The sequence below is a fragment of the Eumetopias jubatus genome, unplaced genomic scaffold (assembly GCF_037043125.1).
Source record: "Eumetopias jubatus isolate StellerSeaLion01/CBP00866 unplaced genomic scaffold, mEumJub1_p1.0 scaffold_2, whole genome shotgun sequence".
Lineage (NCBI taxonomy): Eukaryota > Metazoa > Chordata > Mammalia > Carnivora > Otariidae > Eumetopias > Eumetopias jubatus.
Genome location: NW_028274808.1, coordinates 187,393,204 through 187,465,292, shown reverse-complemented (window position 1 = coordinate 187,465,292; position 72,089 = coordinate 187,393,204). Strand labels below are relative to the sequence as shown.

At 37.9% G+C, this 72,089-nt stretch overlaps 2 pseudogenes; both read right to left on the bottom strand.

Annotated features, from left to right (window-relative positions):
* Positions 1 to 40,673: 40,673 nt before the first annotated feature.
* On the bottom strand, positions 40,674 to 41,905 carry LOC114198500 (putative ATP-dependent RNA helicase DDX10 pseudogene; annotated as a pseudogene).
* Positions 41,906 to 47,477: 5,572 nt separating this feature from the next.
* Positions 47,478 to 50,041, bottom strand: LOC114226300 (junction plakoglobin pseudogene; annotated as a pseudogene).
* Positions 50,042 to 72,089: the final 22,048 nt, after the last annotated feature.

Genomic DNA, 72,089 nt, shown 5'->3' with positions numbered 1-72,089 from the left:
ATAGAGTACCTCTAAAGGAGAAGAATAGGGACTGACCATATTGACAGTGATCCCATATTTTACAAATTGGTACCTCAGAGGTGGTGATGGTTGCTATTTTGTCTATTTGACAGATTTGTTTTATTTTTCTATTTACTTTAGCTCACCTCTGCAAGAGCATTTCAACACTTCAAAATGCTTTCACTTCAGTGAGAGTGTTCTAACGTATTCTTGAAAAACCACTGTGGCTCCATTTTCCTGAGCTCCACTGGGAATGAGGTGGTTCATGCATCTCTTTGTTGGAAGACTGAAAGGATGGGAAGCTTATCCTTAGCTACAATTAATGTTTCCTTCTTGGGACCAAAAGTCACTGGGGTGGTCACACTGCCTTCTGTGAGATTAGCTCTCCAGCATGATGGGTCCTGACCCTTGGGATATTTTCCCTCTACTGTTAAACCATCCCATAGCCAATATTTTGGAAATTATTTAGAAAGCTCCTGCACAATTTTCAGTCAACATGTTTATTAAGTGCTTTAGAGTCAACTCAGGATATCTTGCAGACAGGTTGTTTCAAAGTACTAGAAGAGACAATTCAAGAAAACACATTCAGTGCTCTGGTTTATTCCATTGCAGATATCTGATAATTTAGGCATTTTTATATGAAGCTAAAGGAAATAGGACCTAGTGGTTCAGAGCAGATCCCAGAGGCAGTCGATTCACCTGATTCTGCCACTTAGCAAGATCACATTTTCAAACACATAGAATACTTCCTGGTAAATCAGAGTTCCTAGTGTCATTAGGACATGCAAAGCTGTTATCTTCCAGATCAGTTATATCAAAGTATAGTCTACCTAAGAATGGCATGAGGAGACTTTTAAAAATGTGAGTTTATGAACTGCACCTCAGATCTATTCAGTCCATATCTCTGGCAAATTATAGCCCAAAATGTCTATTTTTTAACAAATTGATGATAGTCATGTGGGGGGTTCTGATGCAGTGGGTTGAGGACAGTACTTTGAGCAAAACTGACCAAGACTTTTTCAATCTATAGAGCACTAGTTCCTCAATGTTATTAAATCTCCACATTTGTAAGTTACTGCACTAAAACTGCAAGAGGATTCCAGCCTTGAGTATTTGTAAAATATCTAGCTTATATATTTTCTTTGTTTTCCATCTAGAATAGACATGGCCATGTTCACATTCATCTGGTCAGGATGTTTAATACTACTCCCAATTGTTTTCTCACCAAGCCCTTAGGACCCCTGAAGGCACATTAAAACATGAAAGAAGGAAATAAATAAGATTTTGTAAACATTAGCAATAAAAAAAGACCAGGCTACTCTTTGAGGAATCCTAATATAAAGGTGATATGTGGGTGTTTCCTTTAGCCCCCACCAGCATGACTATTGGAGGTGATACCAAAAGCAAAAACAAAACCAAAAACAAACACAAATAACAAAAACCAAAACCAAAAAATACCCAAAAACACCTGAGCAGGGAAGGAGTGAAGACTCAGTACTATTACAGAGAACTGATGAGTTCTTAGAGCAATGGAAAGAGTAATGCCAGCAAATAACAAAGACCCCAATGCCATGCCTACAGCAGAATTAAGGAAAATGAACAAATCAAATTTTTAAGCACTGATAAAGAGAATCTGCTAAATCATTAGGAAAGATTTTGAGACCAGTTAGCTCAAGAGGGTCAGGCAAAGTTCTTTCAGTTCTACTTACAGGCAGTCAGGCAGGCTAATTTATTTTACACTTCACACTTTATAGGCTATCATGCTTTTCTTTACATACAGCATGGGTTGTATTCCCTGAAGATGAGGAGTTTATGAAATGGGGGGATGGGTGGAACAATTGTACTTACATTATGAAGTTGTGAAGTTTTAAAGGGATGGTATGTTGAAAACACATGGGAGAGTCCTTCGCACATGAGTGTGTTACATCATTATTAGGGTAAACATTGTATCTAATGTTTCATATTAAGAATATTTTATACTGGCAGTTCTCAAAGTATGGCATGCAAATCCTTGGGAATCCTGGAGAAATTTTAGAGGTTCAGAAGGTTCAAAATTATTTTAAAACATTTTAATTGTGACAAAAAGCATAACAGGATGTATAAACATCATGTTGTATATCCATACAACATTTTATTTATCTATCTAACCGTGGATAGATACTAGGATTGTTTCCAACTTTTGGCTATTGCAAATAATGCTGTTATGAACATGGGTATAGAAGTATCTATTTTGGTTCCTGCTTTCAATTCTTCTGGGTATATATCCAAAAGTGGAATTGCTGGATCATATGATGATTCCATTTTCAACTTTTGGGGGGGGGCCGCTATACTGTTTTCCTTAGTGACTGTACCATTTTATATTTCCACCAGCAGTGCACAAGAGTTATTTCTCCATATCCTCATCAAAACTCATTAATTATAATAGCTATCCATGGGTGAGTGGTTAGCCCTCATTTTTAAGTGATAGTTTCATTAGAATTGAATTCTTTGCTAACTTTGTAGATATTATTCTTTGAATTCAGGCTCCTCATGCTGTTTCTGAGAATTTAGTGCTGAGTATAACTAATCTTCCTTCCTTTATTTGCAAACAGAATCTATCCTTCCTCTCTGACCATTTTTAAGATTGCCTATTTGTCTTTAGAATTCAGTACTTTTGATTCAGATGTGTTTAGATGTTCACTGATCTGTTGAAATGTACATATGAAGACAACAATGACCTCCAACCTAGCAAAAGAATACAATATCTGTCCTCAGTCTTTTACACATTTTAGTGTTATTCAACAGAAATAAATACTCACATATATTTGAAAGATTCACTCAATTTCTGTGATTCCACCTTCTTATGGTTCTCCTTTTATCCAATTGATAATTCTTGGTTATAAATGTTTATATATTCCTTATTTTTATCTGACCTCTGAATATATGTTATTCTCAAGATTGCTTCCAGGTTTTACTATTTTCTCTTGCTACACCTTCTCTCTGAATGATCACCTCCAAGTCAATGGCTTTAAATATTACACTTATGACTCCCAATTATATATGTCTGGCCCAAAATTGTTCTGAGCTTCATAGACATATGACAGATACCTAGGTAGTGTGAACTCTGAAATTTTTTAAGAATGATATTAATGACCACTCTCACATCCCAACCTGTTTCTCACTCAGGTCAGTCTTTTCCTTATAAATAAATGACATCACTGTCAAACCAGATGCTCAAGTCAAAACCTAGTAGTTAGCCATATTCCTACATTTAAACTCTCAGTGTACTCTATCAGTATAATCTCCATCTTCACTGCATATTGAAGTTAAAACCACTCTCCTCTCTTACCTGGTCACCTTCAAGGTGGTCTCCCCCAAAACTGGTTTTCCATCTTATCTTCCTCTCATTTCTTCTATTTTAATTAGATGAATCCTTTGAAAAACGTGAATCATATAAAATTTCCCCCAGCTCAAAAGCTCCCAATGTACTTAGAATAAGATCCAAGCTTCCTAATAATAGCCTACAAACGTAGCATGATTTTTCCTTTGCCCACCTCTCCAACACTATCTGCTACCTTGTCTTTGCTGACAAGGCTGCAGTTGACTTGTTCTCCTTACAGTTGTTTGAGCAGGTCAAGCCCATTTGTGCCTTGTAGTCTTTACACTTGTCTCTAGGATCAGAGCAATCTTTCTGGTTTCTTTTCAACTTTCGAGTCTCAACTTAAATACTGCTGAGGCCAAATCTCAATTTTATCTTCAGTAGTGCCATCCTCCCTTCCCTAGTCACGATCATGTCAGGGCGTCTTATTTTCTATGAGGCACTTAGCAGTACCTAATATCATCTTGTATTACTTAATTCTTACCTCCTTCAACAAAAACATAAACTCTGTGGTGCAGAGACTGTGTTTACCCAGGAATTATCATGGTGCCTGTCATAGAACACACTCAATAAATATCTGTTGAATTAACTTTAAATAATTAGTCAAGGAATAAATGGCGATTAAAAATATGTCCCTGAGGTTAGTATAGTCTAATGGTGGAGATTGGCATGAAAGAAATATTCTTCTGTGCAATAATAAATAATATTAAGGATGATACAAGGTTTATTTATATAATTATATAGAGACACGTTATATATGTGTATATATATTACATATAATTTTTATTTTCTATAACTATGTTTGACTTTAATTTTATACTTACTTAATATTTAGAAGACTAGCTTTTATGAAATAAATGACCACGTCTAATTAGATAATAGAGTCTACATGTCAGAAACATCTGGTTCCTTTTAGATAGACAAAGAGGGACTGGTAAAGGAGCTTCTGGATCTTTAAGAGGGATTATACTCCAGAAGCCCTTATCTGCCAAAATCAATTTGATCTCTCCTTTTGAGTTTACTTGCTTCCTATAGCTGCAGGTCTTGACAGGCTTTTATTACACTTCACTGAAGACATTGCTACTAACATTTGTTTGACTCAACTCTCTTCACCCCCATCCTCTTATGACTCCTCCCCAACATTTCAGGACCTTTTGGATATTTATAATTGTTCCTCGAGCACTGACTTTTACCTCCAAGAACCAAGCCTCGTTTATACTAGTGGTGTTGAAATAGCTCAAAGAAGAAAGAGAGTTACCTGGGCTGAGGTAGTTAGGGCTGACTCATACAGTTGGGTCCTCTTCCTCATGAACACAGACTGATGAATCTACTTTCATCTCTCTAAGCTCAGGCTCCTCATCTTAGATGCATAAGAATAAAAGGCAATTAAACAAACAAAAGCAAAATGACACCATCTATTGTTCTGAACTGCTTTTACATTCACATGTGAATTTACATTTCACATGTGAACGCCTACCACAACAAGATTCAAAAAATGATTATTGAAGTTACTGAGGTGTTACTTTCTTCCAAGCAGTGTTCTAATGTTGGGAAAGCTGCAGTGAACGTGAAAAAAAAATCTCTGCCTTCATGAAGAGTACATTCTAGTGGTAAGGGGAAGATAATAAACGCATAAATACCTGAGATAAATTAATATTTAATGAGTCTATATGTGAGCCAAACACTGTTACAGGTACTTACTTGTATTGCAGAAGTTAAAAAAAAAACAAATTCTATAAAAATATAGAGCAAAAGGATAGAGAATCAGAATAAAGGATGGAAGTGTCAACATAGTACATTTAGATCCGTGTTCAGAGAAGAATAGCGAGTTGATATTGGAATGTTCATGAAGAGACAGCCATGAAAAAATCTAGGGAGGAGAAAAGACAGAGGAAACAGCCCAAATGCACCAAGGAAGAGCTTGATTTGACCAAGAGACAGCAAAAACCAGTATATCTGAAATATAATGAAGGGGAAAGTAGTAGGAGATGAGATTACATAAGTAGGCAAGCTCAAGATCTTATAGATCTTAGTCAGAAGTGTTTTATTCCCTTTTTACTGATGGCTGATTGGATGAATGAATAAATGAAGCAATGAATTGTCTGAACATTCGCCCACTTTGTCTGAGGTCACAAATGGAGCCTGTATGTCCTTCCTACCCTTACAGAATCATGCTTTTGAGATGACGTGAGCTGACTTGTTTGTTGACGAAAATATTACTTTTCAAGTAAAGATGCTGAGATGCAGCAACTTCTTTAAAGTATCAAAAAATCAAGCTCTAATGAATGAAACAGTATACATCTCAATGATTTCTAACCGGAGGTCTTGCTCCCCTTAAAAATCACTCCATTTAGGCAATGTCTTATTTCTTGCACACTCCCCCAGCTGTACCTGCCCAAATCCACTGGGCACACAGGTGATCTCTCAGGAACTTGGACAAGGTAATTATAGGGAGCCTACCGTTCTCGTTCCCTCCCTCTAGTGTGCCAAACAGCCGCTCCGTCAATCTGGGTAGTTTCTGGGAATTATCCCTGTTCCCTGCAATTCCCGCAAGGCAGCGGCCTACATATTCCCTTTTCTTAGCACACAGAAGGTTCCCCTTCATTTGCTGTCTTGATTTAAGGAAAGCACAGTCTAACTCCCAAATTTAATTTCAGACACATGTGCCTTGGATCAAATATCCTGCTGGACCCTCTCCAAACCCTTTTTTTTTTTCACCTTGGATTTCCTGACTTAATTATCTCAAACTCAGATAAAGCCGGACCCAAATTGTATGAAAAACCCTATCATTAGCCATTGTGAAATGGGCTTCAGATTTTAAACAATTGTAGAACATGAGCTGTGGTAAAATAATGAAGAACAATATTCGCTCCTAAATCAGTTTTCCTATTCAGTATTTTACTAGGTGTGAATATGTTTTAAATGTATTTTCCTCCATTTGCCATCTTTGTCAGTTCCCCAGTAAATAGGTCTGTGTAGCAAGACCTGGACTGGAATTGTTGAAGAGTGACTCAGTAACCGCCTTCATTATCCCAAGTGTGATTATAAAGAGGATGGTGACCAGCTGTTCTCCTCTGATGAGGCAAGAATAAGGGAAGAAGGGCATAAATTGCAGCTGGAGGAAATTCAAATGATGTAAGGAGGAACTCTGGGGGTAGCAAGCATGGTTAAGCAGAGGAGGAGTTAGCCGAGCAGTTAATTCCATCCCTGACAAGGTGTCTGGAACGGTTTGGTGAGCTTTACATAAGACAAGGAGTTCACCCAGATGACTTCGACAGAATGTTCTGGTTCCAAGATTCTGCCTTCATTCCCCACTCTGTATTTCATTTGGTGGCCCTCACAGTCTACTTTCTGAAGCAAATGATTCACAAAAGCTCAATGGATGGAGGTATTATAAAGTTAGATAGCTAAAGGAGTTATATAGCATAGAGAAGACAAAAAGTGGGCTTTAGAATCAGCCAGACAAGAGGAGTCCAGGCTCAACTATGTATTTGTTTTCTGACTTCTGGCAAGTCACATAATGTTCCTTGGCTTATTTCGGGGTGGCATTTTGAGAAATGGATAAAAGGTCTGCAGAGCACAAAATACAAATAAATTAAAATACTCCCACTTTAGTCAGCAAATCTAGGTAGACTTCATAATTGTTTTTTTAGAGCATACATAGGACTGGTTTATATCTCGTCTCTTGATTTTTACCCTAATCCTTGAGATTGAGGGTTCGCATCTTACAGTTCTGGAAGCTAAGGCTCAAAGGAATTGAGAGATTTGCCTAAGGTCACATGGTTAATAAAGATGATTTAGAAACTTGAAACTATGTCTTCTCCAAATCTAGGATCAGTTGTTCCTATTGTTTTGTTATTTATCGCACTTCACCCAATAAAACCTGTAAATCTATTATGACAAAAGAAGGGAATAACTGTAACTATCACAACTGTGACCTTTTCTCAGATTGAGAAAGCACTTTCAAACAGCTTGTTCTGGGGACCTCTCAATCTCAAAAAAATGCCAATGTAGCTCAAAAATGCCAATGTTGTTTTATGACAATTTTTCACCTGTAAAGTCTTTACCAAAATTCTTTTTTCTCTTTGAATATAGAGATTTTTTTTGTATTATTTTACAATGATCTTTTGTATCTTACAATGATCTCAGCATCACTGACAGTGACCAATGGGCCTGATAACCACCTTTATTGGTCCACATTTATGTGATCATATATCCACGTGGGCATTTCTTTACTTAATGGGAGAAAAGACAGTACGGGGAATGGGAAGACCTCCTAAGTGGCCTCCCTACAAGTAAAGTGTCTCAGAAAGCTAACTTAGATTGGAAGAAAAGAATTCTCTCCACTTGCCCCTAAATTGGAGGTCAGTGTTTGCTCCTTAAATGATCTTGTCTCCACATATTTTTTTTTTAAAGATTTTATTTATTTATTTGAGAGAAAGAATGAGAGAGAGAGAGAGAGCACATGAGAGGGGGGAGGGTCAGAGGGAGAAGCAGACTCCCTGCTGAGCAGGGAGCCCGATGCGGGACTCGATTCCGGGACTCCAGGATCATGACCTGAGCCGAAAGCAGTCGCTTAACCAACTGAGCCACCCAGGCACCCTGTCTCCACATATTTTTTGGAGAGTGAAAGGTTGATAGACATACACTCTATCTTTCCTCACTTCCCCAATTGGGATCCCTTATCTAAACTGTGCAATCCAAAAGATGATTCTGGTGACTCTTGCCTCGATTCCTCAAGGTTGTTACTTAGCTCACATCATACTAGATGTGTAGGGGAGAAAGAAACTCCTTAGGTAATATAGATGCCACTGAGTGATTGAGGGTGCAATTCTCCCATGGAGCCTTTGTGTACACAGGCTGAGGAAAGAAACCAGGTGGTCATCACTTCCTCACTCACTGGGATTCCTAAGGGTCTCGGGCTTCCCTGGATACTCCAGCTTCTCTATGGACTAGAAAAATGCAAATGGTGCCAAGAGCCCCTCCTCATCCACAGGACTTCATGCCATCTATATATAGCCTGCTCTGGCTTTGTTTCCACTATCTAGTAAAAGCAAGAGGCAAAAGGAGTATAGACAAGCACTGGATCATATGAGTAAAAATGTTTATGCAAATTCAATTCACATTGGACCAATTTTACAAACATATAACTGTGCTAATTTTCATAAGGAAGAAGAAGCTTATGATAATCCACTTCTTGCCCACCACCCAGATCATTATTTGGCTGAGGTGCCATAATTTCAATTACCATATATTTAGAAACAGTAGAGGAGGACAGGATACAATCCAAGGCCATCATGGTAAAAATTATGTGGCAGCACTTTTCAAGATAAAATATAAAATGTACCTGTTCAAGTATTGGGCCCCCCAAAATGTCCAAATTTAGGATAGAATATGATAAAATTCTGGTTGACAGAAATATCAATTTATTATGGAGACTATATATATATATATATGCATATAGGGGTGTGTGTGTGTGTACATACATATAAAATTAAAATGAACATAAATATGTTTCCAGTCAACTGTGGGAGACAGGGTAGCTGAGCTGGAAATAGGTTAAAATTGACTTGGATATGGATATTCTGGGCTCTGTTGGAAGTACAAAATTGGAAGGTATAATGAATGCTTGCCTCCTTAGCTTGGTTACACACTGACACTGGACCCAGCAATCTCACCTGGACCTGCCTTTCTCTAGTTTGTCCAGACAGGAGGGTGAGTTAAAGGAACAGATACCAAGAAAAGCACTGTAGGTCTTTATCGATGGCATCTTTGCCCTGTCTGGAAAGCACTGTGATTAGATAAAATTAAATATACCACATGTTCTGTGCCTCTATAACATGGCCAAAGTAGAGATATTAGGTTATATTAGCAGACTCTCTCTAGAGTAGAGCCTTCAGAGAACCTGTCCAGGAGTTCAAGATGAAATCCCAGCTATTCTGTTTGACAGTGATGTAACAACTGTAGGTAGTCACTTAAATGTATTAGATCTCTGTTTTCTTATCTGAGAAACACGAATAATACGTGAACTTGCACTGTTTTGAGGGAAGATTAACATTTATACAGTATAGATGCTTAATAAGTGGTAGTTATTTTCTAAATAAATACTTGGATTGATCCTCTTCCCCTAATTTCCACCCTTAGTATAATAAAAAATGGATATATATGAAAACATGCCTCCATTTTGATTTGGTAATTTCTTTTTTTTCTTTCAGGTCAGATTAATTTTACCCCTCTCATTGTAGAAAGTGATAGGTAAGGAGGGGGATGCTTGGTACAACTCAGAGATATAAACACAGTGTTCCCTGCATATCCTTCTGCCTGTTCTTACATCGAGTAGGGGATGTGAGACCCGGTGCCTTAGAAAGCTAACCAAAATATTTTTTTAAAGATTTTATTTATTTATTTGACAGAGAGAGACACAGCGAGAGAGGGAACACAAGCACAGGGAGTGGGAGTGGGAGAGGGAGAAGCAGGCTTCCCGCCGAGCAGGGAGCCCGATGCGGGGCTCGATCCCAGGACCCTGGGATCATGACCTGAGCCGAAGGCAGACGCTTAACGACTGAGCCACCCAGGCGCCCCCAAAGCTACCATAATATTGCATTTCTGTGATAAAAATGCATTCCTGCCTATGGAATGTCAACCCTTTCTTCAATCCAAATGCCTCAGATACAGGTGGTATTGGAACAGCAACTTAATTTTACCTTGTCCTGCACGGAACTTCTATTCAGACCCTAACCAAAGTCACTGTAATTTAATAAGAAAGAATAAGAGCAAGCAGGAGAGAGTGAAAGGGAACTTTGGGAGTTAAATTAGTAGTAGACTGAGAGCGCAGGGAAGATTGGTAATGGACTAGCACGCTGAAGCATGGCATTGGGCCTCACACAAATTGTGACTGAAAGTCATTACCACCTGCAAGCTGCCCATTCAACTGTTAGAATCTGCTCTCAGCATTGATTTTGTTCCTGCTGGTCACATGCCCAGCACAGGGTCTCATCATCCCAGACGCCTTTGGCAGCAACAGGGCAAAAATTAAATAAGCACATAAGAAAGAGGAAGGAAAAAGAATCAAGTGCTGGTCTAGCTTGAAGAGAAAGTAGCCCTTTGCTCTGGCGTTGCTCTTTCCGAATGGGCCACCCACAGGCACTGGTGCTCTGCTTGAATAGAAATGGCTCAAACATATCCAAACCGTTCCACAAGTAAGAGGGAATAAATCACAAATGAACAAAAATAAGCAATCATTCTTTTCCAGTACATCTCATTTAATTTCCACAACAATCCTATTAGTAAGATAACTTTAACCCTCCTTTACAGGAAAGTAAGAGGAGTGTTCTAAGTTGAATTGTATATCCCCAAAATTCATGTGTGAAAGCCTTAACCTCCCTCAGAATGTGAACTTATTTGGAAATGGGGTCATTGCAGGTGTAATTAGTAAAAGTAAGGTCATACTGGAGCAGTGTGGGTCCCTAACCCAATACGATTGGGGAAATTTGGATATAGACAGACATACCAAAACAACACCATGCTGGTTGCCACAAGCCAAGCAACTACCAGAAGCTAGAAGAGAAACCCAGAACAGATCCTTCCCTTACTTGAGAGAGAGCACAGCCCCATCAACACCTTGACCCCAGACAGTTAGCCTCCAGGGCTGTGAGACATGTTTCTGTTGTTTAGGTTTCCAGATTGGGACTGCTTATTCAGCAGCCTTAGCAAATTAACAGAAGGAAATCGAAACTTTACATAAATATTCTTCCCAGCCTCACAGAGTCAATCGACTGTGGAGTTGGGATTTGAACCCTGACCTGACTCTACTCCATTTACGTAACTCTTATGTTCTCCTGTTTCTTCAAACCAGTGCACAGCAACATTGAAAACGGCCTCAGATGATGCCTGGTCCAACACATCTGATATCTGATTATGCTCATCCAAAAACATCCGTGGCAGTAGCTTATCCCATCTCTTCCTCAACATCACCAAAGATAGGTATCTCTCTGCCTTCAGAGGGAGACCATTCCAGTTTTCAATAATTTGCAATGTTAGAAAGCCATGCATCATCCTCAAGGCTCAGCTTGAATCTTACCCCCTCTGTAAAGCTTCCCTCAAATCACCATATCCCAGATGCAGAAGAATTAAAAATCCTTTGGACTTTATTCAGTACAATTTTTTAAATACTGCCAACAGAGTTCCTTTACTTTTTGCTTTACTCTGATTTGATGAAGCAAAACAATTTAATGGCTTAGAGCATTAAAAGTGTGGTCCCCAAAACTGCAGTATCAGTGACCCCTGGGAACTTGTTAGAAATGCAAATTCTCAGCCTTAACCTGAAACCTATTGAATCAGAAAATGTGGATGGGATCCAGCCATTGTGTTTTAATAAGTGCTCCAAGTGATTCTGACACACACCAAACCCTAAGAAACACTGGCTTGGGGTACAGACTTTAGTCATGTATAAAGAACGCTGGAGTTAGAACTACAGTCTAATGACTATGATTGTTCCCACTCTCTCCTAGCTTCTTCCATAATAACATAAGGCAGGTAAGTCATACTAATGATTGATAGAACAGAGGTGTAAATTGAAACATAGTAGATATAGCAGATGAAAGCTTCTCTAAAGAAGGAACAATATAAGCAGAATTAAAAGAAATCTTGTACTAGGTAAAATGAACAGATGCAGACCTATACTCAGAAAAATCAAATATCATATTAACTTATTAACGTGAAAGGAAATATCCACAAAAGAATAAAACTGGGTTGTTTCCAAATTATACTCTTCAAACTCATGTTTTAAGGAAAAAATTTCGAGGAAAAAAATTTGTGTGTCTAGCCTAGTTGACTGGCATGTCTAAGAAAGTGAAAAATACTTTTCCGGGGATTTAGAAACCACACAATGTATACACATGTACAATTATTAAAAACACACACACCTACACACACACAACATGCTTTCTTGGTCGCATATCCCTACTCACTGAAAGAAAAAAAAGAGATAGAAAAAGCAAAACCAAATGCTCAAACATGGAAACCCATCACATACAATCCCAACTGTGCATTGAACACCATCTGGATTCCTTATCTGCCTTCCCCGGCAAGAAACATTTTTACTCTCTCATTGACCATTTGATCCTTTTTCTGCTTTCCTCAAATCTCTGACCTCCTTTGCCTTTTTTATTCTTTGCTAATGACCCTCCCTTACACTTCATAAAATGACATTCTATCACCACATAATAATAATTGCATGTTCCTACACAGATTTGAAATAGCCATTCGTCTCAATCCATATTCTCACCGCTACACTGCAATGGAAGTATCCGTGAATCCTGCTAGCAGCCAAACCTTCCACATCTGGTCTAGATCCCTCCTCTGTCTACCCAGCCCCACTGTTTGTCCCTCCCAGGCCTCCTCTCCTCTACTTCTACCTTGCCATTGTATCCTTTGCAAAATCTGTTGAAAATGTCATTAATTCTCTGACTCTAGTTCCTCACTTCCCATTCTCTCTCCCATCCATTCCAGTCTGGCTCCTTTTTGCTGAAACTTGCTATGTTTGCAAATGGCCTGGTTGCTGAATCCAAGACACGATTTTCAGTCTTTGTTTTACCCTATCATCGTGGTGCACAGTGTTGGTTGCCTCTAAAGCATCTCATTCCCTTCTTCCTTTCTAATAAAATCCTAACTCTTCCAGTCACATCACTCTTCACCATCTAGCCACATGCCCTAGGAGATGCTGATCCTGTCCTCAGCATCATCATGATTGGTCTAAAGTTATTTCCACATCTATAAATCCAGTAACATTTCTCATTAAAGAAAAGTAAATCCTAGTCATATAGTCTTTCTAAATTGATCTTTAGGTTTGTATCTTTCCTATTAACATGTCAAATATATTTTTTAATGTATCTGAAAATAATGGGTCTAAAGTTCCATTAAAAATGTTATTTATAATAATATTTCTAAAGTGATTCTTCAAATTAATATTCTAGAGTGCATCTAGTAGAGTACATAATCTGGAATAGCCATGAAAGCTTTTTTTTAAAGACTTTATTTATTTCTTTTTTTCTTTTTTTAAATTTAAATTCAATTAGCCAATGTATAGTAAGTACATCATTAGTTTTTGATATAATGCTTAATGATTCATTAGTTGCGTATAATACCCAGTGCTCATCATATCACGTGCCCTTCTTAATGCCCATCACTGAATTACTCCATCCCCCCACCCACCTCCTTTTTCTCAACCCTCAGTTTGTTTCCCGGAGTCAAGAGTCTCATATGGTTTGTCTCCCTCTCTTATTTCTTCCATTTCAGTTTTCCCTCCCTTCCCCCAATGTCCTCTGCACTATTATTTATTTATTTATATTTATTTATTTAGAGAGCTTGAGCCAGTGTAGGGGGGAGGGGGAATGGGGAGAGGGAGAAAGACAGGGATAGAGAGATGCCCAGCAAACTCTTGCACTGAGTGCAGAGCCCCAGGCAGACTGATCTCATGTCCCTGAGATCATGACCTGAGCTGAAATCAAGAGTCAGAGGCTTAACCTACTGAGCCACCCAGGCACCCCTGGGAAAACTTTTAAAATGGAGTGTAATAATAACTTATTAACCATCCTTAAAAGGTATTACAAAACTAAGGTAATTAAAGGTAGCATGATAGGAATATCAGATTATTGACAGACAAACTAATAGAACTATTTGTAGACTCAAGAAGTAAATCCATACTATGTATGTGTATATATACGTACTCATATTTTTATATATGTATATACATCATATATATTATTCAGAGACAAATTATTTTGTAAAATAATCACCTAGCAATTTATTTTTTAAAGTTAATCTTTATCTTACATCATATAGTAAAGCAAACATTAAGGATATTCAAGGATATTTCATTTAAAGATCAAACAATAAATATTAGAAAATAAATGACAGGGGGCTATTTTAAAAACACTGTAATGTGTGATATCATTTGAAAATATTATCAAAGGTCAAAATGAAAAATAAAGTGTCTTAAAATTACTACTATTGTAATGAAAGAAAACGCAACAAAGGGAAGTAAAACAAATGACAAATGGAGAAATAGTTGAAGTATACATGTGGAAGACATACACAACGAAATACTATTTCAAACTAGGAGAGAAAAGACAGCATTCACCCCTCATCTTAACCCCTTCCCCAGCCTAGTTTTCTTCTGAATTCTCCAGGTGTGTGTTCTTCATCTTTGCTAGCCTTTTATTTGCTCTACATTGATGACTAGACATACTGTATCTTAATGTTAAAAACACAAACTCGCACATCTAACAGACCTGAATTCCACTCCTATGGCTGTTCTTACACTTCTGAATCTGGGTAGGTTACTTAGCATCTCTCCTGCATTTGTGAAGTAGGGAAGAAGAGTTACCCATTTCATAGGATTTATGAATAGAGGATTCACCGTGACCTAAATATATACTCCAGTTCTCAGCACATTGTAAGGGCCCAATATCTATGAGTCACTTTAGTATACATGCAAACAGAAAAAGGGTAAAAGAGGGTATTAGTGTAAAAGAGAATAGGATTTGTATCTTTCAAATTTCTAGAGGGGTAAAAAATTAAGCAAATAACAAAACTTGGTAAGACACAAAAGAAGCATAAAACAAATAAAATATTAAATTAAATTAAGACCAATGATGTTGTATGTAAATGTGTCAAAATTCTCCTACAAAAAATTCTCAGATTGAATTTGAAATACTTCACACAGCTACTTGTTGTCTATAGAAACGACTTGGGAAATGCGCTCTGTATATTGTTTATTATCAAAACCAGGTACGAAACTGTGTGTGTGTAAAAGTGACTCTTGGAAATGAAAGTGCCAAATGAAGTCATTTCCAAATATCAACCGTGATGATAGACGGTTTGGAAGCTATAGACATTTTATTGCCACACCAATTCGACAATGCCAATAAATAAATTAAAAAAAAACCCTCTAGTGCTTCATTTATGGAGTGTACTAGTTTCCGTTTTGTGAACAAAGTGTATATAACTCACTGTGGGGAGAGTCCTAATAAGTTTGTTCCTCACGATTTTCACTTATTCTCAGAAGGTGTTCAAAATCTTATGTTTGCCAGGCAAATCGTGCAAGGGTTTCACACTAGATAAATGACGTTGAACATATGGGGGTATAGCAAACTAAGAGGCTTTTATATCTACTTGGGCTCCAAACAATGAACTTGAACACCCATTTCAGTGCCGCAGCAGAGGTTAAGGAACTTAGAGACAACTGCATGGGAGCAAAAGCTTTTAATTAGCAGAGAGTTATAGATGGAGCAAAAGTGCTTTGAAAGCTCCCTGGGGAAAATGCCTTTATTCGCAAGAGTCCACGCCCTAGGCTCCATTCATTTGTTTTCTTTTGTACTTATTTCACTTTTTAAGTAGAAACCCATACTTGAGACTTTTCTAGAAGTCCTACTTCTCTCTACTTTCTTTGCATTCGTTATTCTTCTCAAATTGTAATGAAATTATTTCAATTGGCATGATTTGCCATTTCTCCCTTTTCTTTCTAATGGCTTCCTTTCAATTCTGTATTTATTTGCTCATTCCTTCAAAAAAGTGATAATAAAATCAGGATCTTTTTTGCATCTCTTCTTTAGAGATATGGTTTTTCTCTTTGTCTCAAGATTCTTTTTTTTCTTTTCCTTATAATTTTCCTTAGTCCCAGAATATTTGTTCTTAATCATTCAAATGATACACCTTCAGGAACTCTGAAATAATATAATTAATATAATCTAAAATAAATTTTGATTTTCAAATATTTTCATTTTCATATTTTCAGTCTATAGGAACTTGCTTTATTTTTCTTTGGGACCTCACTTTGGGGGCAGATTAATGAATAAATTAATAACCTAATCTTCATGATATAAACAACTCAACATGTACTAGAGGAAAATAAACCTTGATAAAATAAACCATGAAACTTTCAATATACAAAACTATCTAGAGTAAATGTGAAATCATATTTTCCCTAATAAATGCTCTCCTTTTTAATATTAAGGTGGAAAGTCAACAGAAGAAGTATATTAATTCCTCTTGCTTGAAATGCTTTTAGTAAATAGTTCTCTGTCCAAAATTGAGAAAATGTGGAATATTAATTCTAACTCCAGACTAAATCACTCACCAGTTAAAAGTATCTGTTTCTAAATAATTTTAATCATTCTGAAACAGCAAATAAAAATATGTTCAGTATTTTCAAGAATCACAAGCACCCTGAGATTTATGAAATAGGGGAACCTTGGCCATTTTTCCATTCAACTGTTGCAACCCTGAGAGTTATTGATGGATTAACGATATGTGTAAGTGGCCGCGATATAAGTAGGTGGAAAGTTTCAGAAGTCTGGAATGTGTAAGTTTTATGTCAAGTGACTTTGAAATGGAGAACACTTGCAGTTCACTTATAGCAACATGAAATAGCTATTCACTTAGGTTCCAATTTTACCCTCTATAATTGGATCGCTGAAAAACAATAATACACCAAAATTCTTATTCGAGCAATTTTTTTATAGCAACAAGGCCCGCTTTTATTACCTGTGTATTTTGGTTTAGTTTTTAAGAGTCGGGTTATTCCCAAAGAGGTTTGTATGTTTCCATTGAATTTTTGAAAGTAATGAGTTTCCACCTTATAAATGAAAGATAGGAGGGAAGGTTAATTTTGCAGTGGAAGAAGCTAGAGGAAAAAATAGACCACATTTGTATTTTGTTCCAGCAGACAACAGTTTGTTGCATTTGTTGAATGAGAGCCAAGTGGTAACTTCTATCCGTGGTTAATTAGCACGGGGTGAAATTTCAATATGTCTTGAAATGTGGACTGCTATTTATATATTTCACCCATTTTATATCTAATCTTCAAGATCATGGCAGCTGGTCAGTGAGTTAGACATTGAGCTCTTATAGTTCCCTGCCACTCAGTAGGTTTTGTGGCATCATCTGGTAGCTGGGACAAAACTAGATGCCTTCTTGGTCTCAGTTGCCCTGGTAGATAGTATTGCATAAAAATATTACATTTTTAAGAGACCCTATAAAAGAGACACATTTATGAAGATTATGAATATAGCAAAATTCTCCTTACAATAAAAATACAGGTAAGTCCTAAAACAGTCTAGAATTGTTGAGACACATCACTTGAAGCTTCAGGTAGGAAACATGAACAAGTTACTATGCAGCAAGCAGAAAGCCATCTGTATGAATGATCACGTGTTGAAGCAGCTCTCAGATCACATGTCATTATATTCTCTGAACTCTGTTGCCATTAAGTCAATGAAATTCTGGTTTGGTGATTTTTAAAAAGAATATATTACCTTAATAAAGGCTCATTCTTGTTTGAGGGAATGTGGTAGATAAACTCTAGGATAACACCCATGATTCTCACCTTCTGATGTGCAAGTCCTTGTCTGGTCTCCTCACCTTGAGTATGGGCCTCACCTGTGACTTGTATCTAACCAACAAGGCACAACAAAGGTGAGAGGATGCATGGGATTAGATTACGTGACTTTGTCCATAGTATTGTGGCATCTGTCTTCCTGGAGACTCTCCTTTGCTAGATTTGAAGAATCAAGCGGCCATCTTGAGTAATCCCATGTGGCAAGGAACTGTGAACAGTTCAAGAGTTAGAGCAGCCTCTGACTGACAGCTGGCAAGAACCTGGAGCCCTTGGTCCTACACATGCAAGGAACTGAATTCTGCCAACAATCTTAGTGAGCTTGGAAGTGGATCCTCCTCCAGTGAAGATTCACGTAAAACCACAGCCCTGGCCAATTTCTTAATTCCAGTATTGAAGAGAACATAGCTAAACTGTGTTAAGAATCCTGATTTATAGAAACTATGAAATAATAAATGTGCATTGTTTTAAACCATAATATTTGTGCTAATATTGTCACATAGTAATAGATGAGTATTCTAAGGAGCCCTATCTTAGACCTGGATATCCATTTCTTATACTCTTTAATACTTATGCTAATCAAAGATCAGGGTAGTAACATGACAGAATCTCAATAGAAGGTACTATTTTTAATTTAGTACTGTTTGGTTCCAAATAACAGCAAAGTGAAATCTTTCAGAAATCCATACTTAGAAACTATTCTACTTACCCATTTCTCCTGGTAAGAGGTTTAAAGTCACGAAATGGTAGCCAATGAGCTAAATTTGACTTGTAGACATGCTTAGTATGTGGACTACAGGTTTTTTTTTTTTTTTATTGAAACATTTATCACTTAAAAAAACCAACAACTTTTCAGTGTTCATGTAAAACCTGCATTTTTGGATTACAATAAAACGTCTAGCAACACTGTGTTTATATTTCACCTGGAAACAAGTAACAGAAGCCAAGTAGGTGCTCTTCTTTTGTTTTTTTAGAGATGGAGGGAGAGGGGGTGGGGAGGGGCGGAGGGAGAGGGAGAGAAAGAAAGAAAGAGAATCTTAAGCAGGCTCCATGTTCAGCACAGAGCCCGATTTGGGGCTCGATCTCACAACCCTGAGATCATGACCTGAGCCAAAATCAAGAGTGGGATGTTTAACTGACTGAGCAAACCAAACGCTCATAAGTAGTTGCTCTTTTAAAACAGGGAGTATATTGTCCAATTTAGCTCAAGACAAAAATCCCTTCCTATTATCTTCCACACTGAGACCACATTATTAATAGGCATTTATCATTCTTTAAGTCATTTATGTATTTTCACTATTGGCCCATTGCATGAATTTACGTAGTTCTCTTATCTCTATTGTAATATGAATAAATGTTGAATATGAATAAGTGTTATGCTTAAAATTATATCACCTACAGACTGTATATGTAGACTACATTTATTTCGTATTGTCCGTTCCCCAGGAAATCTGTTATTGAGATATGGTATCTTTGACTTTCATTTTCAAGAGACTCAGAGATTGATTGTAAGTGAAGCAAACATTTCCCCAGATTTGTGTGGAATGAGGCCTATTTCCTGTAATACATAACATCCCCTTTTATTTGTCAATGTTTCCTAGTTCAGATAATGAATTATTCAGCCTATTGGTTATGTATTGCCAAAGAAATACCATGTATAAAATGAACACAATCCTTCAGTGTCACACAAAGAAGTTGGAAGAGTTCAGTTGATCTAGGCAAGCTGAGCTTTGCTGGGCTTTTCTCATGTGTCTGTGGTTAGACAGGTATTGGCTGTGAGGCTCCTTTGACCTTGACTGAGCTCACTCACATGTCTAGGGATTGACTGACTTTTGGCTGGTCTAAAATGACGTTGACTGACTTGATTGGAGTGACTCAGCTCTGTTATCTGTAAGGTAGCCCAGCAATATTCTTCCGGCCATGGCAGAGAAGCAAGAGTGAGCAATCTCAATCACATAGTTATTTAATTTTCTCTTTTGTCACATTTGCTAATATATCACTGGCCAAAAGAAATTACATGGCTGAGCCCAGAGTCAGAGCTAGAGAGCAGTAAAAGTTACTTAGCAGAAAGCATGGTCACAAGAGCAGTTGGAGAATTGGGACAAGTAAATACAATTAGTCTACCATAGATGTTACTCTATGTATATCTGCTTTTCCAATCTTTTCCAAACTAGGTAATGTATGAAATATTCTGGCTTTAAAAAATATTGGAGTTATACAAACCCAGTGGGATATATTAATTCAGAATGTCTAAAATCACAATATTTCATAGAATTTACTATGCCTTAACTATATTTGCCCATTGAAAACTATAAACATTATAGAGTTTTGTTTCCAATGATTATTTCAAATCTATACTAGTTATCTATTAGCTAAATCTATTAACCTGAAATGATTAAAAGATTTGTCTCTGTCAGGTTTCTATGCTGATCTACTTTTGTGTGACCCATTTATTCTCACTTCGTTGTTTTTCTGCATTTGGTATAAAGTGTGTGTGGGTGAGTGTGTTTTTTAACATCAGAGATCTTTACAAAAATTGCTTAAAATTTTCAAGTATCATTCAAATCTATAAAAGTAATGAATTAAAAAAAACTTTTCTAATGGACACTGGTCCCCCAAAATGCTTCAAAATAAATGTTATCAAATTTGGAAAAATCTGCTTAATGTGTACCCTGCCTGACAGTCCATACAATGTATGTTGTCATATTTAAGACTCCAGGGAGTCTTCCAGAAAACATCAATTTAATTTTATTAAAATCACTATTTTACCACTTTATTGGTTCAAACAATTTTTTGTGGTAAATTTATGAATATCTTATGAATTTTGTGTTTTGCAACTGGACATGTGGGCAAACAGTTCACCTTGACTATGGAGTCTTCAAAAACTGTACTTAAACATGTGGTTTTCTCTAGTTCACCAACAATTACCTATGTATGGTACTAAACTCTACAGTTCTGTCTTTTTTAAATATTTATATTGCCCTGCATTTACTGACTTTCCAAATCTTTCTTGGTTATTTCTATACATTTCTCCATTGTATCTGATTCCTATTTCAAAGAAACATGCCCTGTACTTCTTTTCTCATGTTTTTATCTTTATTATTAGTTTTATTACTCTTTTTGTTGCTGTGATTGTTCAGTTTAGCTGCTGTATTTATAATACATTATTATTACAGGCAGAAACGGTGACATTTTTATTTTGCTTATTATAAGGTTGGTTTTGTATCCCTGTTGATATAATAAGCCATTGCTTCTCCACACAAAGAAAGAAATGGTTTTGGTGGTGCATTGGTTTCTTATATGAATGCCAATTGTACAATGGAAGTGTAAGCTTCCTGCTGGAGGAAGTACTATAAAAATGCTACTTCTTTCTTCCATAGTTTGTACTCTGAGTCATCAACAATACAGTTTTTCTTTCATCAGTATTTTGCAGAGGAGGAAGCTGAGGCTTACTTAGGTAAATCAATCTGCCTAAGATAATGTAGCTAATAAGGGACAGCCTAGACTTGAGCCTAATTTACTCCAATTTACCTAAATGAATAAATGAGATTGCTAGTAAAATGGCACTTTATGATAATACAGGAAGAGCACAATGTGTTGGAATGGATGCTGGAAGCTGAAAAATATTGAAAGACTGTAGCAAATTTCGAGAAATCAAGTTAGAAAATGGGCCTATTGTTAAAATATACATCATTCTTTGACAAAAATGGAATATTAATCAAGTAGAATTTATTTCAATGTCAAATATACAGTGGAAATAGTAAGGTGTATATAAACCATTTCATTAGGAAGTCAAGGTCCTTGCATTTGAAGATTGCTAGTATTCCAATTTAAATGAATCAATGTATACAATTAGCCATACATTAAAATAAGACACTGTTCTAGATGCTATAAGACATAATTTAAAAATATAATCATTGGTTTCATGGCACATAGCATTAAAGAGAGAAAGAATATATATATTGTCCAAAAGTTAAAATAAAATAAATATATGGCAACTAATTCTTTAGGTAGTTAATGGATCAAATTTTAAATCTAATTTAAAAAAAAATTCAGGTATGTGCAGGGAGTTTCTGTACATCGGAGTGTGAAGGAAGCAGATAAATTGTTGCTTAACAACAATCACGCAATTGGAGTGGGATAATTGTAGCAATTCTAGCAGTTCTAGTACTTGGGGCAACAAAATATTTATTAATTCACTTTATAGTGGAGAAATCTGGCAGACAGCATCCTACGAAGGGTTGAAAGTTAGTATTACCAATGATGGGATAAATCAACATCATGTGCCTCTTTGTATGGTATGCTGAGAACGGAACATCATTTTGATGGTGTTTCTGCCAAAAATGTGTAACCTGAATCTATTTATGAGGAAATAGCTGAAAAACCTAAATTGGAGGGCTTTGTACAATATCTGCCCCGTATTTGTCAAAAATATCAAGGTCAAGACATATAAATCAAGTAGCAATTCTCTAGATTCAAGACGATTAAAGGGACATGACGACTAAATGCAAAGTAAAATCTTGAATGAGATCTTGAACAAAATATAAAGGGGTTAAGAGGAGGATGTTTTGCTTGTTTTTATTATGAAGGTCATTATTTGGATAAGGACAAATTGTAAATGGGATCTGTGGCTTAGAAGTGTTAATTTACAGATTGAATATGTATATTGTATTTATATAGGATGGTATATTTGTTCTTGGGAGATGCAAAGTGGAATAATTAGTAGTAGTGACCACCATTTTAGCAACTTACTTTCAAGTACACACACACACACACACACACACACACACACAAACATGCACACATGCATACACACACACAGTTATATGGTGAAGGTCATCCTTTAAATTTCTTATATGATACCACTGCTGATGCCATAAAAACATAAGAAGACTGAAATATGTGAATATGTACAGGAATTAAAAGAGCCAACGTAAATAATTCAAATTCCTGGAATCAAGATACATTGTAAATCTTACATTTTAAATGTGTTTTGTGTTTGTATGGATCATAAAACAAGTAGGTAAAATGCAAATTTAAAAAGTGACTCATTTCTTCAGTTACTTAAAATACAAATTTAAAGTCCTTAATTAAGCGAGGAGTGGAAATAAGGAAAGTGCTTCTGTTGTTACAACCAGCATTTGCTGAGTTCCCTTTATGTGCTCAGTAGATGGGGAGGCTGGTTGGGAATGCAGAGCAGTGTGGGCCACAGTTCCCCTCCCTAAGGATATTACAATCTAGTTGAGAAGACAATACCAATATTTAAAAGACAGAATTGATTTACACAAAGCAGCAATCTCTTTCAACAATAAGTCTCATGGAATTGATTGAAAGCACAAGAAAAATTCAGAGGACAACTTTTCGGCAGGAAGCGGTATTCTCTGTGTTGACAAGGAAGCTTTTAAGAAGATGAATGAATTGAATAAAACCTTGAAAGATGAGCAAACATTGTCTAAAAAGGGATGGGAAAGAAAAAGATCAAGGTGAGATGGATGAAGGAAGCCAAGAGAACAGATTGGAGAGAAGAGTATGGCTTTTGGGAGAAGAATGGAAAATGCAGAAAAGAGGTAAGTAAAAAGTTGATTAAAGAGGACTAGGAATCCAGGAAAGTTTGCCAGACACAGAGGGAGTAAAGAAAGAGTCTTCGAGCTAGGAAGTGACATGATAAAGTTGACTTTGAATAAGTTGATGGAGAGACCAGAGCTAGAAAAAACAGGCCAGGGAATGACTGAAAATAAATCAGGAGGTAGAGAGCTAAGCTAAACCAAGGTGTTGGTGTCAGGAATGGAGATAAGTTATTTAAATAGAGAAGTTGTTTCCAGGAAAAACTAAAAATTGTTGGTGTAGTCTCTCTTCAGGAAACATATACATTGAACATTAGCTACTCTTGGGACCACTTAATAACAAGACAAAATATGGAACCAGTAAAACACAGTAGAAAAAAAAAAGTATACACCTGTGTGTATATTTCACCACCAATTCTCCCAACCCAAGGAATCAGTTCTTGGTAAATGAATGGGAAATGAGAGCAGGAAGAAGGGCACCTCCATACAAATTCCAAAATAGTTTGATGATTGAAAGATTTGAGTCACACAGAAACAGCAAGTTCACAGTGCTAGTTTTCAGATCAGTGGAGTGACTTGCAGTCTCCAGTCCTGCCCTCTGTCTTCTCATGTCTTTTTCCCTGCTGCACTCGCCAACTCCAATTGTTTTCTCACCTGGCCTCACTGCTGAAACACTTACCCAGCACGCTGGTTGAGGCAGGCACACTTCTATATGCTCTCCATCCTGCTCATTTGCTCCTATCAGAGTTCTCTTCACATGTTATTATAATTTTGTGTTTACCAAACATATCTCGTTAGACTACAAGCTCAGAACAGAATTTTTTAAAAAGAAAAAAAATGAGGGAAACCCAAACCAAACCACAGTGTTGAATGAATGACAAAGGCGATGTCTGTCCCTAGGAAACCTATATTCTATGACAACAGGGTCAGGAAGAAGGAAAATGACAGGAGAAACGTGGTCTGAGATGCAAGTAGGAATTGTGTACCATGAAAATGCTTAGCTTGCAGGTAATTTCCAGTTAGGTAAAGACTTTTATATCCTCACATGAGCAAAGTGCTTATCTGGTCACTTAAGTGGTCTCTTCCCAAATCCTTTGTGAAAACTCTGTGAGGGCAGTGGTCAGGAAAAACATGCAACCCGGCTTTCTTGACTCTGTGTCACCATTTTCCAATAAATGTCCTTTAACGGAAGCCTTCAACACATCAAGGCCTGTGTCCCTCCTTCTTTGACATTCTTCACTGGGGAAAAGGAACTCATGAAAATGGACTTCTCAGCCCATGCCCTTTCATGATGAAAACTGAGAAAATAAAATTAAGTTAAAATTTAATGAAATAAATCAACATTAAATCACAACGTGTGAAAAATAAAATAAAATTACAATGTGAGAAACTAGTAAAAAAGACTCTCAGGTGAGTTGAAAGGCTACCTAAAAAGGTGTCTTGCTCTTAAATTTGTGGTGAATTGTTTTAAAAAAAGCAATCCTGGGGCACCTGGGTGGCTCAGTCAGTTAAGTGTCTGCCTTCAGCTCAGGTCACGGTCCCATGGTCCTGGGATCGAGCCCCACATTGGGATCCCTGCTCGGCGGGGAGTCTGCTTCTCCCTCTCCCTCTGCCTGCTGCTCTGCCTACTTGTGCGCTCTATCTCTGTCAAATAAATAAATAAAACCTTAAAAAAACAACAACAAAAGCAATCCTAAGACCACCCCCCATTTAACAGTTTTTAGGCATCTAGTCTGCTGTGAGTCCCCAGAATTAGCATCTTTTCCTTCCATCTTTTGATGTTCAAGCACTGTTTCTCTGCACATTTTGAAACTGGAGTGCAGGAAGCTCAGCTCCGAGCCTGGGGTAATGCCTGTGCAGTATCACTCTTTTATCAAAGGGATTTTGGGAAACTAACTTCCTTTGGTGGCTCCTGGGGAAGATGGTAATTGATTCTTTGGTGTGGCTGTTGTTTTTACTTGTTTCACTATTCTTGTTGTGTGGGTTTTGTGTGCACAAATATTTGGAAATGTGTACCAGATTAAAGTGGTTTATTTTCATTGGGATAAAATGACATTTGAAAAGTGGGAATACAGAATCATCTGTCTTTCCTTCAAAAAGCTCTCAACAGTTTACAATGGTTATTTTGGTCCTCATTTCCTAGGTAAGATTGTCATAACCCCAGACTCCTTGAGACTTTCAACAAGAATGGTTTATTTCTCAATTTCTGATAGCGGCTGTGGGTTTTATGGAGCTCAACTCCGCACATACATTTAAGGATTCAAGGTAAAGGAAGGGCCCTTATCTGGGACATGCTATTCTTGTGTCGAAGGAGAAAAGCAAGAGAAGTGGCAAAACATGCTAGGGATATATATCACTTTGGATTAGAATCCTTTGGTTACAGCAAGTCACATGGCCAGGGCTGCCAATGGCAGAGGGATATACTGCTCCCCAGGAGGGCACTGCAAATCACATAGCAGTGAGCAGGCAGAACAACAGTACCCTACTCCACAGCATCTACCTGTGCAACAATTCTTTTTTTTGTTCCCTCCCATTTCTCTCTTCCCTTTCTTTTCTACCTTCTACTTTTCTACTCCTTTTTCTTCTGACAGCAAAATATTATAAAATCGCTCTGTTTCTATGTTGCTTAAATGTAAGCAATGTAAAGTACAATTTTATAAGAAAATTGTACCCGTGGACTTCTGTCATTGATTGAATTACTTTTAACATAATGTTATTTAAATATTTACTGTATAAAACTAGTATAATTTCCTTGTACTTATATCTCAAATTTATACATTAAATACAAGAAAACTGCAAAACATTAACATTTAACTTCAAAACATTAATTCAGTATATCCAATGATACTTTTTTGCATAAACTGCCTTACCTATGTCAAGTTAAATTGAGGAGAGAAATATTACCTTGCCTAGCTCAAGGGATAATATTTTTACTGTAAAAATGTTAAAGCAGAAAATGTCCATTTGCATTAATATGTGCAAAAATGACATTAATGCATCTAATTTATCTTTGTTTTCTATATGCCTGCCAAGATGTCTGGTTCATAGTAGATGTAAAGAAATTATATGTCAAATTTTATTTATCAGCTCAGGATAATCAGACCCCATATTTAACAAATGTTTAAGAAAATGATCCCTGACCTGTTTATTTTAATGAATGCCAGGCATCATGTCAGGCACTGAGAATATGATGGAAAGCAAAACAGATTATTTCTCAGCCTGGAATAAAAAAAAAGGGAAAATAAATGTGGTAAATGCTAAGGTATAGAATTATTGGTTGCTCAAGAATTTTTAATAAGACAATCTAGTTGGAAATATCGGAAAATGATGATTTAGCTAAGATATAAAGGGAAAGAAGAGTTAACTGTGGAGTAGAGGAGAGAGGGAGAAGGTATTTCAGGCAGGAACCACCAGTTATGAAGTCTATGTGGAGGGAGGGGACACAGTGAATCAAATAAGGCCAGTGTGCTAGACCACAGGGAGAAGGAAGGAGCATGGAGAAATATAGCAAAAAATATACCTTTTCAGTGATGTGGAAATTAATAAAACCAAAGGCATAAAATAATAGGAGAAGCATATTTGTTTCAAAAAAATAAAACTTGCTGAACTTATCACAAGAAGATTGGGAATCTGTGATATTCTGGCTGAAGGCTGTTTCCTAACCATCCATACCCCCACAAGTCAATAGCCAAGAAAGTTCTATCAAAGCAGTGCAAGCCACAAGGAACAGCAGCTTCTGTTGCTATCAAAAGGGATTATCTCAATTTGTAGCAGTGGTGATGCCCACTCTTAGGGGCAGGAAAGACCAATGGCTCTATTAGCCTGATGTGGTAATTGTTGGACCAAGTATATAGGAAAATGCTTGAGGCTTGACTGAGGCTGATGACAGAAAAGACCTACAACAACTACATACTCCTGACCAAATCTGAGGATGCTCACATGCACATAGAAAACTAAGAAGGACTCAGTGGAAAGTCAGATCTGGAGCAGATATGAGAACGATCTGAATTCGAATGAACTTTGCTACATATGCACATACATCTCATATGCCACATACAAGGAACTTACTGGCTTGAGGTGGGTGAGCATAACTTCCGTCCAGTTATTATTGATGACTAAAGTATGCCAACACTGGGTAACCTCTTAAAAAAAAAAACAAGTATAACAAAAAAGAATGGGGCAAAGATATCAATAGTTGAAAACTGAAGAGAAGACAGATTTCATAGATTTAGCCCAAGAAACTATTAAATGGAAATAAGAAAAGAAAAGAAATGAAATAACAAACAAAAACCAACAATCACCATGGAGAAAGAAAAAACACCAGAAATCAGAGTTGTTCCTAGTTTCTCTAAAATGTCCATGTTCCAACAAAAAATGTGGAGACATGCAAAGAAACAAAGATGTGTGGCTCAAACCCGAAAGAAACAGTCAATACAAACTGTCTCTGAGGGGTCTCAGATGTTGCCCTTGGCAGACAAGAACTTCAGAGCAACTATAAATGTGTTCACAGAACTAAAGAAAAGCATATTTCAGGATTTAAAGGAAAGCATGACAACAATAAATCAAAAATAGGTATGGTAAAAGAAGAATTACAAATTAAAATTAAGAACCAAATTAAAATTTAAGAAAGGAAAATAACTGAAACTAAAAATCTGTTAGTGGGACTCAACAGCAGATTGAATAACTAACTGAAAAATCTCCCTCAAAGAAAAGCCCAGGCCCAGACGGCTGAACTGGAAAATTCTATCAAATATTTAAAGAATAAATGGCAATTCTTCAAAAACTCTTAAAGAAAACAGACAAGAGGGGCACACTACTTGATGCAAACTATGAGTCTGGTGTTGCCTTGATAACTAAAGCAAGACAAAAACTTTACAAGAAAAGAATACCACATACCAATATCCATCATGAATATATGCACAAAAAAAGAATCCTTAACAAGAATTACCACACTGAGTCAAGCAATCTATGGAAGGATTATACACCATGGCCAAGTGGGGCTTATCCTAAGAATGCAAGGTTGGTTGAACAAATAATTAATGTTAATTAATTAATATTATATACCATATTAGTAGAATGGACAAAAACAACATGATTATTTCAATAGAAGTAGAAAGAGCATTTTAAAAACTGTGACACCCATTTATGATAAAAGCTCCCCCAAAAATTGGAACAGAAAAGCACTTACTCAACCCGTTAAAGGGCATCTTTTGAAAATTCACAGGTAACATCACAGTTAATGTTGAAAGATAATATATTTTCTCTAATATTTGGAATAAGGTGAAGATGTCTGGTTTGCCAGTTCTACTCAATGTTGTTAACTGGAGTTCTAATCAGTATGATAAGGCAATAACAGAGAGAGAGAGAGAGAGATTCATATTGGAAAAGTAAAATCAAAATGTCTATATGTTATTGATACTATTTGAACAAAAGTTTAAAGAAACCATTGGGATGAGGATGGTTCCTAGAAATATAAATGTTAAGCAAATTCTAGGATAAAAAATCAATGAACAAAAATCAATTTTCCTTCTATACACTAGCAATGAAAAATTTGAAAAGTAGATAAGCAAAACAATTTTTGTTATAATAGCATCAAAAATAATAAAATTCTTGGGACCTCTAGGTGGTTCAGTTGGTTAAGAGTCTGCCTTCAGCTCAGGTCATGATCTCAGGGCCCTGGGATTGAGCCCCACATTCAGCTCCCTGCTCAGTGGGAAGTCTGCTTCTCTCTGTCCCTCCCCACTACTCCTGCTCTCTCTCTCAAATAAATAAATAAAATCTTTAGAAAAAGTAAATAAAATTTCTTAGAAGAAAATTTGCAAGACACACTGAAAACTATAACACATCACTGAGAAAATTAAAGATGATTTGAAATAAATGGAGACTTTTCATTTCATAGAATGCAAGACTCAATATTTATTAAATGATGATTTTTCCAAGATTGATCTATAAATCCCATGCATTCTCTTTCAAAATCCTAGTAGTCTTTTTAAATAGAAATTGATGACTAAAATTTATATGGAAACTCAAAGAACTGAGAACAGTCATAACTCTTGAAAAAGAAGAAATTTGTAGAATGTATACTATCTGATCTCAAGGCATACTATAGAGGCACAGTAATCAAGAGAGTGTTTGGCACAAAGATAGGTATGATTAATGGAACACAATTATGAGTCCAAATGATGCTGAGACAATTGTAAATCTCTATTCAAAAAGAAGAAGGAGGTGGAGGAAGAGGAAGAAGACGGGAGGAGAGGAGAAGGAGAGAAACTTTGACCTTTAACTCGCACCATATATAAAAAATTAACTCAAAATTGATCAGAGAGCTTTCTGTAAGAGCTAAAACTATAAAATATAGGACAATCTTTGTGACCTTAGGTTGGGCAATGAATCCTAAGATATGACAATAATAAAAGCACTTACTCAACCTGCTAAAGGGCATCTTTTGAAAATTCACAAGTAAAATCAAAGTTAATGTTGAAAGATAATATATTTTCTCTAATATTTGGAATAAGGTGAAGATGTCTGGTTTGCCAATTCTACTCAAAGTTGTTAACTGAAGTTCTAACCAGTATGATAAGGCGATAACACAGACAGAGAGAGATTAATTCATATTGGAAAAGTAAAAGTAAAATGTCTATATGTTATTGATACTATTTGAAGAAAATCCTAAGGAATCCATGGGAATGAGGATGTTTCCTAGAAACATATATGTTAAGCAAATTCTAGGATATAAGATCAAGGAACACACCAACTAGAATGGCTATAGCCAAAATGAGAGACAATGCCAAGATTATACCAGGATGGAAAAATTGAATCTTTCATACATTGCTGCTTAGAATGTAAAATGGTACAACCCTTGGGAAAACAAGTTGGCAATTTCTTACAGTGTTACCATTTCCCTAACACCCAGCTATTGCACTGCTAATAATCTTCCCCAAAGAAAAGAAAACCTATGTTCCCAAAACAATATGTACACAAATGTTCATGGCAATATTATTCATAATAACTACAATTTGGAAACAATCCAAATGTCCACCATCTGGTAAATGGATAGACAAAATGTGGTAGTATCCATGTAAAACAGTAGTATTTATCAATAAAAAGGAATGAACTACTGATACATACTATAAATATGGTAGAAACTTAAAACATTATGCAAAGTGGAAGAAGCCAAACACAAAAGACCACATATCTTATAATTGAATTTGGTGAAATGCCCAGAAAATGTAAATTTGCAAAGATGCATAGCAGATCAGCCATTGCCTAGGATTGTTAGCGAGAGTCAGGATTAAACATAAACAGGTGTAACAAAAGAGATCTGGGGTTTATAGAAATATTCTACATTATGGTGAAAGTTAAATACTCTGTAAATTTATTAACAGTTGTTGAATTATACAAGTACGGTGGGGAATTTTTATCATATGCAAATTATAACTTCATAAAGCTACTGAAAAATGAGTGACTACAGGGAGGAGAACTGTGTGGTGTGTGGTGGATAAAAGATTAGGTACAGAGGATTGACTAGGAATATATTGCTCAAATCCAGGTAAGATTAAATTGAAAGCACCACGTATATACTGATGTACAGAGTTAGAAATGGAAGTGACCCTAGAGAGTTTTGTCTTCCCACACTACTGGATTTTAAATTAAAACTCAATATGAGTAAGTGAGTTTTCTATTTTCAAATAGCTATTATTGGAAGAACCCAAACTAGATCCTTGGTCTGTTGAAATATCCAGAGCTCATTGTATGATTCATTTACTCAAAAATTGTTAAAACTCAGCTGAAATTGTTAAAAGCAAAGTTTTCTCTTTAAAAACATTATTGCTCTTTAGAATTGGCACAGAAAAGCAGATACTTTTGTATGAACTGTGTTAGAATGGGCTCTGAGTACATATTGAGAAAGAAAATAAAACCAGCTAAAGGTGTTTTTTTGAAACTTTAAAAAGTTTGAATGCATTTTTTTCCAAAGGAAACATAATGAATACCACTTTGTCTCTAAAAAACCTATTAGCAGTGGAAAGTATTCAGAATGTGAGCAATTTCCTTGAAATAGTAGGCAAGATGTAAGCCTGGTCGTGTTCGTTCCACCTGGTAAATTAGGAGTGGAGTTTGGTGGGTGGAGGTGGGGAGTGGCAATGACATCAATGAGAGATCAGTCAACTCAGACAGTAAAAATTTTGGCACTCAGTTTAATTTATTGATTTTAGAATCACTATTAAATCCATTTGAGGTCAGAGAAAGAGTGAGGACTCCAAAAGCCACATCCTCCTAGGAATAAGATAAGCAAATTCTTGCTTATTTGCCCTCAATTACTGAATTGTATTTCTGGAGGGAAAAAAACTGATCTATGTTCAACATCTCTGCAATTTCAAGGTGACAAGCTTAGCCTGTGAAACACTACATGCATGGAAAATCAATCCAAGGAATTCTTTTTCTAGTGAAGCAGGTGATATTTTTTTTTAAAGATTTTATTTATTTAATTGACAGAGAGAGAGAGAGAGACAGAGAGAGAGGGAACACAAGCCGGGGGAGTGGGAGAGGGAGAAGCAGGCTTCCCACCGAGCAGGGAGCCCGATGCAGGGCTCAATCCCAGGACCCTGGGATCATGACCTGAGCCGAAGGCAGTCGCTTAACCAACTAAGCCACCCAGGCGCCCCAAAGCAGGTGATATTTTAATAATTAACCTACCATCAAGTGACACCTACTATAACAAAAATACCTTTCTTACAATAAATACTAAGAGCTTAATATACAGTGCTATTATTATTCTATAAGCACCCACTTTGGTGAGGGGTAAATCTAGAGATTGTTAATGCAGTGCTGGCTGATTGAGAGGCTTTGTATAGATTCAGATCTTCATCATAAATGCACTTTGATTATGGTGGTCATAATCTAGGTTCTCTGGCACTTTATGGTAAATATCCCATGGGATGGAAAGATTTGAAACCTAATGTTGGTAACATCACTAATTATCTTTGGAAACTCAGGGGAAATTGTTTAAAGTCTTTGAGCCTTAGTTTCTCCCACTATAAAATGGGGGTAATTAGACCTGTCATCCTTATCTCAAAATGCCTGTATTGGACAGTTTGGACTAGACTGTGTTATGGTACATTGAAAAAAATAATAAAATAAAATAACCCTACCTACCTTGCAGCTATATTACCTGGAATATATGGTATCTAAGGTCACTGTGGTAGGGAATGAAAGAGAGGTGAAGAAAGCACACCATCTCTTAATTGCCTCAATCTGGAGGTGACACACATCATTGTCCCTCACATTTCATTTGCCAGTAGTAATCACATGGTCCCAATAAATTGCAGTGGAAGCTGGAGATATGGACTACTTGATGAACACAGTTATTGCTCAGCATCGTTGATGACTATAATGATGATGATGATGATGATAATCATAATGATATAACTAATATTTATTGAACATTTAGCATGGGCATGATGATGTGTTAAGTGCCTAATGGAATCTATTCTACAATCCTCTCTGAAAAGTACTATTATGCTTTCATGAGAAATTGGAGGTTTAATTGCTTTATGTTTTTGCCCAAGTTTACATAATTAATAAGGGTTGAAGCTGGTAGTCAGATTCAGATATATCTGATTCCAAAGCTTTTCCTGTAAACCACTATGCCATATATTATAGACATATGTGAGGCAAATGTAATTCTCATAGTGCCAAATGCCACGTCATTGTTGATTTAACTTTCCCATGGTCCTTTGACCACTATCTGGAATCTAAATTCAATAGTGTTGGATTCAGGTTCAATGGATTGTCATGGGACATAGGAGTGAGTGATTTCTCATATAGAACTGTTGCTGGCAATGTCCATAATAGCCAAACTGTGGAAAGAGCCAAGATGCCCTTCAACAGATGAATGGATAAAGAAGACGTGGTCCATATATACAATGGAATATTACTCGGCCATCAGAAAGGATGAATACCCAACTTTTACATCAACATGGATGGGACTGGAGGAGATTATGCGAAGTGAAATAAGTCAAGCAGAGAAAGTCAATTATCATATGGTTTCACTTATTTGTGGAACATAAAGAATAGCATGGAGGACATTAGGAGAAGGAAGGGAAAAATGAAGGGGGAAATCGGAGGGAGAGATGAACCATGAGAGACTATGGACTCTGAGAAACAAACAGGGTTTTAGAGGGGAGAGGGGAGGGAGGATTGGTTAGCCCAGTGATGGGTATTAAGGAGGGCACGTACTGCATGGAACACTGGGTGTTATACGAAAACAATGCATCATGGATCACCACATCAAAAACTAATGATGTATTGTATGGTGACTAACATAACATAATAAAATTAAAAAAAAAAATAGAACTTTTGCTGGCTTTGCCAGTACACCCATTCCAATTGTCATTGATACATTACCTTATCTTGTCTCAGTACTCACTATCAGCCCAAAGCAGATCTTGACAAACTCAACTCTATTCCCATTGTTGGAGAAGGATCACACCAGGCTTTGCAAGCTACAGTGGTTGGTGACTTGAAAAGCAAAGACTATAATGACATATGGCATGCTGAAATCAGAAAAGAAGGAGAAAAAAGGAACTACAAAAAGTGGGAGATCTGGTGCTAAAATCAAGCTTTCACTCGTCTCCAAAGTTCATCTCTGCTACGCCATAAACTAAGTATCATTTTTCAGCACATTTAGGGGACCAGGTGGAATAGTGATTGAATCTTCATGAAACACCTTCTTTTGAACTAGCTTGGTGCTGTAGCCTCTGATCTTGCCTCTAGGAAACATGAACAATTATAAGAGCTGGTAACAGTTTTTCTTTGAAGAGTATTTTCAAAGATTAGCAATTTTTAAATGAAGGTGTTTTTATATCTGTTTCTAAAGTTGACTATTGGTGATATTGCTCATGTTAATTGAAATGAATTGGCATCAGTTGATGTTTTATTAATATGTTTTGTTATTTATGAAAATATAAATCCTTAATGAAAACATTTTTAATAACACAATTGAAAACCAAAATGATGGGCTAATTAGATGTTATCTTATTGATGGAGTACTTTTCATGTACAACTAGATACTATTTTAATTTCTTGATTAAAATCATATTGGAACATATTGTCTGCCATTTTAACCTCTCTGAATAAATTCTGGCTTCTGTTTTGCTTTTCTTTTACCACATAACACCTCACATTTGCACCACTAAAATCTTCAGAGATTATAAAACAATGACATATGCTTTAACAATGGTATTTAATGAACATGCTGCTGGGTTGAGAACATTATAATAGAGAAAGCATGTTGGCTATGATATTAAATGATCTGCAATTCAGAAAGGTAAGCTATAAATGACTGAACTATTCCTTGCTATTATTTAATTGTAACTCATTTTTCCAGGCGTTCAAGGCACAATGTCCTTTATATAAATGGAAAGGAGAAGATGACAAAGCAATATCAATTTACATAAAAGCTAGTCCATTAATAACTTTGCAGATCAGGTTGAGGTCAAGTATTCAATTAAGTTCCACTATAATGATGGTTCTTTCTGCTAGAAATCTGATTCTCACCTATTCTGAAAATCAAATGATCCAATCTTGGGAATTAGTGGTGTCATGAGCAATTAGATTAACATGTTTGTATTCTGCAGTAAAAACATTAGAAGAAAAAATGCTTTTGTAAAACATTACAATTATATTAAATTTGAATTCCTGAAATATTGTTCCTAACTTATAATCCATTCTAAAAGCTTTACAATATAGAAGATATTGATAGATGAATATATGTTTACTATTATCTAGCAGTGATTTTTTTGTTTGCCTTTCTTCCTTTTTGATTTTTTTGTAAACAAAATGTATTTCTTTCCCTAGGCTCTAGCTGTAAATTAGCATTTGAATTCAAATGACAGCATGTTCCTTTTCTTTTCCTGTACAATTCTTGTCACAAATGTGCTGTTTTTAATGGCAAATCAGCTCATTAAAGACAGTGTGGTGTGGAAAATGAATGGAGTTAATTGAATTAGTATTAAAACACTTAGTAATTAATCACTTCTTGCATTACAATTATTCAGAGCTTAAAACTGTTGGCAAAGCTTACTCTTATCCATATGTTTTCTCAATATTACTAGCATTTAAAAAAAAACGTAATCTAGCTAGGTCCTAAATGTGCAAAAGTTTGCACAGTAATCATGACTTCATTTAAGATTGCACACAATCTTAACATAATTCATAATGTTACTCTTCCTTAACATCCTATATTTAAATATTATCTTTCCTACATAAAAAAAGTTACCATTCCTGTAAAAAGTGAATAGATACTGAAAAGAGGACTCCGAGACAAAACATTAGTGCAAATACTTGCCTTGAAGCATTAATTTCCCTTGCAACTTGTGGGCTGCTTACTGAACTCCAGCTGCTCTTTACTCTTAGCATCTCTGACTTCTAGGATGATCTTGACCTTCAGGTCCCAGATATTTGAATGATTTTTCTCCCCACTCACCCTGCTTACCTGAAAAATCAACTAGCTCACATCTTGTGAACTTTTCCTCTAATTTGTGAGTCAGCCTAGAGAAAACTTCCTAGTCTATAATGTTTACAGCTCTCCTTTGGAAATACAGAAATTTCTGGAATGAAGATATATTATAGACAAACTGGGTAATTGCAAACGGAAGATTGGCATGAAGAGTTGTTTAATTAAATAACTTTCAATTCTGTTATAGGAGAGCTTTGATTTTAGTTGCATAAATCAAGGAAATATGCTAACATGATTTTTGTACAAATTTGTGATGACATTTTTCATTAATTTATTCACTCACTCATTCATTCAATTAATAATAGTTCTACACTGGTGAGCCTCAACCCGCAAGCTGAACTGAGCATCTGAAACCTCTTTGGGCTATTTTAAAATAGACATGTCTATACCTTGGAAGATTCTTTATCAGTAGGCCCACACTATGTCCAGACAACCATATTATTATGGCTATATAAAAGATGAAATAATGATACATGGCAGAATTAAGAACCATTATTCCAGATGTTCTTCTGGACACTGGGAGTATAAAGACCAATAAAAACGGTCTCTATAGGATCTTTCAGTCTAGAACGGTTATGAACCACTAAGTAAAATAATTATCCCCCTTACACATGGCACTGAGACTGAACAATTAACCATGGGAATATATACATTGGTTGAGGAAATTTCCCACAGAATCGTATTTATTTCTAAATTTTGGAGTTTAAAATACAATCTAAGCACATTCACTTTATTATGTACGCAAGAATATTGGAACTGATTAGAAGTAATAGCAGGAGAAATGATGCTTTCTCTATTATTGTCATAGATTCTTAGAATTAATATTCAAAACCATATTTCTAAAGTTTATTAGACTGTGGCATACGGATGCCAGGCCCAGGTTTTATTCACCATTTTATTGCAAGACCAAAACAGTAAGAGACACATAGAAAACACCCAATAAATTTTTTGTTGAATTAATGACTGACTGAATGAATAATGCAGCTCCAAAATGATTATTACATTGGATAGCACTTTGCTTTGACTAAATTAATTTTGCTAATGCCCCCTATTCTTTTAGTGAAAGTCAAGGAAACCTTTTAAGTATTATGAAAGAGGTTTTTTGAATTGCTTCCCCAAATCATGACAGTTATAATGGCTAACAGAAATTATTTTCTCACCTGCTGAGCTAAGTACCTCACCTCTTTAACAATCTATGCAAAGTCAAACGCTATCGCTGCCAAGATGAGATTTTTGAATTCCACATCTTGGATCCTTCTTCCTAGAATATATCCAAAACCAGGTTTGCTGAACCCAAGCAACATGCTCTCAAGGCAATTACACTGCTGCTTTCCAATCCCTGACTGTTTTAGAAGGCAAATAGCATTGGGAAGCAAATCCTGTCAAGAATTAATTATGGAATTAGGTGAAAATGACAAGGATGATAAAGAATTTGAGCCAATTTGGAGAATTAGCTGAAGAATTAAAGCTACAGTAATGTGGCAACAATTGAGAGGATTTATCGTACTCACAGTAGAGCTTTTGCCCTGACTTCAGCACGTGAGTAAATAATGAAAAGTCTGACACTCTAATTATCAGTCTTGAAACAGAAAGGTGCGAGAATGACCTATCAAGATCAACTCCCAAGAAAAATAATAGCCCACACTCATCTAATGCTCGTACAATGCTGCTGTAATCTGAGCCCTGCCCTAAGCATGTTGTGAATATTGGTTCCTTCCAACCACCCTCTGAGGCAAACCCAGTTATTAATTGCTTTCTTCCTATTGTTATGGATGAGAGACAGATCTGGTAAGTGTCACAACCAGGATTTGAACCCAGGCTTTCTGGTTCCAATGCCTATGATTTTAACCACTGTGCTCTAAGAGAAGAATTTCAAAACACCCTATTTTGAAGAATATGTTCTTAAGAAATTTCTACTGTTGGCTGTTCAGAGATGATAAGTGAATTTTTATTTATTTATTTTAGGAAAAGAGAGTGCATGAGTGCATGAGTGGGGGGAGGGGCAGAGGGAGAGGGAGAGGGAGACAGAAACAGAGAGAATCCCAAGCAGATTTCCCACTGAGTGCAGAGCCCCATGCCTGCTAGATCTCATGACTCTGAGACCATGAGCTGAGCCAAAATCAAGAGTCTCAGCTGCTTAACTGACTGAGCCACCCAGGTACCCCTAAATACAATGTTTTATAGATCATCTAGCTTCCAGAAAATATTGCCATGTTTTCAAACTCCTCTGCCTTCTATTATGACACTGGTTCTCCATTATTGAAAAGCCAGCCTAATCAGCATTCCTTTTCCCTCCAGAATATAGTAGCATTAAGAGATCTGTTAATAATGACCCACTTATAGCTGAGATATTTGAGGTACAAATGTGCACAATAGGCTTTCAAATAAACTGCTGAGATTCCATGACTCTGTAAAAACACTTAGCAGTTTCAGTGATGATGCTTTTGACAGTGTGTTAATGGTGGGAATTCTTTTCAACTGATGGCATAAATATATTTGGAAAATATCCCTGTGTTATGGGATGTCAGCTTAGAGAGAGAACTGCTAAATGAAAGCAGGAGTTTAATGGATCAGTTTGTGACTTCTGGAAAAAAAAAGTAAAGAATTTAATAGAAGAATAATTCTACTTGGGTGATTATCTCAGCTCTCTTTGAATAGCAGAATTTCAATTGTATCCATGTAGTCTTGTCACAAAATCCAGCAAGAATCTTTATCCTCTTCTCAGACAGGTTGCTTGCCCTTAAGAACTGAAAAATCTCTCCTCTTTCCTTTTCAGATTAACCACAAGGATAGGAGAAGTGGGTTTATAAGCTTGGCATGATGTCTTTGAATTTGAACCTTGATAATTCAAGGCTTCATTCCAATCATGGCCTTGGTTGTCTTCTACGGTAAGATGTGCCCTGTATTGTTTCATGGGAATTCTTTTCCTCTCTACTAACAAGGCTGTAAGCTCTTGAAAATGTGACTTGACTCTGGAGTCTCCCAGATGTAGTCGATAATAACCTTCACCTGCAGGCTTAGTCCAGCCAAATTCCTGAGCACTTGTGAACTTCTGATCAGCAGCAGCATTGGCATTTGGATCTTACCTTCTTATGTTTCTTCCTTTGGCTGGATTTGTACATTCAGGGTTTAGTTTCTGGTTTGAGTGCTCCACTGCCCCTCTGGAATGGTAATCTTTCTTGAGTCCTAGACTGCCTTTTGCTACCTTGATTTCCTGGTGCTAATACTCCAGGTCACTGGAATCTATGTGTGAGGAGTTTAAGGTTAAAGAACATAAATGCCTTAACTCTGCCATTTCTAGACATTTGTCTTATTCAGGTAATGCTTGGCCACTAAAGGCAAGGCAATCCCTTTGTAAATCAAGGGGCTGGCTCCATCTTTAATGTTTGATTTAGGACAGCTTTCTAGCTCTACACCTGATTGTCCCCTTCTTCCCCACATCTAGGCAAGCTGACAAGAAAGCCTACTTTCTCCTTTGGTGCTAATTGGAAGATCAAACCCTGCTCTCCTAGAAAATCTCATTATGTGAGTAAGAAACCTTTCACAACTCCTTTTTTTTTTTAAGATTTTATTTATTTATTTTAGAGAGAGCATGAATGTAGCACTCCACGCTGACCGTGGAGCCTGACGCAGGGATCCATCTCACCACCCTGAGATCATGACCTTTTCTGAAACAAACAGATGCTTCATAACTGACTGAGCCAACCAGGTGCCCCAACATTTCACAACTCCTATATATCTCTATCTATCTATCTGTCTCCTTTGCTCTCATATCTGTTCTCATCTCCTCTGCCTTAATTCATGTCTCCACAGTCTCAAAACTGAATTATTGTACCAAGTTCCTAGCTAATCTCTCTGCTTTCCTTGACTCCTTAGAACATGCTGACACTAGGGTTCCATAAATACAAGCCAACATGACACTCCTATCAAAAATTCTCCAATTACTCCACATTTTCTAAATATGACTTACTGGGAATTTTAAGGTTTAGACCTACTCATGCAGACTTACTTCTGGCTAACCTCCTCTTCACCTTTCATACTCCAACAGCAATGAATTGCTTATATTTTCTCTACACCTCAACCCCTCCCCAATATATCAACTGCTTTTGCTTGTGTGTATCTCTGCCTAGCTAATCATTTCCTATGCACAGGGCTTTTCCTACCCCCATTCCCCAACCTGCCTGGGAAGATCAAGATTATCCTTTAAGGCTCAGATTGGAGGTCACTCTCTCCAATATCTCTGCTGTGACCCCTTAAGGCTCGGTTACGTGTCTCTCTTCTGTATGCATTTCACTTACTATTTTCCATAGCAGGTTTTTTGTTTACCTTTACCATTAGACTGTGATGTCCTTTAGGGCATGGGCTATGTCTCATAAATCGCTGTAACTCCAACACCTAGCAAAGTTCCTGACACACGGCTAATAAACTTTTATTGCACAGGGAGTCTTCAAGCCATAAAATGATTCACAGGAGAATTAATGGAGAAGTAACATGGTCTAGCACTCCTCTGGGAATCAATGCTCTGTGTGATGCTGGCGAGGTCACTTAACCTTTCTGCGCCTCCATTCTCTCAGCTGAGAAGAGACCATCTATATTTTAAGGTTCTTCCCAGCTCTATATTTGCTATGAAATACAGACTCTTCATGCTGCATTTACGTTTTTGATTATAGAAATTTAACAACTCCCTTGAAATACTTTGCAGACACTACACACAGAGTTAAGAAGCTATAGTGAACTAAGTCATTTACACATAATGGTTTCCCATGAAAGTAATATAACTAAATGTAAATTGAATAAACAAATACATTTTTGTAACATATAATCTTTAACTTTGTATAATCATTTATACATGTAAATATATGAATTTTTCTTTATTATATTGTTTGCTTCTGCAACCACGGTCACTTTTCTCTTGACGCTGGATGTGAGCTGCTTTCTTCCGTAAAGCTTTATGCTCTTTAAGGTCCAACCCAAAAGACGCTGTTCCACTTCACCTTGAAGAAATGGGCTTCAGGTCTCTTCCTCTTCTTCCAAGAACAGCATAGGACCTTCCTTGATCTTCTGTGCCTCATCAATGTTAGCAACAGATTGAGACTGACAAACTTTTGCTTTTCCCAGCTTCTCTTCCATTTCCTCCTCATCTAGCTTCTATTCTTCCTCTTCATCACTAATACCACTAGCCAGTTCTGGACTCTGACCCTTCTTGTCCTTTCCCACTTTTCTGAAGGATGGACATTCTGTCATTGAAGTGAGCTCTAAATTCTTCCACTTCATCACTGGTGAGGGAACAATTCTTGACACAATTACTTTCTTATCTTAACTCTAACAATTCTTTGGTGGGTTGTTTGTGCATTTGCTGAAGAAATCTTACCTGTGGTACCACAGCAAGACCAGGAGACAGGCCATATTTGGGTATAGGTAACTTGCTCACATCAAATACTTCTTTATCCTTCATTAGATATGTTGAATGAATGTAGGGGACAAAACATCTTTGAGCCTTTTCTTTTAAATCTTGATCTTGGTCTAAAAACAATTCTGATTTTTTTCTAAACATCTGTAAATTTATCTGGATTAATTTTGATTTCCCTCACAGACAATGAGAGGCTGCTGAATCATCCCTTTTTCTTCTGAGAGAAACAAAATTAATAAAGCTTTGCCATCCTTTCTGTACCTGGCCATTCCACCTGCCCTGTGAATATGTGTGCTGGCATCCTTTGGACAATCAAACTGAAGAACCCAGTTCATAGCTGGGAAGTCTAGACCCTGGCTATAATGACAGTAGCAGAGAGCACTGTCATTCTTTTGCCGAGGGATTCATTATACCCCATTATCATCTGCTCTTGTCAGACATGGGGAGCAAGGCTAGAAGAACCAGGATGTACCTGGCAGAACACTTGATACGGATACTGAATCTCCTTACAACTGAAGAAAAAGACAATACTTTTCTTCTTGAGGTGTCTTCCCAAAGTGTAATATAACACATTTATTTTTTGCTGTAGCTCACAAACTATGCAGGTCTGTTCCAAAGTGACAGTGGTGCTGTATTTTTCTTTATCATGAACACAGACGTATATATGTGATTTTTAGTCAACAAGGTGTAAAACCCACTCAAATATCTTGAATTTGTGTGTGTGTGTGTGTGTGTGTGTGGTGGACAGAGTGTGAATCGTTCTGATAAACTATGTACTAAAACCAAAGCATTATTTATTAAAACAACTTCTTTAAAATTAGAATTTACTGAGCATCAAGACTTTTATTAGATTCAGTGGGCAGTCTAATCAGTAACAATTATATCAAAATTATCAATTAAATTGTATTTGCATGCCACTGAATAATTATTTCCTCAGTGTCTGGGGAACTTTCTTACTCATTTCTTTATGCTCCTGGTAGAATATAAGTTCTGTAAATTCACTATTTGAGTTAAAATTTTGACCCTGCATTTCCTCCTTATGTGGCCTGAGGCAAGATATTTGGCTTTCCTGTAGCTTAGATTCCTCTTCTATAAAATGGAGATAAATATTAGAGAAACTACACATAGATCAGGTTAGGTATACCACATGCATTACTACATGCCACATGAAAACAAAAATATGTAAAATTAAACAAAATAGAATAGCACGTAATACATAATATGCTTAAAATATTATCATAGTAGATGCTGCTAAATATATGGGGGATAAGATGAAGTTGAGAAGGTATATAGATAATAACAATGTAGTAGTTAAGCCATATATACACAAAGTCTAATAAGAGGTAAAAAAAAATAATGTCCTCATGGAGAGGTGAGTTGTATTATAAGGATTCAAATCTGAGATATATCATGGACAATTAAATTTTCCTTAAAATGCATTGTTGTTCAGTCAAAAAAAATATCCAAAATGTAATACATTGTGCCGCATGCTGGAAATAGAATGGGGAAAAACATATGGTTCATGTCCTTATGGCGCTTTCAGTAGAGAAGATATACACTGAATACGTTTTTGCTTTTATGGAATTGAGAATGATAAAGTTTGATGTCCTATGTAAACACATAAAAAATAAATCCAATTTAATCTGTTTGGAAGATAGGGAGGATGTTGTGGAGGAAGTAACTTTTTTGGCTGAAACCTAAAAAGTAAATAGTTACTGAGTATAGCAGGAAGTAGAAAGGAGAAGTAGTGGAAGAAAAAAAGAACCCAAGTTTATTAAAATCAGTAAGGTTGACAAAAAAAGAAAGAAAGAGAGAAAGAAAGAAAGAAACAAAGAAAGAAAGAAACAAAGAAATCTGACCCCAAATCAGAAGTCTTTCCATTCTTTGGGGGATCATCCATACCACTGTGTCAGAAAATTATCATGAAGAGCTAATGTAAAAAGACTTTATACATTGAAAACAACATAAATACTTACATCAAACTTTATTTTTTCTTATTTTTTAATTTAAATTCAATTAGCCAACATATAGCACATCATTAGTTTCAGATGTAGTGTTCATCAGTTGCCTATACCATCCAGTGCTCATCACATCAAACTTTAAAAACTTCTTTTCCTACACATTGTGTCATTTAAATTTCACAGTTACTAGGTGACTTGCATATGAATTTTTACATTTTACAAAAAAGGTAAGTAAAACTGATTGGCCTGTGCAAAGTCAAACAGCTGATTTTGCCAGAAGTCATGTGATCAAACTGTAGATACTGAGGATGATGCATTACAGAGATCTAGCTTCTTTGTACTGATCAGGGTTCAGTCTGCAAACTGATTGGCAGGGAGAGTTGCTCATTCAACAAATTCCTGATACCTACCAAGCACAAGGCACTGGTTTAGGTGTTAAGGATAAAGCACTGAACAATACAAGGCACAGTCCTGTCTCTGTGGAGCTTATCTTCTAGATGTGAGAGGCAGAAATTATACAAGATTAATGAACAAAATATGTAGCATGTTGGTGATAGCCAGGGCTCAGAACAAAAATAAAGTAGGTCCAAACTCAACATCCAAAGAACAAATAATCCAATCAAGAAATGGGCAGAAGACATGAACAGACATTTTTCCAAAGAAGACATCCAAATGGCCAACAGACACATGAAAAAGTGGGCACGTATTGAATGGAGCATTGGGTGTTATACACAAACAATGAATCATGGAACACTACATCAAAAACTAATGATGTAATGTATGGTGATTAACATAACATAATAAAATTAAATTAAAAAAAGAAAGAAAAAAATAAAGTAGGAAAGAGGGATAAGGAGCACCATGTGCAATTTTAGAGTGGTCAGAGAAAGTCTCAGTGGAATGGTAACATTTGATTAAAGACCTGTGGGAGAGGAGGGTTACAGCCCCATGGAGATCTCAGAGAAGGGAGTTCCAACTAAAGGCAACTGTAGTTCAAAGGCCGTAGACAGGTGTCTGGGACCAGATGTATGTTTTTGGAACAACAAGGAGGTCAGTGTGCTTAGAACGGAAGGAATGGGGGAGAGTAACAAGAAGAGTAACAAGGGGCCAGAATTTATAAGGCTTCATAGGGCATTGTAAAGATTTTGGCTACTAGACTGAGGGAGATAGGCAGATTGCAGGGTTCAGAGCAAAAGAAGGATGATATCTGGTTTCCGTTATAAGAAAAATCACCTAGTTTATTGTATTGCAATGAGACTCTGTTGGCAGAAAATCTAGAAATGCCAGTTAGGAGACCATCAAAATAATCCATGACAGTGGGTATGATCAGTGAATAGGAGGTGGTAGAACATGATCAAATTCTGGATGTCTTTTTAAGGTTAAGATGACAGGACTAGACTTAGGACCAAATGTGGGATATGTAAAGAAGAAAAGCATCAGTGAAAACCACAAGTCATATATCACGCTCATTCATTTTCCAGCTATCCTTGTGGATATGTGCTGCTGTTGTTCACTGCATTTTTATTGTTGCTTATCTGTTTGTTAGTTGTTTTTTCTGAGTGGTTTGAGAAAGAATAGAAAGAGTAAGAAGGGTGAGGGAAATTAGTTGGAACTAGGGGCAAGTTCAAAGAAACTGCAAGAACTATATTCCTAGTAGACTTGCAATAAACATATTATCACAGAAAGCAGGCCCCCATTGCTTTTTTGGTTTTTCACCTGGAAAACAGTTCTGTTACACAGGTAGAAATGACAGAAAATGGCAGAATTAGGTTATATGTTCTATGGAATTTGGTTGATTATAACAAAATCAACAATAATTACCAACACGGCATTCCTGAAGCAATGTTAACAGCTTGTCTATCCAAAACTCTCCTTTGGAATGTTTTTACTTTCACTACTATTTCACCTGGAGTAAAAATTGAAGTATTGTGCTTACACATAGAAAGCCATGCTTATCAGTCTGCAATTTTTCTAAACGTATAAGTTGAATTGCTTTGAGAGCAAACACCTTGACGTGAGTACTTGGAAAGTATACTTAAGGAGTAGCAGGGCAGATATTAGTGCTGAACAATGACAAGTATGACATAGGTGCTAGACTTCACACTGAGGGGTCACTGCACACATTATTTCACAATGGCTGCCTCTGTAGATGAGCTGACATAACAACCCACTGCTGGTGCCATAAACAATTGCCAATTTCATTTTACAGGAGTCACATGGATGAGTTGAACTAGAAAAAATGATGATTATAGATGAAACTGAATATGTATGACTCATTCAGAGCTGCCTTATTAGTCCAGGAGAACTAGCAAAGATTCAGCATTGGAGAGCCCACGTTCAAACCCCAAGCCTGCCATTTATTAGCTAAATGAACTTGAGCAGACCACTAAGCTGGTTTCCTCACTTTAGGAAAGAGGAAACTAATGTAGACTTACTGGAGAACCATGTGAATCAAATGAGACAATGCATGTGTGAAAACGGTTAAAATACTATATAAATATTTGATGTTATCATTGAACAGGCTTTCCCTTTGAAAAATGGAAAGGGGGAGAATAGAAATGAGTTACCAATTGTTGAATACTCTCCTTGATTTCAGGGATTGCCCACATGCCACTCCATTTAATGTAAATGAAAACAGCATATCTCTGTCCAGCTAACTATCCATGCATCCAACAATTTTGTTGTACATCTTGTCCAATGTCACCGGGTATGTTAAAGTCAAGATCCAAATTTAGGTCTGTTTTTGCTCCCGAGCCTGCATAATTCCTGTTATACTAAGTCATTGCCTGTGAAGTTTACATGGAGCCACACTGTGTCAGAAATGGAAGAAGTAATAGAAATCATCTAGTGGAATGGTTTTCAAATATTTAGTTGTAAAGTCCTATTGGGAAGCTCAATATTTGCTAGATGTAAGGCTGCCCTTGTTAAAGCAGATATGGGAACTCCAAAATTACTTCTCCACTTGGCCCCACTTCACTTTTCCTCTTGGGATTGTTCATAATTAGGGTTTGAAAAACATGAACTCAGCTCATTCTCCTCAGTTTCAGGACTGAAAAACAGAGATTCATGTAGTCTAAATGACTTACCCAAGAGCACACAATCTTTTAATGGCAAAACAAGAATAAGGACCCCAGTTCTGTGGAACTTTAGTACCATATACCCAATAGGCTTCCTACATTAGTCCTACAGTGTTGATATTTGAAGGGTCTGAATAGATTATATTCCTAATGCTCATCCGACTTCTGAACAAGTTAAGATATATATAAAGGATTTTGTCATATATAGACAAAAATATAATTAACATAATTGATGGAGCTGTTGGAGAGCATGGCTCACTGTGTGGTAACAAAAGACTATTCCCTGAAGCCTCATCAAGGAGGAAGTTTTACCAATAAACTTACCACAGAGGACAAAAATGGATTAGAATACAATCTTCTTGGACACCAGACTCTAAAACTGAACTGATAGTGGGTTGAGCTCTGCCCACCTAACTTCTCCCTAACTCACCAGGTTACTATCTTCCATGAGAATACAGGGACAGTGAGAGTCTAGCACTATCTTAATTTAAGACCCTTGTTAGGAAGTGAAACATTAGGAGAATGGGCTTGTGACTCCACCTAAAGAAGGGCCAGGACCAGAAATCTGAGGAGAATACTTACAGCAGCATATAGTTTTATTTTGTTTAAACTTGTTTTTTTTTGTTTTTTTTTTTTCTGTGTGTTAGATTTATTTTCTTTGCTTTGGTCTATACAAAAAAAACCCAATAACCAAAAACATAAAGCCAGAATAATAAAACTCTCTGCTGGGACCTCCCCCAGCCCCCCACACCCACGTGCAGGAGGTGGTGGTGGGTTCGAAACAGGAAGGGGAAGAGAAAGCCCCTCACCGCACACCAGAGGGGTCAGCCAAGAGCACTGCTCAGGAGTCAGCTAGGGCGGTTGTGGGTGGGAAGGGTGTGAGGGCGTCATCCCCAGAGCTCCCAGGAAGGGGCCAAAGACGGGTCAATGTCCTGGAGAGAGGAGCAGGAGGGTCCTGGAGTGGAGGACTCACTCTCTGCATCTCTGTCCCATCTCTGTGGTCCATCCCTGAACTTTTCAAAATAAGCTTTGGATTCTGGGCTTTGGGCCTTGAACCTGGGTCCTGGACACCCCAGGGGCTCGGAACAGCTGGTTGATTGGAGTTCACTGAGACAATCAGGTCCAGAGAAGGAATCAAAGCTCTGTGGGGCCCGGGCCGCTGGAGTCAGGCCAGCCAGGGTGGGGGTGGGGGCTGATTGCCGGTCGGGGAAGAGAGCAGGTGGTTGAGTCTAAAGCTTTAGTGCCGGGGCCACAGAGGTGGGGAGGGGGTGTTGGGCCCTCGACCCACAGCCCAAGACAGAAAAGCAGGAGCAGATCACCATCCCAAGAAAGACCCTACAGAGGACCTCTGGAGGCGTGGGGTTCGGCGAGAAGTCGCAGCCTTGCTCCGCTGGGCTCAGGTACTTTTCTGTCTCGCCCCATCGCCTGCACGGAGAGCCTCTCAGATGAGGAACCGCACTGGAGTGGAGCCGGCTAGGCCAGCATGTGGTCCGCCGTGGGGTAGGGGGGCCTCAGGCCATCGCTGTAGGTGTCGATGGGATAGTCCCCGTCCATGTCCATGTGCATGTCCAGGGGGTCCAGGGGCGCATCGCTTGAGTACATGGGGCGGTAGGTGGCATCCATATCATCTGCATAGGGTTCATTGATGGGGATCATGCTCTGGGCGGCCTCCCAGGCAGTGGGGTCATGCTTGAAGAGGGAGTTGGTGAGCTCCACAGACACGCGCTTACGGTAATCTGGGTTCTTGTCCTCGGAGATGCGGAACAAGACAGCAACAGCGTAGGTGGCGGTGCCCCCGTTGTGGGAGTGCAGGAGCTCCATGAGTGGGGCCGAGGCACCCTCAGCATCAATGGCATCAGCAGCCTCCTTATCCTGGGCCAGCTCACACAGGACCCCGGCGGCCACACGCTGGATGTTCTCCACTGACAAGTACAGGAGCTGTACAAACAGGGGGATGGTGTTGAGTCGGAAGATCTCCATGCGGTTCATGGGATCCCGGGCGAGGATGTGCAGGGCTCCAGTGCAGCCCTCCACAATCTCCTCCATCCTCACACTGTCCGTGTAGGGCTGCTGTGTGCCTGCAGCCGCATGGCGCTGGGCATCCTGGTGAGCCTTGACCAGCAACTGCACAAGGTGGGGGATAACCGCCGCCTCCTGCAGTGGGGCATGGTTTGCTGGGCACAGGGCCAGATTCCTGACCAGGCCGATGGTTGCTTTGACCAGCAGCCACTGGTTGGGCTGGTTGAGCAGCTTGACAATGGCCGGAATGCCATAGTTGAGGCGCACGGAGTTCTGGGCCATCTCAGCCTCGGGGTGGTGGCTGGTCAGGTGGCGCAGGGCACAGACAGCAGGCTCCGTGGTGTCATCCTTGTCACCGGCACGCAGGATGGTGTGGATGAGAGCCTCCACGCCGCTGTTCTGGGTCACCAGTGTCTTGTTCTTGCTGTTGTTGCACGTCAGGTTGGACAGAGTGCCCGTGGCACAGGTGAGGACATTGACGTCGTCCACACTCAGCTGGTTCACCAGAATCTTCAGCACACTCTCCAGGCCCTCCTGTTTGGTGGCCACGTCCGATAGGTTGCGCAGGGTCCAGAGGCAGTTCTGTACGAGGCAGGGGCTGTTGCTTGTCAGGTGTTTGCCCAAGGCCTGCATCCCACCAGCCTCCACAATGGCAGGCTTATTGCTGGGACACACGGACAGCCCTTTGAGCACACGGCTGGTGGTCCAGAGCAGCTTCTCATAACTGTAGTTACGCATGATCTGCACGAGGGCCTGGGGCCCTCCGTTGGCCAGGATGATGAGCTTGCTCTCCTGGTTGCCATAAGCCAGGAGCTGCAGGCAGTCAGTGGTGATGGCCAGGAACTTGGGGTTGTTCTTGTTGAGCAGGGGCACCATCTTCTGCAGCCCATCTGCCAGGCGCACCGCCATCTTGGCGCCCTCCTGGTAGAGCAGCAGGTTGTGCAGCGTGGTGATGGCATAGAACAGGACCGACTCCACGGGGGAGCTGAGCATGTGGACCAGGGCAGGGATGCTGCCTGACTTGAAGATGGCAAGCAGCCCCTTGCGGTGGTGGGAGAGGTTGTGCAGGATGCTGGTGGTGCAGCGGGCCGTGTCCAGGTCACTGGTGTTCTGCATGGTGCGCACCACGGCCGCCACCAGCTGGGGCGAGCCCATCAGCGCCCACCACGATGCCTCTTTCTTGGACAGCTGGTTCACAATCATGGCTGCCTTGGTCACTACCACCGGGTCCTCATCGTTGAGCAGTTTGGTGAGTTCAGGCAGGGCCCGGGTGGCTAGCTCGGCGTCATCCTGGTAGTTGATGAGATGCACGATGGCTGACTTGAGCAGCTGGGACGGCTCGGCCAGCCGCTGCAGGTTGGTGCTCTGGCCCTCCACCTGGGTGGCCAGCAGCAGTGAGCTGTCTTCCCCTGTCACACCAGGACACATGGCCTCCCGCACCCGCTTGGCTCTGGCCGTTGTGGACATCTGGTACTCCAGGTCACCTTGGCTCTGGGGCACCTGGGTGTAGGTGGTGGTCTTCTTCAGTGTGTACTGGCGCCCACAGGCCTCATCCTCTTCCATGACGCCCTTGCTACTGACCGAGGGCACACAGGTGTTGGCACCCAAGTGGATGCCAGCGTCATAGGTGTACGTCTGCTGCCACTCAGTCACCTTGATGGGTTGTTCGATCAGGTTCATCACTTCCATGGCGGCTGCTGCTTGTGGAGTCTGGCCGGGCTGGGTGTAGGGGTCGGGCCGGGCTGGGAGCTGGCGTGGGCAGCGAACTGAGCTCGGCGCACTCGGGCGGCGGCTGCTCCGGACTCTGGCCCTAAACTTCTGGTTTTAACTTCTGATTTGTTTGCTGTGCTATTAAATATTAACATTCTCATGAACATATCCAAGTGTTTGAGTACTTATCAAATTTATGAATTTCTATATTTCCTGGTAGTTTCATAATTTATAGATGAACATATCTGAATCTAAAAGTTATTGTGGTGAGATGTTATATGAGGCAAAACCAAATGTGGATAAATCTTGAAATAGTGTTTTTCTTTCTCATCCTGAAAGAGTAGAGTCAGAGTGGTTGTCATATCTTTGAGACAGAAGACATCCCAAGGAAAGAGGAAATTGGAGTCTTAGAATCAGGAAGACCATGCAGGGCTAATGAGAATCAGATAAAGAGGCTGTAGATAGATAGTAATTGAGAAAGGAAGCTTGGAGGTAAAGGGGGATTTGAAACATACATCCTCTAGGTAATATTAAAGAGTTGTTGGAGATCTTCAGTAAAATTCTAGTACCTCTTGAATCTATAATTAAAAGAAGATTACTAGTTGTGGCTTGAAAATAACTATTCAAGTTAATCCAAAAATAGGTTGAGCATTTGGGAACATCAACTTAAAAAGCCTTCATTGAAAAAGTGCACTGGGTGCCTGGGTGGCTCAGTCAGTTAAGCGTCTGCCTTCAGCTCAGGTCATGATCCCGGGGTCCTGGGATTGAGCCCTGCACTGGGCTCCTTGCTCAGCGGGGAGCCTGCCTCTCTCTCTCCCTCTGCTTTCCACTTGCCCTGCTTGTGCTCTCTCTCTGTGTCAAATAAATAAATAAAATCTTAAAAAAAAGTAAGTCAACGCACTGTAGTTATTGTGAAGACCTTCTTACTAGGTAATTATAAGGTATGGTTTCAATAGCTAGGGGTTAAAAATGAAGTTACAATGATTTTAATATAAAAATGCATATATATCTTCACTTTAACCCTTCCCCGCCAAAAAAGAGAAAATTGCATATTCCTTCTCATTATTCTCCCCTTTCCCCTGAATCTCAGCTCTAACTTCTATCACTAGGAGGCAGATCACTCCGGTGAAAAACCTGTTTCCACTAATGTTGCTGTTGTCACTACTCCAACTCATCCTGCAATTCTGAGCCTCAATATCACTTTTGCAAGGAGGTCTCCTACAATCTTTAAATAATAATGAGTTTCCTTGTTGTGTTTCTCACACCACACTAAGATTCCTCCTGTTCCTTTTCATAGTAGACCCAATGATTTTGTTCATTTGGTCAATCAAAAATGTTTATTGGGCATCCAACCCCTGGCAGGCATGTTTCTAGGCTCTGGATATACAATTATGAATAAGACAGACTGGATTGCTGTCCTTGTGAAGCACACATTCTAGTCGGGATACACCATGCCATCAAGGATCTTAGTACTTCTTTGTTTTTCCTCCTGCTGTTTTCTAAACTTCTTTTTTTAAAAAAGATTTTATTTATTTATTTGAGAGAGAGATTGAGAGAGAGCATGAGAAGGGGGAAGGTCAGAGGGAGAAGCAGACCCCCCACTGAGCAGGGAGTCCAATGTGGGACTCGATTCCGGGACTCCAGGATCATGACCTGAGCCGAAGGCAGTCGCTTAACCAACTGAGCCACCCAGGCGCCCTGTTTTCTAAACTTCTATAACAGTAGTTGATATTTTGTAGGTTCTCAATAGATAAATACTGAATAAATAATGAATAAACCAGAGGAAATTATGGAAAATAAATGAATGAATAAATATGTAAGATGTTGATAAATTCTCTGCAGAGAATTTATACCAAGTGAAAGAATTGATAGTGACTGACTTATCCTACATCAGTTGTTATGAAAGACCTCTTTGAGGTCTTGACATTGAAGCTGAGATATGCTAAACAAAAAGAAGTCAATTTTATGTACTATTATCCAGAAACTATCATGTTATGAGAACATCCAAGCAGTAGTGTGAGGCGTGGAGTTTGAGATACATCAAAGGAAGAGAAAGGGAGAGAGAGAGAGAAATAGAGAGAGCAGATGAGGGAAAGAAAGAGGGAGGAGGAGAGAGACTGAAAGAGGAGGGAGGGGGTCTGAGAAACAAACTGAGGGTTCTAGAGGGGAGGGGGTGGGGGGATGGGTTAACCTGGTGATGGGTAGTAAAGAGGGCACGTACTGCATGGAGCACTGGGTGTCATATGCAAGCAATGAATCATGGAACGCTACATCAAAAACTAATGTTGTAATACATGGTGATTAACATAACATAATAATAAAAAAAAGGAGGGAGGGGTGGAGGGGGAGAAGAGAAGAGAAGGGAAGCAAGAGAGGAGGAGAGAGGCATCAAGGTGAACTAAGACAGCTATGAGTGAAAAAGCATTTGGAATTGGACCTTCTAGGCATAACTGTCACTATGTGGACTGGAGATGAATCCTCTGAATTCCTTTCTCACAAAACTGAGGACAAAGGTAAAATGATAGTTTTATATCATTATGTCCTGGAGTTGTTCAGTAACAACAAATAATTGGAACATGTGTCTTTCACAGCCACGGCAGCATCCACAGAGCTCCAGTCCTGGCCCATGTTAGGTGAGGGAAAAAATGGACAAAGAAAAATTACATCAAGTGAGGAATCACATCACTCATGCTTTTCAGATTCTCTGAGCTTCAGTGTCCTTACATGAAAAGTAAGGATGCTACCTAATTTTCAGAGTGTTTGAGAAAATTAAATCATCTAATATGTGTATGTGTTTAATACTGTGCTTGCACACTGTAATCATGGAAGTGATAGAAGTACTTTATTTTGTTCAGTTTTATCCACAATGCCTAAAGCATCACCTATTAGATAGAGTCCTCATTTGTATTTTTTTAATGAATGAGGGAATGCAAACAGAAAGTAATCTATCAGGCACTGTTCAAGTCATGAGGACCATGAAGAATAACAAATTGAGTATGTTACAGTGGCTGTAGGTATGCTGTCAGCTCTAGTACAGCAAGTACTATAGTCATAATCTGTGCAAGGGACTAAGAGCCAAGAAGGCAGCATCTGATTTGGTCTGGACAAAGTCAAGGAATATTTTACTAATGAAAAGGCTTTTGTTCTATCTTAGAGCATGCTTAATTGATGATTATGAATACATCAAGTAAGCACATTTCTAAGAAAGGAAATTTTGCTTTTGAAGAAAGACAAGAATGAGACTGATAAATCACATATCAAGGGGCTTCTAAGGGACTTGACGATTGGGGTTGGGCATAGGATAATGCAGGAGAATGAGACAGTAATCAGTTGAGCAGAAATCAGATGATGAAGGACTGCATATATCACAACAATGAGTTTGACCTTCATTGTATAGGGAGTAGAGAGATAGTTACAAATTCTATTTAAGGATCTGGCATTCTCTGACTCTAGATCATTGTGAAGAATGAACTGGAATGCTTGAAATGAAGGCAGTCTAGCTAGGAAGCTGCTGTTATTACCAAGCAGAGAAAGTGAGTAGTGACAAAAATGGAAAAATTAAATAGGGGTAGTTTATAGGACCTAGTTGACTAATTACATATGGATGTTGAGAAAAATAGTAGAGCCGAGGATGATTCATTTTGATTTGCATTACTGAGAACATAATGATACAATCAACAGAAATTTTTGTTTGGTGCAATTTTGGATGTTGTAGTAATCAGATATGGCCTTCCATAATACTACAAATAACTTCAAAATCTCAGTGACTAATGAAACCTATATTTTTCTTGCTTATATGACTACATGCTCGCACAGGATTGGCTTAGCTGAGTTGCAGGCTATGGGTAAAGCTCAGGCCTGTCCCATATGTCATTCATTCTTCTTGGAGCAGATGCTACCTTGAGTATTACCTATGTCCTAGAAAATGCAGGAGCACAGGAGAATAAGCAGAAACATGCAGTACCTCTTAATGTATAGGTACATAGCACACATGCTGCCATTTCCATCCACATTTCATTAATTAGCCAAAATAAGTAAAATGGCCAGTCCAATAACAACAGAGCAGCAACACATACTCTGTTCATACCAGGAAGCACTACATAGTCATATGACAAAGGTAATGGATATACAATTCTAATATATGGAAGGGAGTGAGCAACTGGAAACAATGACAAATTGATCATGACAGTGAAGTTAGTACATCAAGTAAGAATATCCATGAGTATAGCCAGCAGGGGAAACACCAGAAATTTCCATACAGGGAATCTTTATTGCCACGAAGCTTCATTACTCTCACTTCATGGTACTTTGAAGTTATTACTTTATCAGGGTTTCTATACTAAGTTAGTTACTTTTTTACATCACATTTGATTACTTTTTAGACTACTGCATGTAAAGAAAGCTGCCATAATAAAAAATCAAGCCAACTTTCTCCAATACTGACAAGTAATGAACAATGGCAAGTGTAGACGAAAGGTTGTTCCTCAAGAATGAACCTTTTCCTTAACAAATCAATACCACTCAGGCTTCAGGGCGCTGCTGTTTTTCCTAACACCAAAATGTGGACTCACAACCGCTCTCTTACTGTCTGCAAACAGGAACAGTACAATGAGGAAGGAGGTAGATAACTTTGCTATGGGTTCAGGAATGACAAATAGTAAATAGTCTAAGAAAATGTCAAGATAAGTTTAACTCTTCTTCACTTCATGATCCAGGCAGGGACCATTTTCCTTGGCTCCTAGACCACTCTCTACCCAGCAAATGTGGTTATATAGGTCTACCTGGGAGTCCACCAAAATCAGTTGAAATTCATAGCCAAGAATAGGGCCCCAGAGATTTTTTTGTCAAATGTTTGTGGTAGGTAGAATTAGGGCTTCCCAAAGATGATCATGTTCCAATCTCCAGAACCTCTAAATATGTTAGGTTACAAGGCAATGAGGAATTAAGGATATAAATGTAATTAGTTTTACTAATCAGCTGACTTAGAGAGATTATCCTGTATTACCTGGGTGGGCTTAATGTAATCACAAGATGGTCCTTCAAAATAGAAGAGGGACATCAGAGTCAGAAGGGGATTTGGAAGTGCTGTCAGAAGAAGACATCAGACTCAGAAAGGGATTTGGAGATGCTGAATTGCTGGCTTTGAAGTTGGAGGAAATGGACACAAACTAAGGAATGCAGCTGGTCTCTAGACATTGATGAAGACAAGGATCAGGTTATCCTTCTGAACCTTTGGAAGGAAAGCAGCTCTGCTGACACCTTGATTTTAATCCAGTGAGACCCATTTCAGATAGCTCACCTCTAGAACTATAAGACACCATATTTCTGTCTTTATAAGCCTCTAACTTTGTAATTTGTTACAGAAGCCATAAGAAATGAATGCAGCCTCTAAATCATTTGCTGATGACTGATAGCAGAAATGCCAAACCCCTTCAAAAAAGAGCTCCGTCAACAGGGAATTAAATTTAGCCTATGGATAACCACACCAGAATGCGATAATTATCTCTCTGAAAAAGATACAGCCAAAAAACTAATTGGGTTTTTCTCCCTTTAAACAGTTTACCATTTATTCTTCCAGAATTCCCTTAAAAATACTAACAACTCTGATGCTAAAACAACAACAAAAGAGATATCCATTTATTGGCCAGGTCCTAGAAATATGGCTTCCTTCCTTTCTGGTAGGGAGATAGGATCTCCTAAGGGAAAATCCAATCTTCTTCAACTAAGGTACAATCTTAATGGACCCTATGGCATTTAAGCTACCCATAGGTATAAATAAATAACTAATAAAAATACATTATAAATAAATAAATAGATATGCTTCTTTGTATCATGGAGCTTTATGCATCATAGTAATCTCAATACTATCAAAATTGTTATCTCATTCCAATGTCAATGAGCTCGAATTGACTGCCATTTTATTTCTGACTCTCTTGAGTCTATCAGACATGTCTGTCATATAATTCCTTCTGCTGAAGTAATTGTTAACATTAAATGCTTGTCCAATTGACCCATAGCACTTCAAAATTTATAAAACAGTTCTGCGAATGAGATTTTGCATACCAGGTCCTTTACAAAGATAGTTCAGGCATCATGGACAAGCCTAGGATAAGTCGGTAATATTAACATATTCACCATATTAAATTACTGGGACAATAAAGGAAAATTGCTAAAAGGAGAAAAATATCTGTGGGCACAGTTTTAAATAGGATGATTTATCCTAGAATATTTTTTAAAACTGATTGGCAATAGGAGTTCACATTGAATAAAAAGAGTTTACATTGAACATTTTGTTATTTTTAACTGTTTTTTTCATTTTTATTCATTTTTTTGTGCGGTATTCTGGAATAACTTTCCACTAATATTTTTCCCTTTCTCTAGAACTATGAAATGTAAATGAATTTAATCAATATGCTCTGAGGACTAATTAGTTATATATATCGTCAGGACATTCAAAACTAAAAATACTAAAATTAAAAAAGTGAAAATACTATAAGTGATATTCCAGGAGTGTTATTAGAGGAAATAAAAGCCATTTAAAACAAACAGACTTTTTGGCAGTTGAATACACATGGGTTTCATCTTATATTACTATTTGGTTTGACTAAGTTAAATTTTCCAAGTAAAATAATGATTTGGTTGATATAATGCCCCCCAAGTTCTCATTTGGTATTTCCAGTCCTTGAATGTTTCAGGATCTATAACAGTTGCAGGACTCACAGTAAAATACTGGATGGCAAAAAGCAGGTAATAGTGGCCTGGGAAACACAGAGCAACTGGACTCGAATCTATGGATAATATTATTGTGGTTTACCGAATTACATAAAACAAATGTAATTAAATTATTTTAGATTAAACAAAAGCATTCCTGACTTCATAAGGTGGATGTTGCTCCACAGTCTATAGGTCTAGGACCCCCATACAATGAGGTAAAAGAGACACGTAATTATTTTGGAAAGAGAGATACTTATTCTCTGTGCTCATATACAACACATGAAGAAAGCAATCAAAGGCTTCAGTAGCAGAGATATGTGCCGGTCTCTTACTGTGGGTGCAGCTGGCTAGCACCCAAGGGCTCACAGTCTGTCACAGCAGGATGCAAACAGTGGGGGCTCAACGAAGGGGGCCCCAGATTTAACTACATGGAGGACATGATTTAGGAAAAGACGATCTGTAGATATTTGTGGTGAATGAGACCTGGAAATGTAATTAGAAGATGTGGGGCCACATCAGCTCCAAAAATGGCAGTAAAATGTGAAACGTAGTGATAGTAGTGCCATTGGACAGTACGCATGTTGGTATTCCTCTGATTTTGCTTAAAACATGTAAAGCATGTCAGTAGACAGGCATTAGATGGAATGGTGTGTGTGTGTGTGATCATCTTGGCTCTTAGTAATTTAGGCAGGTATTTTCACTTCTCTGAGTCCCATGAGAACACTGAAAACTAATTCTCAGAGTTGGATTTTGCCAGAATCTGGAAACATTTTCTAATTATAGCAATGACCTAAGAAGCACAGCTGGTTTCCAATGCATATTTTGCCATCAGAAATGGAGTAAACCGACCGGGATGAAGGGGGGAAGGAGACATGTTATTTCTCCTCCCCTTTCTGCCTTTTTCCCAGAGACTGAAGAACTGGGTAGATTTTCTGAGAAGCAATGAGTACAGCATTCTTCCTTTCTATCAGTACTTCTCATTCTAAGAATATTTACTGACTTCTATTTTTACAAAGATCAGGGTTGGAAGGAGAATTAAAAGAAGGAATCAACAGTGGCTCATTGCATCTTTGAAATGAGCATTTCCAGAAAAAAAATTTGTGAAACAAAAACAAAGCATTCTGGAATTAGTGAAAGCTGTAGATTGCAGATTATAAAATTCATGTTTCTATGTGTGCAGAATGAGAGAATGGGGGTAGAAAATGCCTCTACTTTTATTTAGCAAAACTTTCAGATAAATTTCTTCTTATTTTTCAGCTGTATTGAAATATAATAGACATAGAACATTGTATACGTTTAAGGTGCATGCTGTGATGATTTGGTACGTGTCGATATTGAGAAATGTTTGCAACAATAAAGTTATTTAACACATATTTCACCTCCCATAATTACCATCATTGTTGCTGTTATGGGGAGAACCTTTAAGATTTACTCTCAAAGCAACTTTCAAGCATACAATACAATATTGTTAACTATAGTCACTATGCTGTGCATTAGATCCTCAGAAATGATTCCTTCTTTAACCTGATGTTTTTACATTTTGGCTAACAACTTATTTCCCCTGCCTCCCAGTTGTATTCTTCTCTCTGCTTCTATGAATTTGGCCTTTTTTGGATTTCACATACAAGTGAGATCGCTCAGTATTTGTCTTTGTCTGATTTATTTCACTTAGCATAATGCCTTAAGTTTTATCCATGTTGTTACAAATGCCAGGATTTCCTTCTTTTTTTTTAAATGGCTGATAGTATTCCATTATTTATATATACTACATGTTCTCTATCCATTCATCATTGGTGGACATTTAGGTTGTTTCCATGTCTTGCTTATTGTGAGTAATGCTTTGATGAACATGGGGGGAACTGGTATCTTTTCAATAACCCATTCTCATTTCCTTTGGATAAGTATCCAGAAGTGGGATTGCTGACTTATATTGCAGTTCTACTTTTAAGTTTCTGAGGAATCTCTGTACTGTTTTCCATAGTAACCATACTAATTTACATTCCCACCAACAGTGCACAAAGGTTTTCTTTTCTCCACAGCCTCGCCAACACTTTTGTCACTTGTCTTTTCCAACAAGTGTGAGGTGATATTTTATTGTGGTTTGATTTGCATTCTCAGAGATTAAGGATGTTAAGCACATGTACGTGTCCTTATTGGTCATTTGTATGTCTTCTTTGGAAAAATATTTATTCAGGTACTTTACCCATTATTTTAATTCAATTACTTGCTTTTTGTCTAAGTAACATGAGTCTCTCATATATTTTAAATATTAATCCCTTGTCAAATATATGAATTGCAAATATTTTCTCACTTTCCATAAATTCCCTTGGCATTTTTTTTTTTTTTTTGTGGCTTATGCTTTTGGTGTCATATACAAAAATTATTACCAAGACTGATATCAAGGAATTTTACCCCTATGTTTTCTTATATGAGTTTTATGGTTTCAGGTCTTACGTTTAAGTCCTCAGTCCATTTCGAGTTAACTTTTCTGAGTGGTATAAGATAGGGGTCCAATTTCATTCTTTTCCATGTGAATAGCCAGTTTTCTCAATACCATTTATTAAAGAGACTATCTTTTCCCCATCGAGTATTCAAGCCTCCCTTGTCAAATATTAGTTGACAATATATGCATGGGTTTATTACTAGTTTCTCAATTCTGTTCCTTGGTCAGTGTGTCTGCTTTTATGCCAGTATGCACTGTTCTGATTAATGTAACTTGTAATATAATTTAAAATCAGGATGTGTGATGCCTTCAGCTTTGTACTTCTTTCTCAGTTTTGTTTTGGTTATCCAGGGTCTTTTGAAATTCCATACAAAATTTAGACTAGTATTTCCTATTTCTTGAAAATGCCATTGGAATTTTGATAGGAATTACATGGAATCTATAGATGGCTTTGGCTATGATAAACATTTTAACCTTATTAATTCTTCTGACCCATGTACATGGAATATCTTTCCTAACTTCCTAAGTTTTTAACTTTCTATATCTTTTTTTTTCATTTACTTGTGTCTTCTTCAACGTCTTTCATCAATATCTTATACTTCCAGTATATAAATCTTTTACTTCTTTAGTAAAACATATTCTGAAGTATTTTATTGTTTTTTTTAAAGATTTTATTTATTTTTTTGAGAGAGAGAGAATGAGAGATAGCACGAGAGGGAACAGGGTCAGAGGGAGAAGCAGACTCCCTGCCGAGCAGGGAGCCCGACGCGGGACTCGATCCCGGGACTCCAGGATCATGACCTGAGCCGAAGGCAGTCGCTTAACCAACTGAGCCACCCAGGCGCCCTATTTTATTGTTTTTGATGCTATTGTAGATGTAATTGTTTTTTTTATTTCTTTTTCAGATAGTTCATTATTAGTGTATAAAAATGCATCCAGGGGTACCTGGGTGGCTCGGATGGTTAAGCGTCTGCCTTTGGCTCAGGTAATGATCCCAGGGTCCTGGGATGGAGCCCCACATCGGGCTCTTGGCGCAGCAGGGAGCTTGCTTCTCTCTCTCCCTCTGCCTCCCCCCTGCTCAAGCTCTCTCTCTCTGTATCTCTGTGTCTCAAATGAATAAATAAAATCTTCAAAAAATAATAATAAAAATAAAAATGCATCTGATTTTTTTTCTTGATTTTGTACACTGCAACTTTACTGCATTTAGCTATTTGTTCTAAACATTATGTGGTGGAGTCGTTAGCATTTTCTATGTGTGAGATCATGTCATTCTTCCTTCCCCTTTCGTGTGGTAATTTGTTAGTGTTTTGTTCCACTGTGTTGCTGATTCTTAAGCTCTCCCAGAACTATTTTTATTTATGGGTAGCTGTGTAATTGTTGATCTCTGTAGGGTCTGAAGCTGAGGCCTTCTACTCTGCTATTTTTGTGACATCAGATGAATTTCTTCTTGATGATGGCTATAGGATTATGTTTACAATTAAACTTTCCTGGAGGTGTAAATCTGAAAAGCAGATTCTACCTAAAAGGCCAGTGGACAGTGACTAAAGCTGATAAGTCCTATACCATGTGTCCCATTATGCAGGGAAAGTGTTCTAAGATGTTAATGTGTCTCCAGATCACCTATGGATCCAGCAAAAGTACAGATCTTGGGGCAGAGCCTGAGGTAGTGCATTTCTAATAAGCTTCCAAGAACTTGTTGCTGGAGGCTATGCTTTGGGGCTGGTGAGCCACACCAGATTAGAAGGACTCTGTTTTAAGATGAATAAACAGGAAAACAGGGGGAGAGGCAGATATAACCAAAAATATTGTAGGATGAATTACACAACATATAAGAAACACCTCGCTTATTTCAGAAAAAAAAAGAGATAGGAAGTTAACAAGTTAGCAAGTTAGAAAATTAGAAAGGAAGGAAGGAAAGAAGGAAGTTAGGAGGATGAAAAGAAAAGAGGAATAGTGGGAGGGAAGGAAAGAGAAAAGGAAAGTAAAGGGAAATGACATAAAAATTGTGCTTTTTCTTAAAGAGTTTCATATTAAAGATTAGAACTTGTTAAGATTTTAATCTCAAATACATACATACATACATACTTCACAGTGATATGTTAAAATGAGAAAATGAGTTGAAAATAGAGACTGCAAAACAGAAGAAATGAACACAAAAGTATTGTTACCCAACAAAGGTGTAGATTAGACATGGCAAGGGGTAGAACGGACACAACTGAAAATGAAAAAACAGCATGGGCAGTGTACTGAACCTGCCTGGATTGGAAACCCAGCTCCACCTTAACTTGCCATGTGGTCCTGGTCCATCACCCAGTCTCTGTGTCTCCCTTTTCCTTACCTGAATAATGACAACAAAAATAGCAACTTCTTAATTGGGTTTTGTAGGAATTTCAAATAGAGATTCCCAGAGACATATTTAAAAGAGCAGCTGGGATATTCAATCAATTCCTGTCATTTCTTTGTTTGTAACTTTCAGTGGTTCTCATCTCCCTCAGAGTTCAGAGCAAATCCCCACAAATGGCTGCCAAAGCCTTCTGTGATCCAGTCACTGCTAAACCTCTGGACTTCCCCCACTATAGACACTCTTGCTCTTTCTGCTTCAGCCACGCTGCTCTCCTTGCATATTCTGACTCAAGGCACCTGACACAGTTTCTTCCCTCTGCCTAAAATGTGTTTGTTATCCACATGGCTTCCTCGCTCATCTTCATGTCTTTACACAGACCTTAGCTTTTCAGTAACAGCCACTCCCTCTAAAATCACTATTGACCATACATTTCTAAATTTATAGTCCTTTCCATCTTTGTCCCAACAGCACTGTGCATCTCGTGTACCTTGATATATTAGCATAGTCATACACAGTGAGTTTCTACTTCTTTATCTTCTGCTTCCCTCCCACTAGAATATAAGTTTTATGAGGTTGGGACTTTGGCTGTTTGGGTCACTGCTATATCTTTGCCACCTAAATAGTCCCTGAGACTCAATAAATATTTGTTGAAATAATTTTATGCACAAGGTCAGTATACAGATTTAAAATGAGATGAGGCCAAATTTTGTGACCTATACATATACACACACACAAACACAGTCATTTATTGATAACCTAACATATACCTCTCAATTTACTACATAGTTGTTACACATTACTTTATTTAATGATAACAGCTAATCTGAGGTAGGGTTTACCATCCCCATTTTTCAGGGTTAGAAACTATGTCTCAGAAAAATTAAATAATATGGACTGAGTCACAGGGATAACAATTCTTAGAACTTGTCCGGGTGAGTTCAGTCCATTTTGCTTATCCTCATGCCTTGCCAGATACATGTATTTGCACTTGGTCTAAAGATGAGTTAATAAATCCACTATGACTCTATAAATTAGGTCATTCCAATTTAAACACATAATATGTACCCACTTAAAAATGAGCCTTGCTTAATTCTGGCATTGTGTTTTGTCACCAGGGCTTTTGACCTGAGACTGCATTGACTGGTTACAGCTCTAAAAGCTTACTTTCATCAGAGATACATACACAAATTGCAAAAGGACAACAAAAAGTTGGCTTATTTTGCAATTGTTTAGATATCAAGTGTTTGTTTTTTAAGAAAGGAGTAGGTTCTAAAACAGCAATTGGCATTGCCTCATGAATTATCTAAAAGTAATAGTTCAAAATTAAGGTAGCAGTTCAAAAGAAATACATTTAATAATTTTGATCTTTTTTTTTTTTTCAGTCTATTAAAACTCTTGCAGTCTTCTCTCTGATTTGATTTTGGCCCTTGCTTACTGGCATGACAGGTTTAATGATCACATGTCAGTATTCGAAGAGTCTCCTATTTAACAGAGGAGCCCTGTTCCCTGGAATACTCCAGTCACCTCTCATCCACTGACCTTTCCCCTGGAAACATTCATCACCAGTGACACTGACTGATGAGCAGCATGATCCCCTGACCTCCAATTTATTCTGTTGATGGTCTTGACACTCTTCATAGTCTCTGAGGCTCCACACAGCTGCCTAATATCATCAGTGGATCTTTACTTCCCAGAAATACTTTCTATTTCCTCACTGTATGACAGTATTACTTTGCCTCCATCTAGCACAAACTGTCACTTTTTTTTTTTTTACTTATTGCTTTTCAAAATCTTCAGACTCTCTCCTACCTCCACTGACATTTCTAGGTCTCTCATTTAGTTACCTATGGTTTGTCCATCTTAGGGGGTCATTTTCCAAAGAAAGGGATACTTTTCCTGGTTGAATATCCTCATCAGTCATGTGAGAAACTGTACATCAGCAATAAAAGGAAAACTCACTCTGATCAAACATCTCTCATCTTTAGATTACAGTAGGTTACAATAACCGTTTTCATGACCTCACTTAATAATGACTACTATTAATTCCATGTCCCTTCCTTAAGAAGTTTCAACAATTCATGCTGTTGATATACTATTATTATTAATAACAATAACTACCATTTATTGTTTTCTAGTTTTTCAAAAAAGAATTAAAGGAAAAGGGAACAAAATTAATGTTAATATTTGTAATAATAAAATATATTTCCTGAGCAGTTACCATGTGTTAGATATTATGGTTAGTAATAAGTGTTATCTCATTTAACCCTTCTATCAATCCTGTGAGGTAAATAATATTAACATTCTTATTGTGAAAACAAGCTAACTTAGACACAGTGAAGTTATGGGTAGGAAAATCATGTGCATCAGGTCACATGACTGGTCATAAGCAGAACCAAGATTTTATTAGAGGATTCACTAATTATTTCGGATTAATAAGTTTCATCAACCAAATCTGGTTCAAAGAGGAAAGAATGATAATGACAATGATGATAAAAATACTACTAATAAAAGTTGCTATATCTTGTGCCAATGTTCTGTGTACTTTACAGATTCTTGCTTGCTTTAGTTCTTACAAGAAGGTAAGATAGTTACCTTCGTGCTATTTTTATAGATCAGGTCATTGAAAATTGGAGAGGTGATGTATTTTTTCCTGAGACAATGGCAGTAATGCTAAGCAATTCTGTTTGCCAGCTGAGTGCTTGCTTTGGTACTATGTGAATGTCCAGATCATGAATTATTACAATGAGGAAGACTTTTACTGACAGAAGCAGCTGATGTGCAGTTTGATCAAAGTCTCATTATAGGTAAGCGTATAACTGCCTCATCTGCCCCTTAAATAGACTAGAAAATTTGATGGCAAGTGTTCTGTTATTTGAGATTCTTGTCTATACACTCTCAAGAAATAGTTGTTGAATTAAATGGAATGAAGGAAGGGAAGCTTAGAGAGGCTTAGGAGCTTGACCAGGCTCCCAGGGCTGGTTGGTGGAAGAGCCAAGACCTAGTGCCCTGATTTGTGTTCTGATGCTTCTTACACAGTTACCTTTTGGTGAATTTATAGATAGAGAATTCAAGTAAGAAGTGGAAAATATGCTTGTATGGTAGCTTTTCAACGGTTAGCAGTGATCAGAATCTGGTCCCCTAATTTCCATTCCTGTCTTTATTTCCTTACTATTTATCTATAATTAATTATTGAACATAACATTTATTCTTTATTCATAAATTATTCATCATTTTTCTACCTCCATTTTGTCTCCTCCTTCAAAGTACTTTGTCACAGTTATTAGTCATTAAAAATATAAAAATAGGAGGAGGAGCAAGATGACAGAGGAGTAGTAGAATTAAATTTTGTCTGGTCTCAGGAATTCAGCTGAATAGGGATCAAACCATTCTGAGCACCTACAAACTCAACAGGAGATCGAAGAAAAGAATAGCAGCAACTCTCTGAAAAAAAAGCGACCACTTTCTGGAAGGTAGGATGTGTAGAGAAGTAAATCTGAGGCGATATTCAGAAAGACAGATGGCGGGGGTTAGGGAGCCTCTGTCAACTGCTACCAGCAAGTGATAGAGCAGTGGAGCACAAAATCAGAACATTTAGAAGTCTGCTCTGCTGAGGGACGTTGCTCCAGTGGCTAAGCGGGGGTGGGGTGGGGGGGGTGGGGGGGTGCAACCCTCTCTTGGACAGTGTGGTCTCAGGACCCTTGGGGTCACAGAAAGACCTGGGGTGCCTGAGTGTGGCAGAACTCCCAGGTATCAGAGCAGGGAAGCTGGCTGCAAAGATGGAGCCAAGGAGTGGGCTCTCAGCTTGGGGTTGCCATAAACCATAATCCATGGCCACTGCTCGTCCAGCAGCGACCCAACAAGCAGCAGATCCGGGGAGACTCCCCTTCCTCCCCTGGGAGGAGTGACATGGGAGTCCACCACAGGGATCTGCTGGGTTTGGAGACTCCACATGGGGTTGTGTGCCAGAGATAGAAAAGCTTGGTCACAGGCCGGGTGAGCACGGAGTGTGGCTGGAGACTGGGGAGACAGGAGTGATTAACTGCTTTTCCCTGGGGGCTCACTGAGGAGTGGGGCCCCGAGTCCTCGGCTCCTCCAGGGTGGAGATTGGGAGGCCACCATTTTCACCCTCATTCTCCAAAGCTGTAGGGAAAGCTTGCAAGGAACAAAAGCTGCTGAGAACAAACCCAAGCAGATTACTTAGCCCGGCCCCGGGCAAGGGTGGGGCAATTCCGCCTCCGGCAAAGACATTTGACAACCACTGCAACAGGACCTTCCCGGAGAAGATCAGCAAGAACAGTCAGCCAAGACCAAGTTTACCAATCAATGAGAATGGCAGAATGCCAGCACTAGGGGAACAGCACATAGAATTCATGGCTATTTTCCCCCTGATTCTTTAGTCTTTCAAAGTTAATTTTTTTAATTTTATTTTTCTTTCTTTTATTTTTTTTAATTTTTCTTTTTCTCTTTTTCAACCAACATCTTATCAATCCCTTTTTAAAAAAATCTTTTTTATTTTTCATTTTTAGAGTCATATTCTATCCCTTCATAGTAGTCAGCCTTATTTTTGGTATATATATAAGTTGTTCTCTCTTCAAAATTTTGGGATAGAGTTTCTTCTAACAGACCAAAATATACACTAAATCTCTATTGTATATCTTTGTTCTAGTCTCCTGCCTGATCACATTCTCTCCTTTTTTTTGTTTTTAAATTCCTCTCTTTTTTCAACCAACTTCTTATCTTATCAATTCCTTTTATAAAATCTTTTATAATTTTCATCTGTATAGTCATATTGCATCCCTTCATCATATTTACCCTTATTTTTGCACATATATAAGTTTTTCTTTCTTTAAAATTTTGGGAGGCACTTTATTCTAACAGACCAAAATGCACCCAAAATCTAGTGTGTGGCATGGATCTATGCAGCAGCCTGATCATATTTCATCATATTCTTTTTTTTATCTTTTTTTTTCTTTTTTCTTTCTTTCCCTTTCTTTTCCCCTGGTTTCAGGTCTCTTCTGATTTATTTGGTGTATATTTTTCTGGGGTGGTTTTTACCCTGTTAGCATTTTGTTCTCTCATTCATCTATTTTCCTCTGGAGAAAATGACAAGACAGAAAAAATCACCTCATAAAAAAGAACAAGAGGCAGTACCGACTGCCAGGGACCTGATCAATATGGACATTAGTAAGATGTTGGAACTAGAGTTCAGACTGATGATTATAAAGATACTAGCTGGGCTTGAAAAAAGCATGGAAGATACTAGAGAAAACCTTTCTGGAGAAATAAAAGAACAAAAATCTAACCAAGTCGAAATCAAAAAGGGTATTAATGAGGTGCAAAAAAAAAAAAAAAATGGAGGCTCTAACTGCTAGACCAAATGATGGAAAATAAAGAAGCTCAGAAAAAGAGAGATAAACAACTACTGGATCACGAGGGCAGAATTTGAGAGATAAGTGATACCATAAGACAAAACAATATTAGAATAATTGGGATCCCAGAAGAAGAAGAAAGAGAGAGAGGGGCAGAAGGTATATTGGAGCAAATTATAGCAGAGAACTTCCCTAATTTGGGGAAGGAAACAAGCATCAAAATCCAGGAGGCACAGAGAATCCCCCTCAAAACCAATAAAAATAGGTCAACACCCTGACATCTAATAGTAAAACTTACGAATCTCAAAGACAAAGAGAAAATCCTGAAAGAAGCTTAGGACAAGAGATCTGTAACCTACAATGGTAGAAACATTAGATTGGCAACAGACCTATCCACAGAGACCTGGCAGGCCATAAAGGACTGGCATGATATATTCAGAGCACTAAACAAGAAAAATATGCAGCCAAGAATACTATATCCAGCCAGACTGTCATTGGAAAGAGAAGGAGAGATAAAATGCTTCTGGGACAAACAAAAACTAAAGGAATTTGCAGACACGAAACCAGCCCTACAAGAAATATTGAAAGGGGTGCTCTAAGCAAAGAGAGAGCCTAAAAGTAACATAGACCAGAAAGGAACACAGACAATATACAGTAACAGTCACCTTACAGGCAATACAACGGCATTAAACTCATATCTTTCAATAGTTACCCGGAATGTAAATGGGCTAAATGCCCCAATCAAAAGACACAGGATATCTGATTGGATAAAAAAACAAGACCCATCAATAGGCTGTCTGCAAGAGACTCATTTTAGACCCAAAGACACCTGCAGATTGAAAGTGAGGGCGTGGAAAACCATTTACCATGTTAATGGACACCAAAAGAAAGCTGGGGTGGCAATCCTTATATCAAACAAATTAGATTTTAAAACAAAGACTGTAATAAGAGATGAGGAAGGACACTATATCCTACTTGAAGGGTCTATCCAACAAGAAGATCTAACAGTTGTAAATATCTATGCCCCTAACATGGGAACAACCAATTATATAAGCCAATTAATAACAAAAGCAAAGAAACACATTGACAATAATGCAATAATAGTAGGGGACTTTAACACCCCCCTCACTGAAATGGACAGATCATCTAAGCAAAAGATCAACAAGGAAACAAAGACTTTAAATGACACACGGGACCAAATGGACTTCACAGATATATTCAGAACATTCCAACCCAAAGCAACAGAATACACATTCTCCTCTAGTGCCCATGGAACATTCTCCAGAATAGATCACATCCTAGGTCACAAATCAGGTCTCATCTGGTAACAAATGATTGGGAACATTCCCTGCATATTTTCGGACCACAATGCTTTGAAACTAGAACTCAATCACAAGAGGAAAGTCAGAAAGAACTCAAATACATGGAGGCTAAAGAGCATCCTACTAAAGAATGAATGGGTCAACCAGGACAAAAAGAGGAATTAAAAAAATTCATGGAAACCAATGAAAATGAAAACACAGTGGTTCAAAATCTTTGGGATGCAGCAAAGGCAGTCCTAAGAGGAAAGTATATAACAATACAAGCCTGTCTCAAGAAAAAGAAGGGTCTCAAATACACAACCTAACCCTACACCTAAAGGAGCTGGGGAAAGAACAGCAAATAAAGCCTAAACCCAGCAGGAGAAGAGAAATAATAAAGATCAGAGCAGAAAAAAATGAAATAGAAACCAAAAGAACAGAACAGATCAACGAAACTAGGAGCAGGTTCTTTGAAAGAATAAAAAAGATTGATAAACCCCTGGCCAGACTTATCAAAAAGAAAAGAAAAAATGACCCAAATCGACAAAATCACGAATGAAAGAGGAGAGATCACAACCAACACCAAAGAAATACAAACAATTATAAGAACATATTATAAGCAACTATATGCCAGCAAATTAGATAATCTGGAAGAAATGGATGCATTCTTAGAGATGTATAAATTACCAAAAATGAACCAGGAAGAAATAGAAAACCTGAACAGACCTATAACCACTATGGAAATTGAAGCAGTCATCAAAAATTTCCCAACAAACAAGAGCTCAGGGCCAGATGGCTTCCCAGGGGAATTCTACCAAACATTTCAAGAAGAATTAATACTTATTCTTCTGAAACTGTTCCAAAAAATAGAAATGGAAGGAAAACTTCCAAACTCGTTTTATGATGTAACCATTTCCTTATCCCAAAACCAAAGACTCCATCAAAAAGGAGAATTATAGACCAGTATCCCTGATGAACGTGGATGCAAAAATTCTCACCAAAATATTAGTCAATAGGATCGAACAGTACATTAAAAAGATTATTCACCATGACCAAGTGGGATTTATCTCTGGGCTGCAAGTTTGGTTCAATATCCACAAATCAATCAATGTGATACAATATATTAATGAAAGAACAAGAACCATATGAGCCTATCAATAGATGCAGAAAAAGCATTTGACAAATTACAGTATCCTTTCTTGATCAAAACTCTTCAGAGTATAGGGATAGAAGGTCCATACCTCAATATCATAAAAGCCATCTATGAAAAACCCACAGAGAATATCATTCTCAATGGGGAAAAACAGAGCTTTCCCTCTAAGGTCAGGAACACAGCAGGGATGTCCACTATCACCACTGCTATTCAGCATAATACTAGAAGTCCTAGCCACAGCAATCAGACTACAAAAAAAATAAAAGGCATCCGAGTTGGCACAAGAAGTCAAACTCTTACTCTTTGCAGATGATACATATATATATATGTATATATATATGCATATGATACATACATATATATGTATATGATGCATACATATATAAAGTATTATGTGGAAAACCCAAAAGACTCCACCCCAAAACTGCTAGAACTCATACAGGAATTCAGTAAAATGGCAGGATATAAAATCAATGCACAGAAATCAGTTGCATTTCTATACACCAACAACAAGACAGAAGAAAGAGAAATTAAGGAGTCGATCCCATTTACAATTGCATCCAAAACTATAAGATACCTAGGAATAAATCTAACCAAAGAGGCAAAGAACCTGTACTGAGAAAACTATAAAATATTCATGAAAGAAATTGAGGAAGACACAAAAAAATGGAAAAATGTTCCATGCTCATGGATTGGAAGAACAAATATTGTGAAGATGTCAATGCTACCTAGAGCAATCTACACATTTAATGCAATCCCTATCAAAATACCATCAACTTTTTTCAAAGAAATGGAACAAATAATCCTAAAATTTTTATGGAACCAGAAAAGACCCCGGATAGCTAGAGGAATTTTGAAAAAGGAAAGCAAAGCTGGTGGCATCACAATTTTATTACAAAGCCATAATCATCTATTACAAACCTCTATTACAAAGCTGAAATCATCAAGACAATATGGTTCTGGCACAAAAACAGACACATAGATCATTGAAACAGAATAGAGAGCCCAGAAATGGACCCTCAATTCTATGGTCAAGTAATCTTCGACAAAGCAGGAAAGAATGTCCAATGGAAAAAAGACAGTCTCTTCAACAAATGGTGTTGGGAAAATTGGACAGCCACATGCAGAAGAATGAAACTGGACCATTTCTTTACACCATACACACAAATAGACTCAAAATGGTTGAAAGACCTAAATGTGAGACAGGAGTCCATCAAAATCCTATAGGAGAACACAGGTAGCAACCTCTTCGACCTCAGCCGCAGCAACTTCTTCCTAGAAACATCACTAATGGCAAAAAAAGCAGGGCAAAAATGACCTACTGGGACTTCATCAAGATAAAAAGCTTTTGCACACCAAAAGAAACAGTCAACAAAACCAAAAGATAACTGACAGAATGGGAGAAGATATTTGCAAATGACATATCAGATAAAGGGCTAATATCCAAAATCTATAAAGAACTTATCAAACTCAACACCCAAAGAACAAATGATCCAATCAAGAAATGAGCAGAAGACATGAATAGACATTTCTCCAAAGAAGACATCCAAATGGCCAAAAGACACGTGAAAAATTGCTCAACATCGCTCGGCATCAGGGAAATCCAAATCAAAACCTCAGTGAGGTAGCACCTCAAACCAATCAGAATGGCTAAAATTAACAAGTCAGGAAATGACAGATGTTGGCAAGGATGAGGAGAAAGGGGAACCCTCCTACACTGTTGGTGGGAATGCAAGCTGGTGCAGCCACTCTGGAAAACAGTATGGAGGTTCCTCAAAATGTTGAAAAACAAGTTAGCATACTTCCAGCAATTGCACTAATGGGTAATTTACCCCAAAGATACAAATGTAGTGATCCGAAGGGGTATGTGCACCCCAATGTTTATAGTAGCAATGTGCACAATAGCCAAACTGTGGAAAGAGCCAAGATGTCCATCAACCGATGAATGGATAAAGAAGAAGTGATATGTACACACACACACACACACACACACACACACACACACACACTAGAATATTATGCAGCCATCAAAAGGAATGAAATCTTACCATTTGCAATGACGTGGATGGAACTGGAGGGTATTATGCTGAACAAAATAAGTCAGTCAGAGAAAGTCATGTATCATATGGTCTCACTGATATGAGGAATTCTTAATCTCAGGAAACAAACTGAGGTTTGCTGGAGTGGTGGGGGGTGGGAGGGATGGGGTGGCTGGGTGATAGACATCGGGGAGGGTATGTGCTATGGTGAGTGCTGTGAATTGTGTAAGACCGTTGAATCACAGACCTGTATCTCTGAAACAAATAATACATTATATGTTAAAAAAAAAAGAAGAAGATAGTAGGAAGGGAAAAATGAAGGGGTAATTGGAGGGGGATACGAACTATGAGAGACTATGGACTCTGAGAAACAAACTGAGGGTTCTAGAGGGGGTGGTGGGGGTAAGAGTTGGCCTGGTGATGGGTATTGAGGAGGGTACGTATCAAGTGGAGCACTGGGTGTTATATGCAAATAATGAATCATGGAGCACTACATCAAAAACTAATAATGTAATGTGTGGTGATTAACATAACATAATAAAAAATATAAAAATACCTTCATATATGGTCTTTTTTATATGTGGTCTTGAAGGACAATAAATCTTAGATATGTTGCATACTTTTGAAAAGATACTTTCTCCTTAAGTATTTTTCTATTTGTATTTGGTGAAAAAATGAGTTTTTCAAGTATCTCAAAGATGCTTTTTATTGAGGC